This window comes from Serinus canaria, chromosome 20, assembly GCF_022539315.1.
Source record: "Serinus canaria isolate serCan28SL12 chromosome 20, serCan2020, whole genome shotgun sequence".
Classification (NCBI taxonomy): domain Eukaryota; kingdom Metazoa; phylum Chordata; class Aves; order Passeriformes; family Fringillidae; genus Serinus; species Serinus canaria.
This window is the reverse complement of record NC_066333.1, coordinates 9723146-9794325: the sequence shown is the minus strand read 5'-3', so window position 1 is coordinate 9794325 and position 71180 is coordinate 9723146. Positions and strand designations below refer to the sequence as shown.

The 71180-nt window shown below is 46.7% G+C and overlaps 1 protein-coding gene across 2 annotated transcripts; it reads left to right on the top strand.

The window, feature by feature from the left end:
- The first annotated feature begins 39989 nt into the window (after nucleotides 1-39989).
- Nucleotides 39990-66638, top strand: SLCO4A1 (solute carrier organic anion transporter family member 4A1). 2 transcript variants are annotated; one of them, XM_018917369.3, is made up of 12 exons: nucleotides 39990-40056; nucleotides 52163-53159; nucleotides 54354-54444; nucleotides 55336-55457; nucleotides 55758-55869; nucleotides 60066-60220; nucleotides 60894-61089; nucleotides 61638-61803; nucleotides 62411-62583; nucleotides 62991-63055; nucleotides 63547-63695; nucleotides 64487-66638. In XM_018917369.3, exons 2-12 carry the CDS (start codon nucleotides 52316-52318, stop codon nucleotides 64634-64636), a joined length of 2223 nt encoding a protein of 740 aa, XP_018772914.1. In that variant the 5' UTR covers nucleotides 39990-40056; nucleotides 52163-52315; the 3' UTR covers nucleotides 64637-66638. The 2 variants fall into 2 exon arrangements, with proteins under 2 accessions (XP_018772914.1, XP_050838115.1); XM_050982158.1 differs by having other exon boundaries at nucleotides 63547-63724; nucleotides 64487-64649.
- The last annotated feature ends 4542 nt before the right edge of the window (nucleotides 66639-71180 follow it).

Here is a 71180-nt window from a genome sequence, read left to right as displayed (position 1 = left end):
GATCACAGTATTGTTTTCCCTATAATTGTCCCACAAATGGTGGAAGTTATATGGAGAGAGCAGCATGCTCTGACAGACTGCATATTTTTGCAGTGTGCATCAAATCTCACTTTGGCCTCTGAGACTTATTTCTGATGGTTCTTGGGGATTTAACTTTAAGACCAATGTATTTTAGTATCCATATACGCTCCACTGTTCATGTCATCCGGCAGCAACTGAGGATGAGCTGTCTCCTTAATATGGATGAGACACCAATTTATCTAAGTTATCACCTCCCAATCTCTCATACATCTCTGCTGTTAACTGCTGTGTTTCTGACACCCATACCTAAACTCTCTACAACTTCTTCTCCTTCTATTGAAACATAAGTAATTCTTTGCCTGGAAGTTCTTGATATGTATCTAATGGCTTCTTCATCTCCCGGCTTGAGTTCAACCATGGGGCGATGGAATCAGGCTCTGGACACTGCATTTTAAACCCACAACTCTGCATAGATCCACACAGCACACTAAATCAGGGTGTCTCTCCAGCATTTGAAAATATATGACTGAATTAACATGTCTGAGGCTCACATTGAACAGCACTGCAGCCCCGTTGTGCACAGCCCCAGCATCTGACTGCAGAGTCAGCAATACTCCCTCCCCTCCTGATGCATTCCCAAGCCAGCAAAACTTAGCCCTACTCCTGATATTCTCTTTATAGAAGGTCCCAGTGGTATTATGTATCAAATAAAGGTCTCATTACTTAGATTCTGGTTCTTCCATGGCATTGCTCTCGTTAATCATTCTGGTTTTCAAGCCTGTGCTGCAACCATTAGAACTGTCTTGCTTCCCACCCCTAATTTAGAGATTCCCTCCCCTGCCCCTCTATGCCACAGGGGCCACCAACGCCTTGGGGACCACTGCTGCTGGGCCAGTGCTGGATGACTGAGGGACTCTCGGCCATGAGCTCTGGGCTTGAGTCCTACTGCAAATGATGGTGTCCCCTTCCTGCCCAGCCACATTTTGGGGCCCTGGGGCTGTTCTCACTGGGGGTGTCCCCACTCTGCCAGGCCAGCTTTGTGCCTTGCAGCATCTCTAGATGCAGCCTCCTCCCAGGTGAAAAGGAAAACTCTTTGGTTGTGCCCCAAATCTGTTTACTGACTCCCTGACTTCCCTCCAAAATGGTTGGTAACAACTGAGGGCAGGGAGCCACCTCCCTCTCCCCCATTCCAGTTCCCACTGGGGTTTATTTCCAGGCAGTTCCAAGGTCTGGCACAGAGATCACCCCAAAGAGTCACACTCTGCATTTCCCACAGACGGAAATGCAGCAGCCCCCACCTCCCTCCCCTGCTCCCACTTCCCACAGCCCTGGCCTCAACACTGCTCTTTGCAGGCTGGGATCCAGGGAATCTGCTGCTTTCTCCAGGTAATATCTTTTTTAGGACCACAAACGACTTGCATAAAGCACTGGAATGAGATTCTCTTTGTGCTGAGGATGAAGTGCAAAAAGGCAGAAGAGCAGGGGAGAGCACATCCTCCCTCAGCTCTATGAATTCACCAAATCTGATCATTTATTCATTTTAATTAGCCTTGGAATTCATGTATAAGTGCATATATTTATACATGTGAATTCATATAATGACACATAATTAATTTAGAATTTGGCATTTCCGAACAGGTAATTAAAATAGTTCATTGTTGATTAATCACTTGCAAAATAAATTATTAGCAATATCACTGTTAGCATTATGTTTATTACTACAATTTAGAGAAATTAAGGCAGTTCACTCACATTAAATTAAACACCAAAGCACAGCTGTAATATACCCTAGACAATACCTACTTACTGGCAGAACAAATGTGATGTGTGCATTACAATACATTTGCTGGGTCATACATCTTGGATGGCCTCTTCATGTCACCACCAGAAACCCAATCCCGACACACAGATGATTCCTGTCTCTTTCCCTAAATATAAAAATAGGATCTGCTGGACTTTAGCACTGGCTCTGCAGTGCAGCGTGCTCCAGGCAGCTCAGACTTGCCTGGGATGGAGGGAGGCTCTGCAGCAAAAAAAACCTGGACCAAGGGAGTGGGAAGCTAAGGAGGGTGTGAAGGGCCACAGACAATTCACAGCGTCACAGAATGGGCTGGGTTGGAAAGGACCTTAAGGATCATTCTGTTCAACCCCCCCCAAAAAACCATTAGCAGGAAAGAAAATCAAATTCTTCATTCCTCAGCAGGACCCTGGGTCACCATTATGAGCCAGATTATAGCCAAATTGCACAGAAATGGGATAAATCTCAGCCTGACTCAACGAGGTGCTAAAGGTTTGAACAGATCATTTCAGTCAAAGCTGAATTTAATTTTAAGCAGCTCTCTGCTGGGGTGGGAAGAGATTTTGTCCTGTGGGGAAATAGGTATCCCTTGCTTTTGACAACTGTTTTGTCTGGAGGGCATTCAGCCTGGAGTCTAAGGAAGCAATAGGGAGAAGCCAGTAGAGATGAAGAGGACACAGATCACCTCATGACATATTTTCTGGATCTGTCTCTCTGTGGTTTTATAGCTATGGGAAATAATCCATAATTAGGTGTATAAAATAGCTCTCTGATCTTTGCTTCTGGCCCAAAAGAGCACAAAATTGATAACTCAATTATCGCTGCTGGAAATACAAATAAATTAAAAGCACCTGGTAGGAGGAGCTCTAAGGGAGGGACACCCATGCAGCAGAGTGCATGCTGCTCTTTAATTGTGAGCTCACAGGCAATTAGGGCCCTGGGGCTGGAGCAGGGTGGGGACAGGCTGGGATAGTGTCCATGGATAATCCCAAATTTTGTGCCAAAGCCAGCATCAGTGCAAGGCTGATACCACCCTCTCAACCCAGAAACAAAGTCAGGGGGAGAGCTTTGGGAGGAGTGACACTCCTCTGGAAGAGAGGGACCCATGGAGTGACCAGTGAGTTTATCTTGGTTACAGGCTGAGGGAAAGCTGGGCTGGGTTTTAACAGCTTTCAGCATAAGAAAATAATTAGTGCCTAATCCTGTCACCAGCAAATTCCTGGGAGTTTTTGTTCTGAATTTACAAGCAGGATATTGAGGGTCTTCTTCACTTTTTGCCAAGTCATCTGGCATTTACAAAAACCTCTCTCTCCACTGAGGCTTGCTTTTAATGACTCTTGTGCTGAATTAACAGTCTGCACCGGTGTGACAGTGAGAACAGTCACTAATGACCGCTCTGTTTGTCTAAGCCCCATGCTGAGCACTGACTTCAGTCCCTGCCACAGACTCTCTTTGAGGAAAGGCTTCTGTGTCTTTTTAAGCAATTTAAAATGGGTAGGATGAGTTGGCCTGTCCATCCCTGCCCCATTGATATTCTGCTGCCTGGAAGTGTCCTTGAGTCAACAGCGAGCACCTGTAGGGAAGTGTGACCTGGAAAGATGTGAAGAGCAGGAGTAGGAAAGCCTTTGAAATTACACATATCCAGTTCTGATGACCCACACAGTAACCAATGAAATATTTAAATGATCTGCCCTTTGATGCATCCTCTGCCAGAGCAGAAGGGCGAGTGCAGTTTTATGGAAAGGTCTGGTTTTATTAGGCAACACACTCTGTGACCCCACAGAGAATGTGTGACAGTGCTGACACAGGGAATATGTGCAGGTACTATTTCAAAAAGGAAAAGTACTCCAGACAACCCCCAAGCTTTGTCCCAAACTCATTCCCCTGTATCTCACTGAACAGGACACTTCCACCCATGGAATTGTTTCTCGGATGAGGGAGGCATCAACTCAGCCATTGTGCAGGGTTTGAATGATGCAAAACCCAGCCAGGGTCACACACACCCTGTGACAGCCCTGCTGGGGACAGGACACCACCTGGGGAAAGGTGCCAGCTCTTCTCATCCCTTCCCATCCCAAGCACTGCTCCAGCTGCTCCGCCTGCCCACAGGCATGTGCTGCTTCTCTGCCAGAGCTAACCAGGGCAGCACAATAATATTCACTTTCTGGATATGACAGGGTTTTATTTAGGCAGCAGTCACCCTTCCTGTGCCCACTGCATGAGGCAGGTGTTAGAGCAATTCCATCTGAAAGCTTTTAGTTCCCGTAACTGATGATTTATATTTGTGCTGGAATGGCAATAATAGTAAGGGCTTAATTGTTTTAATGAAAGTGGCTTGTTCTGCAATCGAATCAATTTGCTAAGTTTGGGTGATGGAATGCAAGGCTGGATTTGACCACACTCTTTGTGTGCCCTGAACAAGAAGGTGCAAGGCATTTCAAAAAGATCTAGCTTGGCACAGTGAAACTTTTAATAAGTAATATCTGCATAACTAATGGCAATAGGAGCAGCCCAACCTGAAGAAAACAGATTTTACAGGAATTACAGTCTCACTGTCACATTTGTAAAAGGGACACATGCATTTTTCAGATCTTTGCACATTAATGGCTGTATTTGATTCAAAATACAGTCAGTGAACCCTCAGTAAATGGAATTAAATGGTATGTGTCTGATTTGAGGGTGACAATCCAGCAATTGTTTCTTGTTTGAATTACTACCTGCGTGGCTGGGCACAGCGGTAATTGAAACTATAATGTTTCATTCCTCTTTAGGTATAATTTGTCTGAAAATTCATTCAATGCTGTTCTATTCTCCTTCCTGAAACCCCTCCCTTTACCATTACGGTGCTCTCAGGGGCTGCATCTTTTCTGTGTGCCCAGATTTTGACCTGGTTTGGGCAATTTAAGCACACAATGAACTTGGGCTGGTGTTTCCCTGGACAAGTCCCACTGCCCCCTCTTGCTTTGGCCATGGGCTCATCTGCCCTTCAGGGCACAGAGCTCCATTTATCCAGCCCCAGGTCTCTGCTTTGCCTTTGCCCAAAGCTAAGGTGCACATTTCTTTACAGGGTTCTTCAAATTCCCCTTCAAAGCCAAGAATTTGCAGTGGCTTTGTGAACATTTAATTTTGTGTGACCACAATTATCAGCTGCAGGACCTGGACCTGCTTGTGCTGTGAGAGCTGTAAATGGAAAGGCAGCAAGGGTTACTCTTTTTCCATCTGTGCCTTGTGTTGTTGCTTTATGTGGTTCTTTCACACAGTACAGAAGTGGCTGTGGCAGTGCTGTGCATCTGCAAGGGGTAACAAATATATTGCCTTATTCTCTACACTCTCCATTTATAAGCAATTTCTACTCTGTTTTCTCCCAATATTGATAAACAGAAGAAAATGGAATGTATTTTATTCACCCATAAAGTCTGACATTTCCAAAGATGGAATCAAATTATCCTCCTCATCTGTCTGCAGCTCGCTGGGTTGCTCGCTAGGTACAACTTTATGCCCACAGAGTAATAACACCTGGTAATGGCACCTAATTTCAGAGCCTCCAGAATGAGCTGGTCTAGGACAAACATGGTTATTTTGCTTACAAATAATGTGTAACACAAAGACAGGCTCTGTGTCCTGGGATGATAACACTTTTTTCTCTCCTGGGAAGAGGCTGGAAATCTCTGGGAAGCCCTTGTCAGCAATGGGTCAAGCTCCCGGCATTTCCACAAAGGCATTTGCATCTTCTTGAGTTGCTGCCACTGCCTGTGGTCCAGTTGTGATTCATGATGAGGAACCTTGAATTTTGTCACTGCTTTTGGGGTGATTTAGATGAAAATTCCACGTGCACATTGTCTGGGAATGTGGTGGTGCTATGAGGAGCTGTAGAGAGAGGCAGAGCTCTCCACTGCCCGCAGACACAGAGGGTTGGAAGGAAGAACAAAGAGCAGATCATAGGAAAGAGCATAATGAAGTTTAAAAGATAATTAAGGCTGCTGGTTCCCAAACACTACAGCACTCTTAGCTGGGCTGGTGAGCCCAGGGGAAAGCCAAGGGCTGGAGCAAAGCTGGCAGCTGAGGCAGGGCTGCAAATCTGGAAGTGCTGCTGCAGGGAGGGTCCTCAGCACTTCCGAGCCCCTGGTCCCTCTCTGCAGGCACAAGATGTGCAGAGATGCTCATCCTCTGGGATGCATCTGTGGCATTGATGTGCCAACCTTCACCTCCACCAGGGGATCCTGGCACCTTGACAAAGCAGTTTGAAACTAGGCTGAGCTAAGGGGATGGGTGTAGAATAACAATGAGCAAGGACAGACTGGCATCTAAATGTGGAAGGAGCCAGGCAGCCCATGAAGAAAAATCTGGGGAAAGGAAGGAGTGGAGATGGAGGGAGATGAAGCACCTGGAGAACAAGTGATGAGAAGGGAACAAAGCCCCCAAGAGCAGAGTAGGACAGTTCCTCCCTGAGGAATTCCCTGAGTTTCCAGCACAAGGAGGACCCCTTGGTCCTTGAGGTGATGTCAAATCAGGGGAAGGAAGGCCCTTCTCCATCCTCTTCAGGACCCAAAGGCTCATGAATTTCTCCTTCCAAAGCCAGTGGTGTCACATCCTCCAGGACAGGGAAGCACAGGGGTCCCAGTGACCTCAAATGTGCTGGGCAGGGGCAGAAATACCCACCCAGTTCCAGCAGCATTTTGTCTAACCAAATCCCCAGCAGCAAAGCAATACAAGCTGCCTCCAGTGGAAATAACACCCGAAATGAGACCTCCAGAGTTAGTCCACAATCATCTTCCACTCCTTCCACATTTTCACACACAAACCATTGCATAGACTGTTTTTGTTTGGGGTTGTACTTCTCCAACCCCTTGCCTTTCCAAGTTTACCTACTAAATACTTTAATTACCTTTTTGCTTGCCTTAGAGTGCAGCATGAATAATTAGAGCAAGTGGCTGCATTTCTCACAATAAAGCTGTGATTTTTAAGTGCCAGAGGACATTTGTGGTGCTGGAAGGGAAAGGTAATTGACATTCCCTTAGGGAAACCTCTTCAGAAATCTGGGCCCTGGTTGCTTTGAATTAATGTCAGTGGTATGATACAGGCAGGGAAGATGATAATCCATGCAAGCAAACAAACACCACAGCCAAAAGCTGCCAAAGTAGAAGTTCTGCCCTGTGTCTCTGATGGCTGTGACCTGGCTGATCCTCCAGTTCTTTCTTACAAACAGTGATGTTGGGGCATTACAATTCAAAAAGAAAAAGCCAATAGAGCTCTTCTAAACGGAACTGAAAGGTCTCATCAGCAAACCCAGGACCCAGCAGGTGAAGCCCAGGAGGTGCTGAGTGCTTGGCTGTCCCTGGGGTGCTGGGGAAGATGTGTTTGTGTGGGTGATGGCTCCTCCAGGGTGTCCCAAAACACTGCAGAGGTCTCCCTCAGTGGTACACAGTGAGACAGAGCTGATCAACTGCAGGCTCCCCTGGCCTTGCCAGGATTTCCAGAGCAATGACAGAGAGAATTCGTGTGGCATTCCACACCCTGCCATGCTGAGAGGAGAGCCTGTCTGCTCCCCAGCCCACATGCCATAGATAAATAAATATCTCTCTATAAGATATATATAGATAAACATGCACCCACTGTGCTGCAGAGGCAGTGAACGTGTGCCAGGTGCACAGCACAGCCTCCATTAACCCTTGCCTGGGTCACCCTCCTCTTGCAACAAAATGTGCATTAATGGTGCTCTCAGGAGGTGAGTTTGCACCAGCCTCTCATCAGCTTCTGCCTAAAGGCAGCTCTGATGTCCTTGTTGGGATGTTTCCAACAAGGAATGAGTTGTGCCTTGTCCCAGACCCCTGTCACAAACTGCTCACTCTTTGGGAGATGTTGGCACCAGGGCTCTGCAGTCCCTGCAATCCAGCCTTCCCGGGATGTTTTGCTCCCAGCTGGGTTGAAGCAAAGGCTCAGCTCATTCATCCAGATTTACAGAAGGACTTGAAGTGTCCTCAAAAAAAAAACTGTTGCAAAAATAATAATAAAAAATAGAATTAAAACCCAAATTACAGCAGAGAAGCTGACCACAGCACAGGCCCAACAATGCTGTGGTGTTGGATACTCCACTCCTGCAGCACCAGGGGCTGGGGAAGGGATTTGCTGCTACAGGGCTGCAGTGACCTTGGAACAGCCTGGGCAGGGAGCAGTGCTTGGGGCTGCCTGCCCCAAAGGGTTTTGGGGGGTTTTCCAGTCACTCCCCTTCATGTGCTCCATTCCTCAGGGCAGAGAACAGCTTTATCCCTGTCCCAGGCTGCACAAGCCTTTGACATTGTCCTCATCAGTCACCATCTGAGGGGCCACACGCCTCATTTCCCCCCAGCAGCTCTCTTTTCCCATTTGGTGATTTTGTAAAAGCACCAAACCTTCCCTCATTGTACCTCCACTTCCAAATTGTGTGCCTTGTGGTCTCGCTGCTGCCGAGAGCACAGCAGCTATGGTGCATTTAAATAGCTGATTTTTCAGGATCTGATTCAGGTCTTGCCTCCAGTGATATCAGTTTGGCTGCTGCAATGGGAACACTGTGTTAAATGTGTTGAAGTGAAGGAGAAAAACACTTGGGAGCATCAGGTGCAGTGCAGGAGAGGCTGGCAGGCAGCACCTTGGCTCCCCTCCACCCTGCTGTGCCTAAATTTGGTGCATGGCCTGAGCGTGGAGCAATGTCTGCCCTGCTGTCCCAGGACAGGAGCAGGGCTCATCCCAGGGGTGTCACCGACACCTCCAGCTCAAATGCCAAGGTGCTGCCGTGACATCGTGCCCATGTCCCCAGCTATTTTTCCGTGCTCCAGAGGCACACATGCGCTTGTGACCTCCTGCACACTGTCCCCTCGGCCTCAGGACACGGAGCACTGAGAGTTTTGGGTGCTGCTAAATGTCTCTGAGCAGGGGAGGGCAGACAGGGCGCTGATCTGTGCCAAGGAATGGGCTCTATCCTGATGTTCCCCCTGACCTGAGCAGGGTTTACCTGCAGGAGACCCAGAGGAGAGGGGGAGCCCAGCACTTGGGGTGCAGCTGGGCCCCAGGACCCTGCACACCTGAACACTCCTTGGGAGATCGTGCACCTCCATTCCCCATCTGACACCGTAGCTCCAGGTGTGCTTTGCAAATTCAATGGAATTATGGTTTAAAAAGTAAATTAAGATTTAAATTGAATATTAAATTGAAAAGAAAGACTCTAGAAAGAGCCTGAGAAGCACTTAATTTCTTGTTATCTGCAAGCACTTTTGCCATGGAGAAGTGTCTGTGGGGAGCCAGGCACAGGGCAGGATGGCTCTGACAACATTCAGCTCCAGCTGCAAAGATTGCCCAGGGACCCTCAGCACCTGCAGGCACCAAAAGCTGCTGCTGCTGGGGAAGGGGCTGATGCAGCAGTGCAGCCCTTGCTGAAATCATGCAGTGGAGCTGGGCTGGGAGGCAGCAGAGCATCCCAGGGACAGGGAAGGGGCAGAGCTGTGGCACTCCGGGGGATGCAGCCGGGACACGCCAGGCACTGCTGACCATGGGGACACCACGGCTGTCACCAGAGGCCACACAGGGCCCACAGTGGCTGTGCTGGCTGGGCTCAGGCCACCACATGCTCACACATAATTCCTGACCTCAAGTTGAAAATATAATTCTTTCTGCCACATCTGACATTTAGCTGTACAGCGATCCTTGCCAGGAAATTGCCATCGTTTCAGTTCTGCTCCCAGCTACCCTTCTGATTTATATTTTTGTTTTTATCCAATTTTTCCCACTTGTTTTGGTAGGGTGGACAAAATGTTCTCACTCAAGACAGATGACAGTTTGCCGATAAGAGGAGCAACTTATCACCAACAGCTCCGATTCTTTCTCAAATGCTTAGTCTGTTGGAACAGCTTTAAAGTCTAATGTGATATCACAGGTTAGCCCCAAATCTGCTTCCCCTCCTGTATTTCATACTTTATGGCTTTGAGCATCATTCCTTTTAAAACAAAACACTTCAATCTTTTTCAGATCATCATGGCTTTCCTTCAGCCCCCTTTCCCCCCCCCCCTTCTTAATTTAACTATTTAAAAAATTCTTTGGGCATGGCAAATAAAATAAACACCAGAGATGAGTGACCTCTTGGAAGCTTGGTGTCCTTGAGTCTAACTTTAGAAATCATTTGTCACAGGCACAGAAATGTGCACTGCAATCAGAATTAGCTGCCAGAATTTTTTTTTCAAACAATGATATTGTAATTTGAGTGACATTCTTGATAATAGTTCAGGTTCTCCAGACTTCTCCCCATGCCCCAACAAACTGTGCACTAAAAAATAAAACTTTTGTCTTATTCTGATTTTTATGTTGCTGTTGTTATTTATCATAAGGAAAATAAATGAGAGGAAAAAGAGAGACAAGGAAGTTGAACAGCTTTGAGCTCTGGATATAAGCCCAGTAGGCTAACAGGGTATTATACAGTTGGGTTTAGTTCAGCAAAAAACAGGAGATTTTGTGAGAACTAGGTGAATAATTTGCAATTTGTAATTTGGGACATAAAAATCCAGGTTATTTTGAAACATGCAGCTTTACAGGGTGAAATGCCCTCCTCTGCTCGTGGTTGCTAGCCAAGCACAGCATGCTCTGATCAGGGCTTTCACTGCCTGCAATTGTAGATTTTGTAGCAAAATTACTTTTGATCTGCAAATGTGTAATTCCTGTGTGAATGTTTATCACTCTTGCTCAGGCACTGGGGCCTGGCATAGGACAAGGGATGCACTGGAGGTTGTGAAGAGATCAGGTCCTGTGATCCAGGAGCAGCTCCATTGGGTTGCCCTGCATTAAAGAGTTTCCAGTTTTATACATCAGCACAACCCACAGTCACTGAAACCACCCCGTGAGTCTGCAAGTACCAACCAAGAGATCCCTGCTGGGTGCTCAGGACAGCCCCAGGGGACAGGGGACATCACTCTCCTTGGCTTCAGGGTCAGTCACTGCACACAGAAAAGTCCTGAAATCCTTTTTGGGAGCTCCTGCTCCCATCCAGACTGATTGTGGGTGGGTTTGCATCATCCCAGGGTACACGGGGTGGGAAGAGCAATTCCTGATCCCTGGATTTGGATTATGGATGAGAACTCTACAGGGAACTCACTTGAATTGATACATCTTTTGTGAAAAGCCTCTGGATTTGTAGCATTATGTGAGAGCAGGAGAAAGACTCACTGTGCTGAAATTAGGGTTGCTGGAGCTGCTGCACGGTGGTTGCTCAGGGTCAGGTCTCTTGGAGGATTTAAAAATTTTAAAAGACATTTTTGGGGGCTCAAAACACAGCTGCCAGCCTGCCTGCCTAATCACAGCACTCCAGACCCCCTCTCACGTGTGTCTGGCAGGAAGGTGTCCCAGGAAATCAAAGCTGCCTGTCCCCACTGAGGGCACAGTGCCAGGGCAGGGCTCCTTCCTCAGATGTGCCACAGCATTGCTGCACTCCCCAGAGTGGCTGCACCTGAGCAGCATTAACCTCTCCCAAAGGGGATTCCCCAGCTGTGCCCTGGACCATGTGGAGCAGGAGGCTGAGCATCCCAAAGAGCACAGAATCCATGGATCCTGCCACAGCAGCCCTGCACAGCACCAGCAGACCTCTCCCAAGGTCAGCCCCTCCCCATCACCCAGCACAGTGGAGCCTCCTGGGACCCCTAAGACTAAGAAAGTTTGAAATTCAGCTCTAAAAATGTGTACAGCCACCAAGGTGCCTCCTTGACACCTGGTTGTTACCTGGAAATAAGACATGAGGGGTCCTGTAAGGGCTTCATTTTCCCTGGGCTTGAACTCCCTCAGTGCTGGCAGCTCCTCCCCTGACTTCCCGAGTCCTGAATGTGCAGAAGGAATTGCAGGAGACACTTCCACATCTCTGTGTGATGGAGTTATCCTCCTTCCACTAAATAAATGCTCAAGTGTGCACTTCTAGCCTGTATCTGAACAGGAGGCACTGTGTGCCCAACTCTTTCAATTTTTCATCCTCCTGGAGGAAAAAATATGATAGCAAAAGCCTAAAAATTAAAAAAAGACAGAGTGAACAGCTATACCTAACACTTTTTCAGCACAATCCACCCAATTATTTTCCTTTCTCTGGCTATTTTAGTTTTAAAGCTTCCTCCAAATGTAGGTCCCAGGTCAGCAGGGCATTAAGGCACCCCTGAAGTACTTTGACTTTAAAAGATATCTCATGGAAAGGACACTAATCATCTCTTGCATCTCTAACTAAAGATACAGCATTTTATCTGGGATCCTGAGTGTGCCTATAAATATCAGGCAGGGAAATGCTCAATCCATTACAGAAACAGGTAACCTAAATCATGGAGCAGGCTGGGGTTAACCTTTGTCCTGGAAGGGAGCTGGACCAAAATCTGTGCAGGGCAGGACTTCCAGGTGATGTTACAGTGAAACAGCACAAAAGGTGTTCCCAGGTCCAGAATAACCCCATCTGCTCCAGGCTGTCTCACAGCCCATGGACATCTCAGGTGAGAGGTGATGGCTGATCCAGAGGTGTGAGGATAGAGGACACATCTGGAGTAGATCCTTCAGAAAATGAGATGGGCAAGAGCCTCTTTCTTATCCCTGCTGCTGTTGGTAGGTGCTGGATGAGTGACCATTGTGAAGAGAAAGCAGGTGATCTGTTTGCCATTGCACTGTACCTACATCACAGGTGTACAGCTAAATTCAAAACTTCATGGCATTTCCAACCTTTTAATTTTGGCTAGCATATTTCTTGCTTTTTATTATCCTAAAACCAAATTTTTTTCAAGGCACTGCTACCCCTCAGAAGGAAAACCTCGATGAGAGCCCCAAATCAGCATTTTGTGAAGCAGAGTGGGTTGTGGGTTGGGCTGAAGAGTTGCCCCTTCTTCCCCAAACACAGCTGGGGTCCTTCTGCACCCCAGGACAGATGCTCACCTGCAAAGGCTGTTCCCAGGAATGTGAAAGCAGGGACAATGCCAGCCCATACAGCAGGAACACTGCTGCATGTGTTATTAGAGTCATTTGTTGTGGTTAGTGAGCAAAACCACCCAAGCTCATTTCTGTTCCATTAGAGGGAGGAGAAAAAAAGGGACTAGAATAACTCATTTCAAGGTAATTTGCTGGGGATTTTGTGTATGACCAAGAGGGTTGTAAAAAGTGGGAATACTTGCAAAAGCTTGATATGGCTTTTGAGAGAAAACTTATCAAACATGGACAAAGTGAGACCAAAGTGGGTGCTTTCAATGCATTTTGCCTGTCTACGGATCACAAACCACCCCACTCTGGTCTGTCCAGCTCACAGCTGCTTTTCTGGATAGTTGGATGAATTTTTGGTGAAATCTCAGAGGAATGTCACTGCACTGGCTGGCAGCTCCTTGGGCAAGGATTTGATCCTGAGGTTTGACACATGCAGGGTGTGATCCTCCTCTGTGATCAGCTACCACATGGACCTGACACAGGTCCTGATTCTTTTCTCTGTTCCCCACATCTCTGGGCAAGTGAGAGAAGATCCATGGTGGGCAAGGGCCCCTTCCCATGGGACACAGAGCATAAGGAGTCCCTCCAAACATGGACATAAAATTCCAAACCACCACGAAAAAGCCAGCCCATAAAGCACTGGCTGCTCTCAGAGGCAGACTGGAGATTTCTCCTGCTAATTATAAAAATGGCAGACAAAACCCTGCACGATATGATTTCTTACATTAAACAAATTTTATGGTGGAGAAGACTTTTAGTGGCACTATTTGCAGACCTGGCCTTTTGCCAGCTCGCTGTCATTAATTCTGCTGATCTTAAGTATCAGCTGCACTTATTCCAAGGGGCTATAAATAAACCCCTGAAGCCTATTAAAGGAGCCAGCTTCCTCAGGCTGTTTGTCGAGCCTGGACAGACTGACATGGGCAGTGTTCAGGCAGCTCTGGCCACTGCTGTGCATGTCTGGGTTCAGGTCTTTCACATGCTCACAGATTTATCTTTCACGTTGCCGGGAACAAGGAACTTTTTTATTAAAAAAAAAAAGCTCACTTTAGGCAGGCAACAAATAGTGCTGGTTCTGTTAGGGCTGGGAAAATCCTTGACCACATGCCTGAAGCATGGAACTGTTTGACCTTCACTAGGTGGAAGGGTTAAAAATGAACAGGAGATTGAGATAGGAGAAGAATTGGAGTTGATATTTTATAAGACAAGGAGGTGTTTTAATATAAGATATGGAGAACTCACCACTGCCAGAATATTATCAGTCACACCAGGCACCCAGGCTTGCCACCATTCTGGCTCTCCTCTGGGATTTGCCAGGTAAAAATCCAGACTATGGGTGCCTCCACCACCCTGAGGAGCCCATGGGCTGCAGGCAGGATGTTCCAGGATGCAGCAGCCACGCTCTGCCTCTCTGGTGCAGCTCCTATGAAAAATGGGTGGCAGTACTAATGTGTGCTTAATGACCCGTGGTGCAGAAATGACTACGATGCAGGAATTAAATTTACAATCAACTTCCTTTTTTCTTTTTTTCTTTCTTTTTTTTTTTCCCCTTGAAACCAAAGTTCCTAATCAGAAAAGTCCATGTAAGTGCCTCTGTGCTCCCAGGCAGGGCAGGTGACTCAGGCAGCAGCAGGATTAGAGCTGGGTGCTGTCACCGTGCCAGGCGTGACACGGGGCTGCATCAGTGGCAGGGTAAATTGATGACACAATCTCAGGAGAGCTCACTACTTGATGCCAGGCTTATTTTTGTAAGTGCAAACTAATGAAATTTAGAGTTTTAATAAAAAAAAAAAAAAAAAAAAAAGAAAGAAAAAAGTGGAAGCTACAATTTATAAATGGAATTCATAATGGACCAGAGTGCCAATTGCATTAAGGAAACAAGCAGCTCAGGCTTTTATCCAGAAGAGCCCCCAGGGTTTTTTGGGTTTTTTTTTGCAAGAGGCAGGGAGTCCCAGTTTGTCCCAGTGAAGCTCCTGGCTCCATCTTTCCTGGGCTCAAACAGGAGGAGACCACAGTGAGGGGTTTGGGATGATGCTTGTCCTGGAGCAGGCACTGACCTCTACTACTGATCATTTCTCCCTTTCCCATTCCCACAGCACTCAGCCAGGGACCTTGCTCTCCATGTTGTGAATTTTAAAAGATAACAACAAAATTGTTTAAAAGGCAGTGAAGGGGAGGGAAATGTAGTGAAAGGGATGGAAATGTAACCATAAACCCACAGCAGAGGCATCCCAGAAAATGGAGGTGAGTATCCAGAAGGAGATAAAAAGACATGTCCCAAAAGGAAGGATGTGCAGTTCAGAGCAAGCAGGAGGCTTTTTGTAGCTTTTTTTTATTTTACAGACTTTGTGCTCTCTTCTCCTGTGCTTCATCACCTCTCTACTCACAGACTTGGCCCTAAGTACTCTGATGGATTTAAGAAGATGGAGAGGGCTATTTTCAAGAGTGGGAATAGGCACATCCTCAGGCACGGAGCCTGGCTATGGCCAAATCTAGACAACTGCTGTGGTTTGGTTTTCTCCAACATGAACCATTCTGATCCTATGAGTCTAAGGCTCTATGATTCTGGGATTCTGTGTTACGGGGTCAACACAGCTTGTCCCGAGCTGGATTCAAGCCAACACAACATTGGAGAACATGCCAAAGGCAGAAGATGAGGAGGTGAGAGGAAACCTTCAGATCTCCAGCCACATGTGCAGTGCCCCAAGCAAAATTCTTCCTCTATCCTGACTTGACATCAACAAAACCTCTGGAAATCCTCTGGGGACCTAAAGGCAAGTGAGATTCTACCCCAAATGTGATGTTTCCATGGAAGCCAAGTAAAAGCACTGGGGAAAGGTGGCAGCAGCTTGAGCTGAACATGGGAAGTGGCTGCCAGAAGCAATTGTGAGTTTGGAGCCTGTCAGAGCAGACTGGTGGCAGGTTGTTCCTTGAGTCACCCTGCCTCCACTGCCATGGTGACCCTGGAACCTGTGCTGTGACTGGCAGTGGCTGGGCTGAAGTTCTGCCTCCTACTGAGCCAGCTGTTTGGGCTGGTGACCTTTCTGGAAGGAAGGAACTTGTAGTGGATGAGCAGGCAGAGGCACTGGGGAGTGTGAAGAAACACAAAAATGTTTCAGCATCCATTCCTACCACTTGCCCAAGTAAAAATGAAGCTGGGGAGAAAAGAGCTAATGAACACACCATCAGAAGGGAGGAGAAGAACATTAATTGGCTGTACAGCAGAGTCTGATCAATATGAAAAACTGGGAACAACTAACTTATTAGTACAGATTCTTACTGGAGAGTATGACTTAAACTTGGGGAGAAAATCCATGTGCCTGGAATTTTAAAATCAATAGTTTTAACCTATTTAGAAAGAATTGAGTGGGCAAAGAAGGCACAGGAGGGTTAATCAATATCAGAATTGACATTGCTGTATTCCAAGCACCACAAGAAAATTAAGAGAAAGTGACCTCAAATACAAATAAAAACCAAAAGAAGGAATTTCTCCAGATTACCAACTCTCACTGGAAAACAGGGATTACTCACTTCTTAGTCACATATCTGTAATATTTAAGAAAATTTCACTGTACTGTCCTGGGAAGCTTCAACTCAAATGATGTGAGCTAGAGAGGTCTCAGCACTGGTTTGGGATTTTCTGAATGTCCTAGAAGAGCTTTTCCTAAACAAAACCAGGAGGATCCTCACACGGGATCATCCTGACAGCTGCAGGACCCCAAAACTGGCTACAGCCAGCACAGAGGTGACCCTGTTTTGATTGTACATGCTGGGCACAGACAGGAAAGCCTGAGCTAACAGTGGGTCCCTGTGCTTTTCAGTGTGGTGAGCCAGGTCACCTGCAGGATTTTAAACAGAAAATGTGAGTGATATTTGGCAACTCCTTGTTTAAAGCAGCTCTGGCTTCTAGGAAATCTAGTAAAACCTCAGAGTTGGGAAAGAGAAGGTTATTCTGGATGAAAAATGAAGCTCAAAGGACAGTGAAAGTAGGTAAACTCCCAGAAAGAAGGAAGGGAAAGTAAATAATAATGAACATAAATCAGCCCCAAGCAGAAGGCTGTCAGGTGAAACCTGTGGCTAGCAGAGCTTAGGGCAACAGGGATGTGCTCTTTAGATATAAGAGACTCAAAGTAGTTGTCTAGACAGAATAGCAGACATTAAAAAAAAGAATGCATAAAAGGCAGATACTAAATATTTAATTTCTCTATTTTGGGGGGAAAAAAGCTGAGTGAAATAGCCATGTAAAATGATGATGTGGAATATCTTCTGCTCCAGCTCAGGATGTTAAACAGCTGTTACTACAGCTAGAGGATTTTTTTTTTTTTTTTGATCAGTAGCTCCCAATATTCAGTGCCTGAGAGTTTTAAAATCTGTCCCAGGAGCGCCCCAGGCTGGCACAGAGTTTTCCAGAAGACTGAAGCAGTGTTGACTTTGAGCCAAGGAATAAATGTCGATGAGGAGGATGACTTGCGTAATTATAAATCTGATTGTTTGATGTTGATTTTGTGGGGAAAAAAAAATAATGGAAGAGCTGATAAGGGACTTGATTAATAACAATTTAAGGAGAATAACTAATTACAATCAACATGAGTTAATGGAAAATAGATCTTATTAAATGAAATTGATATAATTTTTCAAGAATGTGATTATAGATTTGATTGATTTAGTACATTTCATCAACACTGTTACGTTTGACTTCAGAGAGGCATTTAACTTAATGTTGTCTCATTTATTAGGAAGCTAAAACAATGTAAAATCAACACAGCCTGTGCTAAACAGATGAGGACCCTGGTGGTAGGTTTAGACATATCTGAGGAGCATCCCAAGCAGCCTCCTTTCTGTTCATCACTTTTAGCAAACGGTAGAAAATCAAAACTCATTACAGTCAAAGTTTGCTGAGGAGATTTGGAGTTGCCCCACGGCTGCAATGTGGATGGGTCTCTCTCTCAGAGCTGCACTGCTCCTGAACCAGAGGGAAGTGAACTCCAGCTGGTTTAACACAAAGCCACACATCCAGCAGCCAGGATTTCACTGCAGGGAGGACAGATCCTCCCACACAGTGCTGGAAACTTGATAAAACAGTGGAGTGAAATATCTCTGGAGCAACACCTAATGGGACACTGCAGCTATTTCTGGTGCCTTCGACTCCAGAAGGATGGTGATGAACGGGAGAGGGCACACGGGAATGACTGAAGCGTCACAAAACATGCCTTATAGTGACAGACTCAAGGACCCCAATGTGCTTAGCTTAACAAAGGGAAGGTTAAGAGATGGCTTAATGACAATCCAGATGTATTCAGACAGGGTACAGGGATGCAGAAAGGGAGAGCCCTTCAATCTAACAGACAGAGCGATAAAAAGAGCTGGTGACTGGAAGCTGACGCTGTTAAATTCCATCTGGGAAGGGTGTGCTTTATGTTTGGGAGAAATAACACCAGAACAACTTCCCAACAGATGGTTTCATCATCACTGGCCATTTCAAACTCATGCTGGTTTTTTTCCTTTTTTTTTTTTTTTTTTTTTTTTTTTTTTAGCTATATCCTGGATCCACCAAAAATCACTGTGAATCAACACACAGGCAGCCACAGTGCATTAATGGGATGAGCCTTTTTAGGGGTTTTAATCTTCCTAATAATGAGTATTTAAGCACTGAAGCACTGAGTGGAAGCATTCCCTTTTCCCAGAGTTATTGGTATGGCCTTGGTGGGCACTCACACAGACACCTCAGTGCTATGGGTGCTTGATCTTTGCCAGTGCAGAAGCTGGAAAAGTCCTGTAAAACCCCATAAAACAAGCCCAGTCATCCCCCTGCTATAAAAAACCCCAAACTGCAGTGCCAAAGAGACCAGCTCAAAGCTCAAAGTACATTAAGAACGTGCATTCCAGTGGTTCAGTAAAATCCTGCTGATCCCCATCTGCTGCCATAGCTTGATGGACTTTTAGGGAAATGGCACATCCCTGTTCCTTAAGAAGAACAAAAATTGTGAGTGGAAAAGGTGTAGTTTCATAACAGACCCATCTATAGCCAGCACAACACAGAATGAGAGAGGGCTGCAATCTTGGGGACTTTCTGCAGGAGCTCCATCACGTCTCTGCTCTCTGTTTTGGAAGCTGCTGAAATTTCCCCTTCCATGGAAAATATTCAGCAGAAGTCCCAGCTACAGACCCCTCAATCAGGGAACTCCAGAAGCTGAACATGGACTTCTTCTGGGACTGGTCTAGAAGACCCAGCTGATGTCTTACTGTGCACCCAGATGTACTTGAGGAACAAACAGGTATAAATATATACACACGTATAAATTTTTTTTCTTTGGATACTAGGCCATTGTATCTGTGTTTTAAGCTCAGAAAACAGTGTCACAAAAAAAGTTTTCCTTCCAAAGAAATACTGTGATTGGTAGAAGTGATTAGATAAGAGCTGATATCCAAAAGCTGGACAACTAAAGTTGTTTCATAATTGATTTCTATATATGGGACTTTATCTTCTGGTGAGGTCTTTACCTTTAAAAGCAGGTCTGTACCTTATAGAAAAGATAGAAAAGGGAGGTCATTTGCTATCTTATCTTGTAATGAGATCAGCAAAGAAAGACTTTTAAGGCCCTCCACAGCTTATTCATGATATCAGTGTGGTTCTTCAATTGCAGAATCAATCCAGGTGTAAACTAGGATGCTGGAACCTTGCCTCTTCCCTTCTACCCACATCAAGGAACATCAGGGACCACATCTGTGGGTCCTGAGCTGTGCTGGATTTACCTCTGACATGATCCAAGCCATTGCTGCTGTCCTCACCACTTGCCACCTCTCTGCTGCTGTCACCACAGTTGATATCCAGATTTCCAGTGAGTGGGGAGGGGGCAGCACTGCAGGATGTTGCCTACCACAGTCACTAACCCCCCTCCCCACACACAGCCCTTTGTGCCTCCTGCTCAGGGCAGAGGCCATCACCCAGAAACTTCTTCAGTAGTTTCAATTCAGTCTGCCAGAGCCCTTTGCTCCTAATGCCATTTAATCCAGTTCCTTGTTAGCCAGCCAATAAGGCTTTCACTGATATCAGGTTTTGGCCCAAGAACAGTGCAGATCCTTTTGAACTGAACATCTTAAGCACAACACTTACATTTTGTCAGAAAAAAAAGCCTGAACCAGCAGAAACTCTTTTAAAGCCAGGGCAGCATCATTACCGTAGAGGCAAACACTAATTTAATGTGGTTCACAGTAACAACACACCATTTATTTAAATACTTCACCCTTTAATTTATTCAGCATTTTATATTGAAGAGTATTTTCATTAGGATTCCTCTGCAAAACCGAAGAAGGCATTAAATCATTTAATATACTGACAACTCGCTTAATTTATTTAAGCACAGGAGTCTAATTCAAAAAAGCCAGACCTTATACAGAGGCCTGTCTTTACAGCCCTGGCATACAAGAGCCTATTAATTTCAGGGTAGTGCATTACATGAATTTATTTTGGGATCCCAGTACGTGTTCTCCTCTGGTCAGCAGCCTGCTGTGGGGCTGCACCTGCCAGAGCTGCCTTTAGGAATTCCTCCCAGTGCACACCAGTCCTGCTCCATGCCTTTTGCCTCTGCTGCTGCTGGTGAGCACCCAGCCCTTTGCATTTGTCACCTGGCTGGGTTTGGTCCTTGATGTGCCACAGAGTGACCAGCACCACTGGAGCAGCACAGGTCAGCAGGGAAACAGAGGTAAATCAGCAAGCTTTGGGGTCACCAATGATGTCTTCAGTTTAACTCTCATTAAATGGCACTCAGAGCACTTGGCAAAGTCTGGGGGATCCACTGCAATGTACCCCTGACTCAGCTGATATTGAATTAAGCAGAGACACTCAGTTCTGTGGTGAGGCCCCTGCAGCCCTGCCCTGAAGGAGCTGAGCAGCCTCAGGATTGTCCCCAATTGTCACAACAAAGCTCTCACACCCTGCCTGAAGCAAATCCTCCACTTGATATTCTGGAGGCTCAGCTCCTTGGGCAATCCAGCCCTTGTGGCTTATTACTGATATCCCCAGATGTGCCATAACAAATGGCAGAGAAGAAAATTGTCACCTCTGCAAAGCTCTGGGTGATATTGGGGTCCCCAGTGGCTCCTGGTCTGGCTGCTTTCCGAGATTGGTGCTGAAGCAGAACCTGGGAAACAATAGCACATTTTCAATAGGATGCAGAGGGTGACATTAATAAACATTAGGGGGTTTGATATGATCAGGCAAAAGCAGCACAACGAAATGAGGTACCAAAAGCAGGCTGGAGAGGAGGGGAAGGCACCTGAACAGGGTGTTTAATGACTCACCCGGCTGCGAAATGCAGCACAGGGCAAGGCTGGGAGAGAAAACCTTTTAATAAATTCAACATGTGTGCACCCTTTGAAGGCTTAGCTCCCCAGTGGTGTTTGACCCACCTGAAGATATGGATCATACAGAAAATAATAACCAGTAAGTAATAATAATAATAGTAATAATAGGAAGAGCAGGAACTTCATCTCCAATTCATATTTATAATCCAGCAAATATCTCACCTAAAGCCACAAGATTTATGGGTTTGCATCTATAACTAATATCCTTCCTTAAGCAGGAAAGGGTATGTTTTCCTACAAATAAATCTGGTGCTCTAGACCTGGATTTTGAAGACTAATATTTAAATCCCCAGCAAGACACAGTTATTGATCGTATAGGTGTATACAACAAAGACACACCATGCACATTTAGAGAGATACCATTGTATAGCTATTTTAAAAAGAAATAAAGTATCTCTTTTAAATGCCATAGATGAAGCTTAATCAGGTAAAAAAAGGAGGAAGATGGGGAGGTCGGCTTGGTGTCTGCTCCAAGCTGTCCCTATTTCCCAGAGATTTCATTTGCATCAGGCCCTTGCTAAAAGCAGGGCTGGTCCTGGGCGCCGAGACACATAAAGGGCTTTGAGACAAAGGCAATCGATTTGGTTTTACTGTTATGAGGAAAATAAACAGTTAGACTGATATAACAGTAAAAGGGTCAAACAGGGTCAGGGCTAATGAAGTGACTTCCAGCAGGTTGGAATTAAAACACCCTTCTATTTCTCCATCCTTCCCTCCTGGAGTGATCCCTGTGAGCACCCAAAATCCCACCTGCGGGTGACAGCAAAGCACCAGCTAAGGGTCATTTGGGGCTGGGCACTGGACTTGCTTTGGCTGAAGGTTTCCATGGCCAGCAGCACCTGCTGAGCTATGGAAAATTCCAACCAAGGCAAGTCTTGCCCTTCAGCTCCACATCATGGACCACAGCCACTGCACATAGTCAGGGAGGCTCAAAGGTGCCCAAAATCATCCCTCCAGAGCTGAACTGGCCACTGGTGTTTGGAGGATCCCTTTTTCCTCGGGGGTTTCTTTTCACTTTTGTGAGTTGTAATCAGCAAAGTGGGAATGTGCTGGGTAAGGTACCAAACCTAGGAAAATACAGCTTCTCTGGAGCAAGCATGGATATACCTGAAAAAATATTGAGAATTACTGGAAATTTAAATGTAGACACTCAACCAAGGTCAAGGGTGGAAGTATCACCTCACTTAGTAGTGAACTTAGAAACAGAGGAAAAACACTGCTGCTGTTCTGTGTCTAGAGAGTAAAGACATGAACAGAGCCCAGACACTTGTATTTATACTACCCTAGGGCAAATAACAGCCCCATTTAATGGAGATTTTAGCTAGTCCTGTTTAAATGCTGTTAATAAAAAATGTTAAAAAAGCCTTTATGCACTCAGTCATTTATGGAACTCATCAGTGACTGCACGTGAGAGCCTCACTCAAACCTCATGGGGAAGGAGCTTCCTGTCCCCAGCTTATGGGCTCACAGAAGGGAGATTATACCCAGGAGAAGGAAGGAACTGGCAATAACACTTGTGTGGTGCCACAAAGAGGTGGTGAGCCTCCAGGCAGGCTGGCTGCACCTTGCTTTGGGGGAGTCAGCTCCATCACCCATAGATTGGAGATGGTCCTTCCCCCAAATGTTACTTTCAAGAGTCACAAAACCTCTGTGGAAGAGTGAAAACAAAAAATCAAAAGAAACCTTCTGGTGAGCACTGTGCTGCTCCAAAACCTGGTGACAATGGAGAACCTTTCCCTACAGGCATGCTGTCCAATGCACACCCTCATGATTTTTATCTCTGTGAAGAACATGGCCTGTGGGTGCCTAGACACTGCTCTTCTCTGCAGCTCTGAAAGGGGAAGAAATTCATGGCTGTTGCTCTGCAAGGCCAAGTACCAGTAGCACAGGGGCTTGGGAAGATGCAACCAGTGTGGGGTACTCAGCCAAGGCAGAGCTTTTTTGCAACTTGGTTTTCATGATTTAGCATTCCTGCTGTAAATAATTGATACTAATGTAAGTGAGATAAGAGACAGACTGTCTGTGGGCTGGGGGAAAGTGGATCCTGGTAACATCCACCTGGAAATGTGCTTGCAGATTTGTCTGAAATAAAAAAGCCAAACACGATGTCCAAGGGGTGGGGAGAGAGCAGGGGTGGGAAAGGTAATCAGTGATCAGCCCCAAGCACTCTCATCTCTCTAAGAAAAAGCTACCACTAATAATTTCCTTAATAAGAGACTTCTTGCACTAACTAGCACTTCCTCTCTCCCTGAACATGGCTCTCACACTAGTCCATAAGCTGTGTTCCTGCATTGCCAGAGAGCTGGGTGGGTGTTAGCACAATTTAAGGAATTAAAATGTCATTAAGGGGGTGCATGGAGCACAGCCTTCCTTGTCGGACACCATGCCAGCAGGAAAATGCCAGTGAGCTCAGCATATCTGATGCCTTTGGCTTAGGTTATCTACAACCAGCTGAGTACCAGGAAGGAGCTCTCCTGAATCTCAGGCTTTGAAACTGGAGAAGGCAAAATTATATCTCTGGTCCTGCGAGGGCGGCTGTGAGACAAGCGATGGAGACAATCCTGTTTTGTGGAGAAGGGGAGATTTCCCTGCTGGGAACCTTGGAACCCAGCATGTCCCCAGGACCATTACACTATATCCATTTCTAAATCCTGATTTGGAGGCTGCTATTGGCATTTCACATCCTCTGAGGAGTCTGTGCCCGGCGGCAAACCGACATTCACTTCCCGCCACATGACATAATGCCTGTTTTCATCCTGTCTAGTGGATATTAAAAAAGATAATGTCAGCTGAAAAAAAAAAATGACATCACTATTGAGCCACTTTACAGCTCTCTTTTCTCTCTTGTGTGTCTTCATCTTCACATCCCACCTGTGTGATGATGCAGCCCAAGGACCTTCCTGTAGCCACTGCACAAGGGACGTGTGCCTGATGGTTTTAACTTGCTGGAGGATTCAAGTGCCAAAGTGAAAGGAATTTGCAGAGACAATTTCTTCATTTTAAACTACTGTAAACACAGGGAAGGTCCCTCATGTCCTCTGTCTACCATGCCTATATCAGGCAGCTTGTTGTACTCCTCTCCTGAAGGCCATACCTTTACACATTACTCCGGTGAGCACATATTCAGGGCTCTAAATTTGTTTTAAAATACACTTCTTAACCTAGAGATTTCATGCAGAAAGGCAGAGGAAAAAAGCTGCTTTGGAAATGTTAGGAAGGAGCAGCACTGACTCATCAGTGATATGAATGGGGAAAGCCAGAGGGACCTTCTCATCTCTAATGTGATTTTATGATTCAGTGAATAATGCATATTAGCATAATACTAACTAAAAAAATCCATACTCATCATAGAATCACAGCTATCAACATTATCCTATTATTAATTATTAACATTTACACTATCAATCAGCCCCTGGCTGACTGATAGCTTAAAATCTTGCATAAAGATTGTTACAACAATAGCCACAGCACATCACGTAATGTGCTTCACAGTCGGGTTGTCATATCCTCATCTATAAAGCTTTTTACTAATGCACTTTACAACATATCTTACAGTACATGGATGAAGAATGTGGCTGCACCCAGTAATAATTCCATTAATTATGAATAAAGCATTTACAAATGACATCCTTATTTAAAATTAGTGATGAACACATTTTGGTTTAATGCAGATGCACTGTGTAATTTGTAATTGGATAAAAAGCAATGCTGGCAACATGGGGTAGGGGAAAAGGGCCAAGATCTTATGGTCGTTGCATCAGCAAGGAAAGGGGGGAAAAAACAGTGGAGAAAATGACTGACAAACAACAAAACATTGGCAGAAAGCTGATCAAACTCCAAGGTGATTCTTGAAAGCAATGATTAAAGGTGCCCTGCAGAACTGAAAGGGAAAAATCCTTACCCACTGACCTTGCATTGCAGTTGTGTTAATAAAACTCACTCCTATATTAATAAAGTCTATATTTTCATTGCTTTCTCTCATTTCAGTGTTTTCAGCTGGCTGGCAGCTCACCAAGACTCGTTAGCCACATACAGTTTGCCTTTGCAGTACCTTGGTACCGCTTTGTCCTGCAGGCTCTCGGGGATGGCAGAATATTTATTACATACAATATTTCACTGAGGCTACTTACGTCAAGAGGCTATAAATACATTACTCTTCCTAGTTTACTTAAGGGATAAAAAGTGAGTAGCTAAGTTTACAGAGCAGGCTCAGGCTCTATTAATGTGTGGTCTGTTCATTTTCATATAGATCTCAATTGTTTGAAATTATTTTCCAGATTAATCCTGTGAGTGATTCTTGCCTTGCCTGATCATTTCCGAGCAGTGCTGGTCTACTTGTGCAGTGGCCATATTCAGGTTATTACATGCATTGTGGAGGAAAGGTTAATTTAAACTCATCAAGCTTTTTGGTAATAAAGTCATGAATATTTATGTGGTCATAGTTTTCTACTGAGAGCCTTGTGCCAAGAACGTCTTATACTGAGGTTCAGCTATTTCAATATGTCCCAGCCAGGAAGGCAAAAATCCCAGCAGCTCACTTCTGGTCACAGAGGTGGGGGGACAGGAACTTTGGTAGTCAGGAGAAAGTCAACAAACTCCTTTTAACTACTTTTCTCCTGAATTTCCCCAGTGTTTACAGCAGTCTGGATCAGCAGAGTGCCTGGATAATGCACAGGCCATGGTGTCATGTGTCTGCCTGTTAACACAGAGCCCAAGCTTGCATGGTGTTGGGTGCTGAGGGTGGTGCCAGGTTCTGCAGACTCAGAGAGTCAGAGAAAAGAGATCTGGATCCACCACATAAAGTTAAGAGAAAAAAATTGCCTGGGGAGGGACCTAGTTTTGGGTTCGGGCAGAATCCTTCTGCAGGTTTTCCAAGGAGATGAGACTGCAAGCCAGAGCCAAGCCAGGCAGGAATTCTGTCTGAATTATTTTCACATTGCCTTTTACTGTCCCATCCATGGGTGATACCTAGAGCAGAGCATGAGACCTGACATGGCCCCTTCCCCATATTTTCAAGTTAATAAACATAGTGAAAATTAATATACAGTTTATTGCCAGCACTGTCAAGGAGGACACTGAGCATTCCCCCTCTTCTCCCAAACCCAGGCAGTGTAGCAGAGGCTGCTGTAATTACAGGTCTCCTTGTGCAAGACTGCTTTGAAATTCCCAATATTTCTCCAAACCACCAGCAAGTTGGTTTTCAGAGCTGCCTGACAGAGAATTTATTTATTAAGGTCTTGGCTGTTTGCAGCAGTGGCTAGGCAGCAGCAGTTTCACAGAGTTATCAAAAATCTATTTCCTTGCAGAGTCACAAGTAAAATATCAAACCCCCTTTGAAAAGCCAAGTGCAACATTTACATTTTAATCTCCCCAAACACTTTCCTTTCTGACAAACTGGGTTTTTTGGTCTGTGTGTTATGGAGAGGAAAGGCAGCTGGGCTGGAGGAGAAAGGTTTATAGCCCTGGGAGGAAGCGTGGGCTGCTCTGAGTGGCACAGTGACTGCAAGGACTGTCACCCTTCAGCACTGCTAGGGCCTGGTGAAAAAGAAAAGCAGCCTGGCCCCAAAATCTAATGCAGGGGCATCAAACACCGAGGTGGGCTAGCAATCACATTACACATGTGAAAAAGGAGCAGCACCAGCCCTGTGCTGTGCTGGGCACAGCCTCTGCTGGCTACAAACAGCCCCCCCCACATCCAGGGGTCAGCGTGGACTCCTGTGGGGCTGGCAGCGGCTGCCCATGGGAGCAAATAGCCTTTATTCCACTGTTTCTTCCCACTTCTGCCTACAGGTTAATTGGGATGAAGTGGAGGGGCCCAGCTCCACAGTTTGCAGTCTGGCAACAAAAGCAACTCTGCCTTTGCCTTGTTATCAGCAGGGCTGAGGGCCTGCGCTGCCTCCCTGGAGCCGCTGCAGCAAACCATGAATTATGGATGAAATGAAAAATCCCAGCCCGGTGCACAGAGGGAATATGCAAAGTGCAGAGCGATCACCTTTGTGTGTGAGCCTTGCTTTGTGCCACCCTCACATGCATGAGGCCCAAAACACTGAGATCTGCTCTGGCCTGCCACTGCCTCAGCCCACAGGGTCAGGATTCCCCCCATCCCGAGGGGTGTGGGCTCTGAAATGACATTCATTAATTTGAAAAGCGTGTCCTTGTGCTTTGTGGGACCTTCCTGGGAGCTCCCGAGGGTGCTGTGTGGATGAGCTGGGTGGAATTCTCTTGCAGAGGTGCAGGCATCAGGCAGCATGGCTGGCTGGGCTGGGCTTGCCCTGGGCAGGTTGGCACGGTGCAGATCCCTGCTCCAGGTGTGCTCCTGAGCACACGGACACACACTGCAGGTGAGGTGAGGCAGGAGCTCCCAGCCAGGCTGGCTCTGAGGGCTGAGCCAGGCACAGCCTCTCCACAGGCAGAGGAGCCCCCAGGGGATCTGCAGTTCCCACCAGAGCTCCCTTTCCTTGAAGCAAAGTGTTGGAAAAGTGCTTGACAGGCTCTGACTTCAAGACTCTGTGATTTGGGGAAGCTCAGTCTCTTTACTCATATCTTCTCCTTCAGAGAGAAGATGCCTTTCAGGAGGCATTTTTAAAATGTCTTTTAATTTTTAAATGCTTTAGTTCCTTCCTTGCAAATCCAGCTCTCTGGTTTTGTGCACCATCTAATAATGTGCTTCCATACAGCCATTTCTAAGTGTGCAATATCAACATCTGTGTTAAAACCAAGGAGAAATTTTCCCTAAAGCAAAATTTTGCTCTGTATTATTGTTACTTTTTCCCCCGTATTTAATGGTTTGCTTGTCATGGGGCCTTTTCAGCCTCTTATTTCCAGGAAATGAAGGTTCTCTGTCTCTCACTCCTTATCAAAGACACCCTGGCAGGAGAGAGCATCATCACCCCTGTCCCATCTCCTTAAAGCATTTTACTTAGTGCTCACTAAAACTGTGCTGCAGTCAAGCACCTCACTGAACTGGGTGCCTGATATGCAGCAGGTTGGCAGAATTAATTTATTGGTGTTTGTACAGCCTTTTGAACTTCTCCTCTACACAGGTGTCAATAATGATAGTAAAAATAAAAACATTATTTTATTATTATTTTTATTGTTATTCTGACTTTCCATCATAGCCAATGATGAACATTCCCCTGTGCAGGAATTTAAGCTAAGCAGTGGGAGATGCTTTGTTCTTAATTTTGATTATTTTAAGAAGTCCTTTAGCACATCAAATAATCTCCCTAGGCAAGGATTTATAGAAGGTCTTGAGAGCTGTCAGAGTAATGTTTTTCCAGCAGTGAAAACTCAACCTCCTCTTTGATTTTTATTTCTGTTTTGTCCTGGGTGTAGCTGCAGCGAGTGCTCGGTCACAGCCATCAGGATGGAGGAGATGTGTTGTCAGTTGTTTTATTTTTGATCCCATTTGAATGTGTCAGTCAACTGCCTCGAATCAAAGAAAGTGAGAAGGAGCCTTTAACAGTTGTGATTGAAAACTTCAGACTTACCTTTTCTTTTTTATTTTTATACCCACCATTTACTAATGGTTGGCGGGTTCTTGTGAATCATAACATTTCTAAATATATCAAAGAGGCTCTTTGCCAAGCTGCTGCAGAAGGTGGTGTCTATTCCTATTGACTCCTTTCTCCCCTTCAGATTACTTTTGCATTTAATAGTTTCAAATCATAATGCAAAAAATCAGGGACTCTTAACTAGGCTGGCTAAGGCTGTGATTAATGAAAGTGTATTGCAAGCTACTGTACAGCCATTAGAAACCAGTTAGCTAATTAGTGTAATCACAGAGGTGGAAATAATTAAGAGACCATAAAATAGAGGTAACCTAATAACAACATCTTCCTCTGACCCAGAACTGGTGAGAAAAGGATGGTTTGTTAGGTTGGGAACAGAGAGGAGTGAAGATGGAATGTGCTCTGAGTAATCACTGTCAGGGAGGTCTCAGAGCACAGACGAGTAGAACAGAGCAGATTTTACACCAACAAAATCCAGACTGCAGCAGAATCCTCTGGCAATGGTGCTTCACACCTCTGCATCCCTGTCCCATCTCATGCACTGCCACAATTCAGTGACAGACAATCAAGACAGCATGAGGCAGGAGCTGGCTGCCTTGCTCTTTCTTACTTTGTTCCCTTTCTTCTTTCCCAGGTTATTAGCAACTATAAAATTAAAACTAGCTTCACCTTGCAGTGCCCGAGTGACTGACAGGGTTTGGTTTCAGGAAAAGGAGAAATCAGTGTCCTAAGGTGTTTAAGATGAAAATCTTGTTAGAGGATTCCCTGTATTTCTAGAACTCCTAGTGTATTCATGTATGTTATTCACTATAGTTTCACAGGACTCTTCAGAGTCTTTCTGGGCAGAGGAGAATTGATGAGGGTGGCAGTCACTTCCAGAGCTGCTCCCAGGAGATGGGTGCCAAGCAGATGTGTCATCCCTTCAACCTTCACCTGCTGTTTTGCACCCAGCACACTGGATCCTGAACAACCCCAAAATGTGCCCCAGTGCTCCCCATGCAGGAGTGTCCAGGTAAACGAGAGATGTGGGATATGTGATGGGCTGGATCTCATCCTAGGGGATTAGAAGTGACCTCTGGCTGCTGGATGAAACAGCTCCATGTACCAGGCAATAAAAATTCCTAACCTGTAATTTTCCAGCTGGAATGGGTCACCACTATGCCCATCTCCATTGGTTCTTAGCATTTCTGCCACGGTTTGTGTGTGTTTCGTTTGACCTGGGTCTAATGAGCAGAGAAGAGGAATGGAGCTGCAGACACACAATCAAGGCTCAGCCGCCAAGGCTGATGAGTCTGCCGAGACTGCTAAGTGGGTCTTCATTAGCTATTCACATGCGAGGAGCAACCCTTATTTATTCTTCTTTCCTAGGTGAATCTATTTTTGAATATCTTTTGTAGTGATCTTCTCTGGGGAGGGTGGCGGGGAGTTTGGATGCTGGGCACCACTACTGCCGGTTAACTGGATTATTGTCCTGGAAAAACAGGCTGAGACACCAAGCTGGCAGCAAGCTGCAAAGAAGAAACAATGTGATGCCATTTAGAGAAGGAAGGAATCATTTTCCCCAGTGACATCTCTGGTGGGAGGCAGAACTTTATCTTCTCTTTGCAGTTCAAATGAAGCATCACAGAAGTAGCATTAACTGTGATTCCACGTTTCCAGCTTGTCTTTCCATTAACTTTTTTTCTTTTTTATTTTGTGCTGTAGCAGGGAACAAGCTTTCCAGGGAGGGTTTGTGGGTGAGTCACTGGAGCTGCAAGCCCAGGATGTCCCAGGTGGGTCCCCAGGCTGTGGCACATATGGTGCTGTTGCAGCCAAATGGATGAGCCTGATGGTCTGCAGTGAAGAAGGGAAACCTGATTCATGTCTACCAGTGGAGAGGGGATTTTGGAGCAGCAGGTCACGGTGAGCCTTGCTTCAGATGTGCTTTCATCCCCCCAGCTCGGACATGTGGATCACGTCCTGGGACATCCTCGCAGACGGGACAGCGCTTGACCTCCGGCAGCCCCAGCGGCTTCACGTTTCATACGAACAAGCCCTTTTCCCACACAGGGCGCTTAAACACTTTCCTTTAAGCTTTCCCTCGGGCTGGGCCGGGCCGGTGGGGTGCGGATCCTGCCGCCCTCCCCTGCCTGTGGCGAAGGCTGCCCTCTCCCGACGCGCCGGGATCCGAGGGATGTGGCGGCTGAGCCGGGCCAGCATCCCCTGCCAGCCCACCCTGCTCCCCTGCACCGCGCACAGCTCAGCCCTGTCCCGTTCCAGAGCACAGCCCAACACAGCCTCGGGCATCCCCCGGGGTGCCCGACCCATCACCGCCTGCCTCTGATGCTGGATGCAACCTGCATCCCCCTCTGGCATCACGGGGATGCTGCCTGAGGAACCTCCTGCTGATTTCCTTTTTACCAGACCGATCCCAGCCCTTCCAAACCTGCCCAGTACCTTCTTCCTTTTCGTTTCGTTTTTATAATCTGGTAGTGTGGGTGTGAACCCCGCACTCCTCTGAGTTATCTTTTCCCAGCTGAGTCTGTTTGTGCTGCAGACTGTGTGGGTGACACCCTCGGGAAAGCCACGTTTAGCAGCGCGTTGCTCCAGGAAAGTGTTTTTATATGAACAGAGATGTGAGACAAACTCTTGCACCTCTGGGGCTGGCAAACAGCTGATCCATGAGAGATGACTTTTTTTTTCCCCCTTGTGATTTTGACCTTATTTGCTGAAAGTGAAACATCATCCAGCCTTCCAGGAAATACCACAAATCTTCTATCTGACATGAGAACATAAATCTTCGGTAAGGGTTCATCCATTCTGCATCTCAGGTCTCTGGAACCGAGCTGGGGACACTGGAGTGGGAATCTCAGCCTCCTGAATCCAGGGCTGCTGAACCTGAGCCCCTGCACCTCCCCAGCCTGAGGAAAAACATTCCCCATGGGGTTCTGTACCAGTTCCTCCTGGAAAAAGGGGGAGGATTTGCCTGAATCACCTTGAGCCTCTTAAATTTTTGTGGGAGACAAGAAACCCTTCCCCTCCAGCTCTGTGTATCTGGTTGAAATGAAACACAGCTTTACAGAGTGTAAACCCACTTTCTCATGCTTCAGCTTCCCCTAATCACCTCCAGGAGAGGCTGCTGCACTGCAGAGGTTTTGGGCTCTGCACCCCACGCTCAGCAGGGCAGCCCCAGCTCACACCTCCCAGAGCACATTTCCTGAGAGGATGCCTGTGGGTCCCTGACCTTGCCTGTGCACCAGCCTTTGTGGGCTGTGCCCCTACCCTGCTTTTTGGGGGACCACAGAGGCCTTTCTGAGAAGGCAGTGGAGCAGCTGTGGGTCTCACATGTGATTATTTGACTATAACAGGTTATTTGTGGGAAGACATGGTTGCAAAATTTTCCACCTCTCATCCTCCACGAGTGCTTTAGGAGGTTCTCTTGCTCAAGAAGTTTGTGCTTTTACTTTTGCTCCCCCTGGGCTGTATCCCTCAGTGTGAAAACCTCTTTGCTTCATGGCTCTTTACCAGAGTAGGGGCACCCCAAACCCCACTGGACCCGGGGAAGGACTCAGAGCCACCTCTGCACTTTGTTGTGTGTCCTTCTGGATCAGTTCAGTGACAATCCCAACCTTCAGCCTGCTGGCTTTAACTGAGCCCACAACGATGCCCTTCCAAAGGCTCCAAATAGCAAAAGTTTATTTTTTTCTGCCTGGACCACTTTTCCTTGTTTTACCACTAGATGGGAGAGTGAGACTGGGCTAACTCAGCTACTCCCCTCCTTATCCCGGTAGGAATTCCGAGGGGAGAAGAGAACTGAGAGATGCCTGAAGGTCATCCTGCAAATCCCCCCACCTCAGGATTGGGTAACTCCCAAAATGGCCAGTTGTTCCTTAACCCCAAAAGTGCACTGTTAAGGGGTACTAAGGATTGCCTGCTGCTTTCCCAAAATACCAGGAACCCCATGGATCCCACTCTGCCCTCATGGAAGGGGGATTCACTTACACAAAGACTGCATATATTCTTGGGGTGAAACCCTTCATATTTTTCCTCAAATCCACCTGTCCTTGAGCAAAGTGAGATAGGGGAAGCACTTGCAATTCGTTCCTCTCATCTGTACCCCAAATCCTGCTTCCCAGGAATCCAAGTGACCCCAAAAATTGTTTGGAGAGGTTAAAAAATCACAGAACCACAGAATGGCTGGGACTGGAAGGGACTTTTGGAGATCATCTGTCCAACACCCAACAGGTAAATATAAATAAAACAGCATTTCCTCCTCTTTTCCTTCTACAGGATTTTCTTTCTCCTACAGGATTCTTGTGTAAGGATTTTCCCAGTGATACCATTTTCCTGCAGAAAATAAAACTGGGCTGTTGCAATGATTGCATGTGCAGGAAGAGAATTCATGCCTTGGTCTGACACCACTTACCTCGGGAGCTGCCATGGGTGAGGGAGGGGCAGCCCCTGGTTCATTAATGTCTTAGTAAATTTACTGTAACTGCAGCACTTCCCAGCTCCTGAGACTTGCCAAGGTTTTGCTGAGACTGGGTTTATTTAGGAATTATATAGCTGCAGAAGCAGTTTCTCAACCCAATCAGATTGTCCAGTTGGGCTATTTTTATTATTGTTCGGTTTGGGGCATTAAAAAGGAACATCTTGCTTCCTGGGATTTCACAGATTTTGCAAGAAACCTCACAGCAGACAAATTTTCCAACTGCCTGTGTGACTACATCAGAAGATGCAATCCCTGTAAAGTGGAAATTATCTTTTTGGAGGGTTTTGCCCTCCACCCAACCTTCTTAATTTGCAAGTTCTTTAGAGAAGTGACTCATCCTATTTGTTTAATGCCTGGCATAGTTGGGCAATGGGATGAAATAATTCCAATAACTTCCCTTACTGCAGTACCCTTGCTGCCTCCGTTGGGGTCTCCTGGCTTTGCCAGCACAGGAAATATCTGACATTATCCTGCTAGACAGAAATAACAGCTTCTTTAGAAGACAAACTCTGGGTTTTTACTGGATCTATCTGCTCTTATTTTCCATAAGCAACAGCCACCCCACCCTGGATGTGCAACGAGGCCACTGAGTCACCATGAAGGAGTGACCAGCTCATTCACCTCTCAGGGGAAAACCAAAAATCCCCTCCAGAGAAAAGAGGAGACATCTTCCTTCAGTGGATAATTAGAGGTGGAAAAAAAAAAAAAAAAAAAAAAAAGACATTCCAGACTTGGATTTTTAAAATCAGGCAGAACTGGTGTGATCAAGACCTTATCTGAGATAGTGGTAGAATAAGCCTCGTGATTTCTTCTCCATGTTTACAGGGTTAATATTTTTCCAAAGTTCAACGTCTTCCTCTGCAGGAAGCATGTGATTTGCAATCACACCATATTTTGGTGCTATGAACAATTAAAAAAATCAATTTCTGGAGCGATATTTTCTATACTTATAATCTCTGAACTAATTACAGGACTGGAAAATCGATAGCTATCTGGAAATCTTTCCAATACAGCCAACTAAGCATGCTGGAGATCATGCTGGAATATATTCTTCCCAAACACAAGCTGCTCCTGACCATCTCCCAGAGCCCAGATGATATCACTGTCAATAAACCCCTGTACCTCATTGCACTGCAGCAGAAGCATTTACCAAAATCTGCAGGGGGCATTGGGCTGAGAAAATTGCTGCAAGCTGGAGCAGTGCTTGTGCCAGTATTATAAGCCAATGACAAAAAAAATTTGAAAGACTGAATTACTTCAACAGAAATCTGAAAAACTATTATGAAATAAAGTAATTATAAGTCCATGCCTCAGGTATAATGTTGTTTTGTCAACAGGCTTTATTAAAATAAAAAGTAGAACATTTGGTGACTGAAAACAACCTCCTTCTCTCGTTTCCTAGCAAGAGAGAAGCAGAGTTAAATGGGCAGTTTGATGGTGATTACACTTCAGAAACACACGTAAAGAGGAAGGGTGTTGCTCTGATGAACAGATCTCCTCTTGCTGTCCAAACACACTGTGTTGACCGTGGCAAATGAGCTGGAACCAGAGCTCAAACCCTTGTGCTGGTGCTCTCCACCACTTCCCACACACTGCAGGCATTGCCAGGATCCTCTCCAAGATGCTGCTGCCTCCCTCGTGCCCTGTGAGAGCTCAGTGTGCTCTTCCTTGCTGTGCTGGAGCTTGTGCTGCTGCTAAATGAGGACTAAATATTCCCCCTGGACACTGTGCCAACAGCACAGCGAGAGAACAAGAAGCACAGATCTCAGTGCAGGAGATTCTCCCCACACTTTCATTTGCACTCCTGCTTGGTACAAGAATGTGATGAATTCTGAGCTGTCACAGTGCCACAAAGTATTTGCTCTGATTTTATATGTTTTTCTCTGATTATTCTTCATAGCTCTTTCCCTCCAGTGAACTGAACAGAGGAAAAGCAGGACTGGGGCACATCTCTGCCCTCACTGCCTCCCCAAGCTGGGGGATTCCCACAGCTCCCCAAGGGGAGGGATCCTTGTCCTGGATTTCCCCAGCTCCCCAAGGGGAGGGATCCTTGTCCTGGATTCCCACAGCTCCCTAAGGTGAGGGATCCTTGTCCTGGATTCCCACAGCTCCCCAAGAGGGGGGGGTCCTCATCCTGGAGTGGAGTTTTGTGTCTAGCAGCCCATGGAGGTAAGGTGCATCATATGCCTTGTCCCAGCCCTCATCTCAGGACACAAGCCATGATTTATAGTCCCTCCTAAATAAGAACTTGGGAGGTTGGTTATGCTCAAAGAATTTAAATTTTGGAGCGGAACACGACTCATGCAATGAAATATTGTTATTATTAATTTCTGTTTGCACTTCTGTAGCACTCTCACGTGCAGCTGAGGAGATCCTGTGCACACTGGGACAGAGGAAGGAGCTCTGGAGCTGCTGACAGCCTGCCCAGAACAGTGGGCCAGACCTGAGAGGGGCCAAGGGTGATGATGGCAACAGCACCCAGAACACACCAGTGGTGTGGCTTCACTGCTCTGGGCTGATTTCTGCCAAAAGGCAACAGCTACAAAAGCATTGTGTTCATCACCACTTTTAACTGCTGAGGCTGAAATGTCCCTGGTGGGGATGCAGAGCTGCTGGGTGCCACGCTCTGCTCAGACTCTGCAGGGACAGGCCTACAGCTGCTGCACTCAGCTTCAGCATGTTTTCCCTTCAGATGGTGGTGTCTTTGGACTCTGCTATCATTCTTGACATTTTAATGTCATATTTCTTTCCAATAAAACTCAGCTGGAGTGTGAGAACTCCTGTTTCTCTCTTGGGAAAGGAAGGTTGAGGTGTCTGCACATCACCTAAGGGGAAAGACCTGAGGAAAAACAGCTCAGACCCTTCAGAAATCTTTCAAAGAGAAGCTCCAGCTCTCCCTTATCCCTTTTAAAATTAACACACATACATTGCACATGTTGAGCCACAAAGTTCCTAATTTGCTTCCCATAACCCCAGGCCCAGTGGGGCAGTGATGTTATTTTACAAAGAGGGTGAGAGCAGGACACTCACTCCCCTGGCCAGGGACAACCAGCACCTCAGGGACACTCTGAACTAGAGGTGTGCACAGAGATTATGGGGTTTAACAGCCACCAAAGCATGTGTCACCCATGAATTTGTACAACTCTTCCTTAAACACAGTCACACTTTCAGCTCTGTGGTGCCTCTGCCACCAGATGCTATTGTTTAATCAGCAGCTACTTCAAACCTCCTACCTCACCCTTATATTTACAGGAACCTTTGCTCTTGTAATAAGGAAGGAACATTGCAATAATGCAGCTGTTGTGATAATGCAGCTTACAGACCTGAGCAGGACAGATTCTGATGGTCCAGTTTGCAAAGACAACAGGGTCTCACAACAGGCTAACACAAAGTCTGGTGAAATCCTAGGGGGGATTTTAGAAATGCTAATATCACTGCAAGCCAGCACCAGCAGTCTTAAAAAAATCGCATCTTTATATGCTATTTATTATATGTTTCCTGTGAATGAATTTCTGGCTCAAATTAGATTTATAATAAAACATTAATTTTTTTTTTTGAGAAAAAAAAATCCAGATCTGTTCTTCCTTCCTGGAGATTCTCTGCTTTTTCTGCAACAAGAGAAATGAATTATGGAAGTATTAATAAGAGCAGTATTAGGAAATGATCATTCAGGCACCAGAAATCCATATGAGACATTATGGCTTTAAATAAATTGTTCATTGCTATGTTAATCTAATCTTGTAAATACGTGCACACTTAACTATATTAAAAATGTAAATGCTCCCAGACCTGGACTTCACATGATGAATAAACAACTCCCATTTTTTGCCTCGTCAGCTCTGTTGGTCTCAGAAAAACAAGATTTGATGGTCATTGAAAAAGTTGATGTCTGCACAGATTTAGCCAACAGATTGTCACAATCATCTCAGGGCCCACGTGGCTCACAGGACTGAACTTGAAGAAACCTCCTTCAACATCTGCTCATGACAGAGCAATTCCAGCTCCAGGAGTGCCTCCAGCCAGTGACTTCCCTTCTGTGGCCTGAATTTGCATTCATTAAACCCAGAGTTTTAATGATTTATGGAGATTTATAAAAAATTGCAGCCCAGAGCTGCTGACACTCCCAAAGCTTCTGACAGGAGTATAACACATCATAAATCCATCCTGGTGTGAAATATTGAACAAAAACTGGTGCAGGCATATCTGCAAGTGTTAACATGACCCATAAAATCAGTGATTCAGACTAACTATAATTATCAGTGTGCCCCAAACCCGAGGAGATAACAAATCTAGTAACAACAATATAATAATTATAATGTTAGTAATGACACTCCTAATAGAGTTACCAGTCTCCTTGTCACTGTTTATTATTGTCAGTGCCCTGATAATTCTCAGCTCCAAGGATGGACAGAGGCAGGCAGGGCCCCATGCTTTGAGAAACAACCTCTGTGCTTTGGGAAACGAATTCCAGCTTCCCCTATCCCTCAGAGCAGCTACCAAGATCTTTGGGATAAGCCTTGGGGAAGGCTCTGGAGGAGCCTTCTGCCACTCACACAGCAAGGTGTGCATTGGCTCATGCTGAGCCCCAGGGTTGGGGAAACTGGAGTTTAAACAAACATGCCCCTGGGACAGACTCCTTTTTATTTACAAGTGAATCAACAGAGATGGCAAAGCTGATTTGCAGTGCCTGCCCAGCACCTCTTAAAGATTTTAGTAGGAGACAGACTTCCACCAGACCTCAGTCCTGCCTTACCACACCTTCCCCCTTGGTTATCTTACCACAGTTGCTATTAGCTCATGCAAATCCACAGCACAAGCTCCTTATCTTTACATCTTCCTCACACAAGAGCTAAACTACTTCAAGATGCTGAACAAAAAAAAAAAAAATCTCTAAAAAGTAAGTAAAAAAATTACTCTGCCCCTCTGAGGACAACTTCAGCCAAGGCAGAATGGACCAAAATACATGTGGAGAAGTGAGCTGAGCTGAGCTGAGTTGAGCTGAGGAGCATGATGCATCCCTCTGCAGCCAGAGCAAATTATTCACTCAGCTCTGCACTGTGGAACAGGAAATGTGGGGGCATTCCCCAGCTCAGATGCCTTTGGTGCACTGCTTCACCTTTGCACATCTGTTGTCCTTTCCACCCTGCTTATTTAGAATAAAAAGGGTTTGAAACAGGGCCTTATTCATCAGTGACTGCACAGCACCAGCCAAAACAATACCTCAGCTTTGTTGTGCAGGAAATCATTTGTATATAATAAAGCAATATCAGTTTGCATACAGGGAGCAAATGTTTTCTAGTTTTCCTGGCCACAGCCTGCTGTAAACAACAGGCTCTCCTACTCTTCATTTTACTTTAAAAACAGATTCAACAGCTCCCAATTCAACCAAACCTCACAAGGACCCCATCTACCTCCAGCTCCAAGGGGAGCAAGGATGGCACAAAGAGGCAGCACCTTCCTTGCAGCCACAGAGGACGAGGAGGAGGCAGTGATGTGAACAGCACATCACCACAGCCCAAGATGAGCTTTGATGGGCTGCTGGGTCTGCTTCTGCCCCAGCCTGTGCTCCAGCTCTTGGTTCCTTGCTGTCCTTGGACATTGCTGTCCCTGCCCTGCTCACAGAGGGCATGGCAGGATGCATGGCAGCTGATGTCAGATGTCTGCCCACGTCTTTGCTCTCCTCTCTGCCTCATGCAGCATTAGCTGGGCTTTTCCATTACCAGGCTATCCTGTGCACTCTGGGAAATGGAGCACTGACTGCACTTCAGGAGCTAAACATGCAGGGCCTGAATTATTTATCTGCAAGTGTGCAGAGACGAGCCAAATCCCCAAGTGATGTGGAACAGCTCTTGGAAGAAATGCAAAAGGGAATGCAAAGGCTGCACGGGTGGGTATGAGGAACTGCATGGTCAGAGCCTCACACGTGCACATCACATCTCTGGGACTCCTCCTGCCCAGGTGGTTTATGTACTGGAGGGTGTGGAATGCTCAGGTGTGGGTTCTGATCTTCTTCCTCTTCTGTGAAACTGCTCAAGAGCCACCTCTGTGCCTCAAACCAGCCACTGTGACGGCGAGTCCCCAAAAAGCAAAGAAAAACGCCCAAAGAAATGTGTTCATGCAAATGCAGGGGGTTTGGGGTGTCCCACAGCTTTCCTGCTCAGCTCCCTCAAATCTGGAGTGGTTAACTCTGCAATCACTAACTCAGCCGTGCCCAGCCTGCCAGCACGGTACGGTGCCATGCAGACAGTGGCACGATAGCCGTGTTTGTCCAGGCTCAATAATGCCCCTGTACCAGCTCCTCCACTTTCCCTTCTACACCAAGCCAGCTCAGCTCCAGCGATAGCTGGAGGAAAGAGCAAAGTCCTGTCGCTGCTCTCTGCCGCCAAACACGCGGCTGCAGCTCCTCCAGCACCGATTTCCCCTCGGTCTGGGGCAGGGATTCACCCCAGAATTTCTCCATGAGCCTGCCGGGGGTGCAGGGAGGCAGGGATAGCCCCGGACGAGGGTGGGCAGCCCGAGCCTGGGGGCTGCGAGGCTGCAGGTGCGCAGGGGGCAGGGAAATGAGCAGGGTTTGATGTGATACCGAAGCCCTTACTTCTATCCTACCCCTGCTCTCTCCTCACCCCCTTCTTCTCGCTCCCCCATCCCTCTCCTCCTTTCCTTGCCCCCAGACACAGAACCCTCTCCCGCTCCCCCGCTCCCATTCCCGTCCCTATCCCTGCATCCCGTCCCTCCCTTGGCCCGCATCCTCTCCCTGCCTTTCCCCGCTTTCTCTCCGGCCCCGGTTTCCCCGCCATTGGCCCGGCGGGCGGCGGCGGCCCCGGCGATTGGCGGAGCTGTCCGTCCGTCAGGGCAATGCCCGCCCCGCCCGGCCCCGGCCCCAGCGCCGAGCGGAGGCGGCGGAGCGCGGGCAGCGGCGGCGGCGGCGGCGGCAGGTACCGGGCACCGGGCATCGCTGCGGGCACTGCAGCGGGCAGGGGGTGCGGGGAGACATGCGAGACCGGGGCATGCCCGGGAGAGCCTCCCCAGCCTGGGCAGGACCTGCCGGGCGGTGCCCACGCGGCTGCGGGGGAGCCCCGAGGGCGCGGGGATGGGGATGCGGAGCTCACGGGGGGCTCGGCCGGGGCTCAGCCCCTCTCTGGGGGCTTTTGGTGGCTGGGAACAGCCCGGTGGATGTCACGGGAGGAGAGTGACAGAAATGGCCCCGGTCATTTAGGTTTTCCGCTTTGCGATGGTCTGAGAGGATGCTGCGAGGCTGGGTTGCTGCCTGAGCTGTGTTCGGACTGAATCACTGCGGTTTGGGGTTTTCCTTGTAGCGTGACCGTATCTTGCTATGGAAAATTTAAAAGATGTTAATTTCCTTTAAAAGCACGGAAAGGTAGTAAAGTGGCATGGCAGGATCCTTACAACAAAAATGTTACGTTAATGATAAATTAGTCAGTTTCACAGGAGCAGAACTGAAGCTACTAGCGGGCAGGATGCTGGGTGGAATCAGAGCACTTTAGTTACTTGCTCTGTATTACTTTTATAACCCATTTGTTCAGATGATACAAATCAAAAGCTGCTGTAATAAAACCATGGTTTTGTGCTCTGAGAGCCTAAAAAGCACAAGTGGACCTTAATCACATGAGTTTGTTGCATTAACTTTTTATTACCATTTTATAGTCTGTTTGATTTTACCAGGCAACACACTACAGACCTGAAGTTATCCCTGCCTGGCACCTCTTTTCATATATACATATATATTTCTGGGCTCCTACTTTCTGTAGTGCCAGTTGGTTGTAAAAACACACATTAAAATAGCAATTGAGGCAGAAATGAACACAAAGGAGATCATCAGAAAAGTGTGTCAGAGTTCTTGTAAACGTGAGAAAGGATGAAGCTGTGGGGGGAGCGGGTTAGTCAAATAATGAAAAGGAAAAAAAAAATGTAGCTATTTATATGCAAAGAGGTCTGGCTTGCAAACTGCCAAAAGTGGTCGGAAACTGAAGCAGCAGCTCTGTGCCCTAGGCGGGCTGGGGAAGACAGATCAGAGCCACCTGCCTCACCACGACTCCCTCACAGCCCTGCGGTGAGTGATGAGGTGCTCAGGTGTCACAAGTGCCACCTGGAGCCCTGGGAAGTGGCCGCTCCTCTGACAGTCCCTTCAGTTCTCCTGCCCATGGGGCAAACCTGCTCGGTGACAGTGGCAGAAACACGAAGTGTGACCATGGGATGAGAGATGAGACTGGGAAGCAGCAATTCCTGCTTGGGTTGGATATTCTTGGCCAGTGTAACCAGGAACTACCTGAGGAAGCACTCACTGGAAGTCTTTACAGAGATTAGAGATTTGCAAGCACGGGGGAAGATGGGATCAGCCACTAACAAAAGAAATACCCACCGGCTTAGGGAGATCAGCATCCAGCTGCTCGGTGCCTCATGACTGCAAACTCCTCCAGGCAGTTTTAATCTTTTATTGTGTGTGTGTGTGTGTCTTTGCAGCATGGAACATGCTGGGGAGGATCCTGCCCTCCCATTTGGGGCTTTACACCGTGCAGTAGTAGGGAATCATTGCTCTGTTTTATGCTGCCCATTTTGCTCAGTCCACCCCAAAAAGCATCACTGAGCACTTGTTTTGCTTTTCTTTCTTTTAATTGGGTGTGCCAAGCCCAGAATCCTGTCTTTGCCTGGATGAAGGTGCTCATATGCAGGTCACCATACATTCTGCTGTACCATTTGGGTTTTTTGTCTTCCTCATGTGTTCCTTGAGGTGTTGCCTGTAAGTTGATTATTCAGAGCCTGGGACATTTGTATCTTGCATAATCACAATGAATGGTGGAAAAGTTTTGCAAGACTCTGCACCCACAGAACAGAGTTGGCAGCTTTTTGCTGGTGGGTTAGTGAGATGCTGGGTATGATTTCAGGGGAAAGCTTCTCCCTTTGGTTTTTTTGCTTAATGAATTGAAGTCACTGTGTTAAGGCAACAGTAAGAGTTACCGACCTTGCACAGGCTGTTATGGGTGTAATGAACTGCATTGGCCTGGGTTTCTCTGGCCACCCTGAAGGGTGCTGTGCTTCCCAGCACAGTTAAAAACTGCATTGTCTTGGTCTGGTGAGGGACTTATCCTTGTGCAGAGGAGCAGAATTTGGGAGGTGGGGCAGCCCAGAACACAGCCCAGGCAGGATGAGGGGCTTTGACTGCAGGGTCCATGGCAGTGTGGCTGTCTTTGCACTTGTTCCCTGCCATCCCAGCCCTCTGTGCCTCCTGTGGGATCTCCTCTCCTGCAGCCACTCTCCTGTCCCTTTTCAGCCCTGATTTATTCCTAGACCTCCCCAGCACAGGATTAGTTTTGTTCCATCCTGGCCCTGAGTGACCTGGTGGCGTGCGAGCTGAACGGCGGGGCTGGAGAACAAAGAGTTCCTGCAGCACCATCCGCGGAGAGCGCTCCCACAGCCAGAGACTTCATCTGCTCCCTGAGGCCCAGACAAAACCATCCACCCCACTTCAGCAGATGGGATAAGTGATTGTAGACAAGTACTCAGAGAGGGCCACTAACTTCAGTGGATTTTATGTCAGAGCTCTCTCAAGTACAGAGGAGAGCATGTGATGAGGCAGTGAAGTGTTTATTATTAGCAGAGCAGTGTTGTTCTAACCTTAAATCTCTCTTCAGGCAGAAGTACCCCTGAACCTGGAGTTCTGCAATGTTGCTGCTGCCAAAAAGAGTGTCAATTCCACCTCTAGATTGTAAATGAGCTTGATCAGTAGGAATATGTTAGCACTGGGAAATACTCTGTTTATTCTGGTTCACTTCATTCAGCTGAGTGCTGAGCCTTTCCAGCAGCTCTTGAAATTCCTAGAGCAGTGAAGTCCCCTTTATTCACTTGTGCTGCTTCACTGACATCTGTAGAGTTATAATAAAACTGAATTTAATTGCTATTGTTAATGGCACATTGCTGTATGGCATCAATAATCTTCAGTCAGTGGAACTCCCAGAGCTTGGCTTGGTTGCTTCAAGAAAAAATATGAAATGCTGACAAGCTTTGTTTAACTTTGGCCGATGGTTTGAAGGAGTTAGGGAGTCACTTTCATGTTGAGAAAGCAGGATCAAACACTTTTTTCCCTAAAAAATACTTTGATTTCATAATATTCTGGCTGAACAAAAAATCCAAGAAAAAGTGCTTTTTTGACATTTTTATAGCTTCATATTTGTCAGTTCAAGTGCTTTGATATCCTCTGTGATAGGAGTTTATTTTTTGGGATGGGATTGAGAGAGAAAAAAAAAAAACATTTAGATTTTGGAGTTTTGATAAATGGTAGCGACCCATGACGCAGAAATAAAAAGTCCCCAAAATATCTGAAGGTCTTGAACACTTTTAGACTTTTTTTCTCTCCTAGCCTCTCCTTGAAAAACTGCATCAATCTTTTTAGCTTGCCATATTCCAAATAAATCAGATTTAAAATTTTAATTCAATATTCTTTTGCTTTAAAAGACCAGTAGGAAACAGAATCTCAGCCAGTCAGAGCAGTGATGAGGCTGCTCTACCTTGCCTGGGCTGGAAGTGTTTGCCTAGGGCAGATGCTATGGAACTTTATGTTAGCATAAGAATTCCCAGAAAAAAAGGATTTCCTCACAGTGCCTTCAGAGCTACTTCATGGTCTGCTTGGATTGCTGGAGTGAATTCAGTCACTGAGGATTTAGATCTTTGAGCCAGATGTGGGTCTTGGTTATAGCAGAATCAGCCTTTTCTGGAGTCCCCATATAACCCTGAGTAACCTGTGATCCCTTTAGTGTTGCTTTTTCTTCTCTTATTTGGCAGTAAACATTGAAAAGAGTTTAATTCAGAGAAACTGAGTTAAAAGGAGTGAAAAGTAGGTTACCAGGCTATGATACACTGATTACCTGTCTCCAATATTCTTGTTTTTAAATAATTAAAATTTTGAAATGCTGCCTTTGTCAAGAGGCAGTAAAAAGGATTTGCCTACTACCATGAACCAGCGAGTTTTTGTTCCCTTGAATTCCCTGTTGGTTTCTTTGAGCCATCTTGAGAGCCCTGCTTGGGTGCCTTGTGTGGACAAACACCACCCTGGTTTAGCAGCAATGGCAGGATCAGGACCATCATTTCTGAAGGAACATGTGTCAAACTCAGTCCTCAGTGACCTCCTTGAGCCAATGCCCAAGGACAAGGTTATTCTGCTGTGCCCATTTCTCCTGGTGTGGGGACTGTAGGATGTGAGCAGGTCCTTACCAAGGAGAGTAGGAAAGTTCCTGACTTTGAGTATTGAAATATTGAATATAGAATATTGAAAAGTTCCTGTGGTTTCCAGAAAGGAAGCCGCACTACACTGCTCTGTGGAAGAGGGAATCCCCTGAAAGCAGTTTCCAGATTTCCAAGGAAAATCTGCTGTGGTTCCTGTTGCATGAGAAAGGGGAGGGTACAAGGCAGGCATGTCTCCCCACTGCTCAGCAAACCCCTCCAAATCCAGCAGATGTTTGGGGTTGCCAGTGGGAACATTCTTTGCCTGTCTATTCCTTTATCTCAGGAAGAAACCCCATTTGGCACCAATTTGCTCCCTGGCAGTTGGAATGAGTTGCTGACCTGGTTGAGCCCTGTCAGATGAAAGATGTGCCAGCCTGCAGGGCTTGTGGTTCTTGCAGGAAGTGTGCACTCACCTCTGAACACCTCTGTCTCTGTCCCTTGGTGTGTATATTGATGTGTGTGTGTGGAATTGCTGTTTCATACTGAGCTGGGGTTCTCTTAGTGCTGAAGGATATACCTCAGCATTTCTCCACCTCTCAAAGGAGTTGGTAGAGTCTCACCTCTTTGGATCAGAGGGCATTTTTATTTATTTATTTAGAGGCATCCAGCCATGGGAGAAGCCAGCAGCCACGGACAGCACATCAGGGTGCACCTGCCCATTTACAAGCCCTTGTGCTTTGTGGGCATCATGCTTGAGATGTTCAGTGCTTTCTGCATGAGATGTTGCTGCACCCTCTGTGGAAACTTGCAGCTCAAGGAGCTGCCATTGGAATGAATCTGAGGTTTCTAAGGGAGGGAGCATGCCAGGTTGGCTTCTTCCCACCCATCCTTGGTGGCAGTGGCCAGCTGCCCTGCACGCTGCCACTGTGGTGATCTTGTGTTCTGCCCCAATTCCCCTTTGGTCCTGAGTTCCTGCCCTTCACTTCATAAGTGCTCTAATTTTTGGTTGTGGGATTTTGAGTCAGAGAATGAGGAGAAGTCATCCCTTTGAAAGTGTTCATCACTTCCTCTCGATGACACAAATAGGGATCTGCCCTCTTCAGAAAAATCCCCCAATATACCACAGCCTGTCAAGATCTAGGGTATTGCATGAGCAAATGCAAATTATCTGCAAGCTGACATTCTGTTTATCTAAAAGTATGAAATAAAATGAAGTGTGATGTCTGTTTAGCTCATCTTTAGGGGATGGGTGGGGAGTACTTGGTATCAGGAAACTTAGAGGCTGCAGATGCTGTGTCAGAATTCTTTCAGCCAAGTAAGCCTGTGCCAGTGCTGGACCAGATTCCCTGTGCCACATCAGATTTGTGCTGAATTGGTTAATTTTGCACCATCTGGCTTTGTGCTAGATCAAATATTGTTTCTGTTGTGGTAGCCAACATGAGGCCAGGATAAGCTTGGAGTAATATCCTCAGCTTATCCAACAGAAATATGATTGTGTATCTGTTCCTTCTCCAGATCATATCTGCAATAATGGGTGATTTAACAACACAAAATAATCCTTGTGGAGACAAGGGAGAGGACTGAGGGTGGAGCACTTCTGCTGGGAATACAGGCTCTGACAGTTGGGGTAGTTCAGCCTGGAGAAAATATGGCTCTGGGGAGACTTTACAGCCCCTTCCAGTGCCTAAAGGAAGCTGGAGAAGGAATTTTTACAGGGGCACGGAGTGAATAGCTTCAAACTGAAAGAAAGTAGTTTTAGGTTAGATATTAGGAAGAAATTCTTCATGTGAGGGTGGTGAGGCCCTGGCACAGGTTGCCCAGAGAAGCTGTGGCTGCCCCTGGATCCCTGGAAGTGTCCAAGGCCAGGTTGGATGGAGCTTGGAGCAGCCTGGGACAATGGAAGGTGTCCCAGCTCATGGGCAGAAACTGGAGGGTCTCTGAGCTCCCTTCAAAGTAAAATTATTCTGTGATTCTGCGACTTGAGGGCTGTGGGTAACCTGAATGTGATGATCTCCTTGCAGTTGGCAACAGAGACACAATAGGAATGTCTAACTCAGATTAGGTACTTAGCTTTAAACAAGTCATTATGAGAGAAAAAATTGCAGTCCTAGTGCACAATTGCTTCCTAGGGAGTCACCTGAGACACAGAAGTGGTGGAGGTGATTTAACTTTGCATTTTGCACGCCGCAGTGACCTCCAAGGTGCTAATCTGAGGTTAACCAAAGCAGAACAGCTGGAGTTCTACTGCATTTTGAAGCAATGCACATTTCAAGCAGTGAGTTCATTTAAGTGCTGTCTGGGAGGCTCTGCTGTTCCCCTGCTTGGCAGGAATCTCAAGACTAATACCTAAGAGGATTAGGGAGCATCACTGGATGTTAAACAAGATCCAGGCTAAGTGGTGTGCACCGGTGAGCTCGTGCTCCTAGGGCTGTTTGGGGAAGCTGTAACTTGCTGATCTACAAAAAACAAGGGGATTTGTGGGGAAATGCCCTTCCCTCAGCTGAATCCTCAGTGTGTGTCTCTCCTGCTCCCATCTGGCTCCGTGTTTCCACCTGCCCATCTCATGCTGTCCTGTGCTTACTGCAGTGGTGAGTGTTGCAGGAGATGCTGATGAACAGCAAGTTTCTTTTTCTGTGATGATTTTAGCTCTTCTAATGTTCTCCACTGAGCTCTGTGTTGTCTGGTTGGACTTGAATGAGTGGGCATCCAGCCCACAAACACAGGACTGCGCTGGAGAACTTGTTATAGAAAGCTCAAGCTAAAGTCTGTCCTTGGCTGGAGGAGCAAAATGACCTTGTGGTCACTACAGAAAGTCCCTGTAGTGCAGAAAAGAGGGGCTGAAAGGCAATTGTGTCTCAGGAAAAAGTGAAGTTCTAAGTAGTTTCATGGTAACATTCCATCTGGTTGTCTTTTTTGTTTCTACCTTCATATTGATCAAACCATAAGTATAAAAAAGTGTAAGTGCCAGTAAGCCATGATAAATGTCAACATTATTGAAATACATCTATTCTGAAATACATCTCAACATCCTTGATTTGTGTAACACAGGGTGTTGCATTTTTTTTGAATTGTAGTGCTTCTATCTTTAGAAGCACCAGAGAATCATGTGTCTCAGTCTTTATTTGGGTTTTGCTCATTTCATTTAATTTCTTACATCATAAAGGATTTGACCGAGTCTGCATCTTCTGCTTGGAAACAGAGAAGGGACAGCTGTAGGAGCTAACTGGTAATCCTTGGGAAGAGCTGACCAGCAGCTCATGCAGAAAGAGTGTGCTGAATACAGAATATTCTTTAATGAGTTGTAAGAATCCAAATGATGGAAAATAACCATGCAGGGCTAGGGGTTGGAAAAATGCTGGTGGTGTATCTGGAAACACCCAGCTCCATGGGCAGTGACAGTGATGGAAGGCACAGTGCTGTGCCAGCGTGGAAACCTTCCCAGCATTGGCCAATTGTATGGGTAGGAAAAAGACATTAAAGCAAGATTGACATTAGGGAGGGGAGTTAGGAATTACAGCATAAAAGACCCTTTTGTCTGGTTAATCTGTGCTATGGCAAAAAGCAATGTCCGGGTTAAATCTGCTCTGTACGTTGGCACTGCAAGTTTCTAAAGATGGTCTGAGGCAGCTGCAGCCAATTGTATTTGCACAGATAAGCTGGAACAAGTAAATAGACTCAGAAAATCTGGCTGGATGTATCTTCAAAGCATTTTCAAGCAGCTAATTGAAAATTATCCAAGCCACCTTCCTGATTTCTTGTGCATATTGCAATAACTTCCCAGTGAATGGAAAGCACTTGGAAAACACACAAAGGGTTTGTGAGTGCTAAGCTCTACTGTTTGGAATTTATGTAATTATAAATATGTCCTTGCTCATGTGATAACTCGAAGCCAGTTTTTGCTGCTCTCTTCCATGCTTCAAACTCCAATAGGGCTAATCATGTAAAAGCAGGTCTCTGACATGAGGGGTGGGTCAGGATATTCCTACTGCCCCCCATTCCTAGGAAGTTCCTCCCTCATCCTCAGTCTGTCCCTGCAGCACTGATGGTGAGCACAGCATTCAGTACATGGTCAGCTGGCTGCTCTCTGGGTGTGTTTCTCATTCCTGAAACTTTTCCATGTGTGCAGGACCATGCTGTTCCCACAGGAATTGCTTATCAAAGGTTCCAGTCCAGTCCTCATGCCAATCCCACAATAGCAGCATCCTCTGTATTGCTGATCCAAAGGGATGCTTTTAAAAACTGGGCTAAAAATATAAGGTTTACACTTGGTGTGAGCTGGGTGAAGTTCCTCAGCTGCCAAGAAACCAGTTCAGTGTTACTCAGAACAACTCACTCATCCCATTCTTGCTTTTATCTCCCTTGCACTGAACCAGTGCCCTAAGACAGGCCCTGTTCACGGGACTGGGACGTGGATTTATCTCACTTCTGGGAGGCTTCCCCACTCCTAAAGCAGCCAGTGGATTACACTTGATCCATATGGTGTTTATCAGCCATGACAGAAGGAGTGCTGCTAATCCTCTGAAGCCAAACTCTCCGAGGAAAATTCACTGTGTGTTACCAAGAGAAGTTAAATGGACAAACCCAGATGAATTTATCCCTTGCTGCAGTAATATGAGCTTAGTTCTTGGATATGGACTTTCCCAGATTCTAAGTACTTGATCAGTAATTCCAGATTCACTCACACTTTGAGGAAAATAAAAATAGAGGAGACACAGAGGAAAATAAAGACCTATCACAGCCACCAAGCATTTCCTGGGGCTGCTGCTGCTCTCCTGTTTGCAGTACACTTCCTGATCATTTTTAATCCCTCACCCCTGTTCTTTAGGAAATATCTCCATGTATGCAATAGAATTGAAAAAAATGCTAAGTCTACTCATAAACTGTGCTCAGCTGTGGAAAGCAGAAGTTATGTATAGATGTTATTTGCTACAATAATACCATATAAAAGTCAAAAAACCGTAACATGGAAGGGAAGATTAACTATTATTGGGCATGTTTCAGCAAATGGGATTATTTTGCATGTCAGTTATGAGTTAATTTGCAACATTAATCTCATCGCAGTCCTTGGCAGAAATACAAAATGTTTTTAATTGGTCCTGTGACTTTTTAAATGATCACCTGATGAAAAGCTTGTAAGTTTTACTATTGATTTAATGCTAAATAATATGGGGGGGAAGTCTTTACAGATTTCATCAGGAAATACAAATCATATGCTTTCATTGCCTTGCTACTTCTGCTGTGTTGACTCGATAATGTTGGCACTCTGGAACCAGCTGTACAGTGGGGAAAAAAAAAGTAGAAATCTTGCAGCAAAATGAGGAAATCTATGGCAGAGAGATAATAGCATTGGGACTGATTCAGTGTAAGCAAGAAATCACCCGCTGAGTCATTAAAAACAGAGATGAATGGGAGGCAATAAATGGATGGCTCGGAAGAATATGAATGATTAGGAAGTGCATGAAGTTGCTTGGATTTTTTTGCCCTGAAGATTATATTTTGTCCTCTAAAGTGGCATATGGCTCCTGTGAAAGCTGATACCCACAGTGAAGGTGTCACAGCCAGTTTATAAATACTTCAAGAGATGCCAGGCACCTCGGGGGGCAGCACAGAGCAGGAGTGGGCTCCCTGCCCATGGCACCTGGGCACAAGTCATTAGCCCAGGTCCACTGGGATGTGTGCAGGAGGGGCTGTTGGGGCTGAGAAGGCTTCTGGGTGGGGGGAAACATCTGCTGCCTGGAGGAAAGGCTGTTTGCTTTCTTGGAAATGTTTCACCCTGTTTGCTGTTAACAGTGGCAGGAGTTATAGAGGGGATGATGTGGTCACCTGGGTCTGGTGGCCCAGACTGCTGCCACCAAGAAAATAAAACCTTTGATGAAGAGCTGTAATCTCTTTCCTGACTCATGAAATACCAAAATATCAATATAAATTCATGAGGTATCAAAGGAGAGATCCCAGTGTTTAAAGGAGTGTTCCCTCCAGGGTGAAGCTGGGCCAGTTGGGGAGCTCACAGCTCCTGCTTGCATATCAGGTAATAACAGAGATGTGCTTTCTCTGTCTGCTGAAATCAGTGAGAGCAAAATCAATCCCCAGCCAAGAAACCTTCTTTACAAGTGCAGTCAAGTGTAACATCAGACATGAGTCTGATACAAGTTTGATAGGAGGAGGGTGCAGCTGCAGCCCGGGCTGCTGTGCAAGGAGGCGTTTGATTTACATGAGTATGAACCATTCCGCCCCTTAGAGCCTGATTCAGCACCTAATAATCACTCCTGACTTTAACAGAGTGCTAAAGCAGGCTTATTTATTGCTTCCAATATTGCATCCAAAGATGAGAAACAGATTTAGAGCTGTAAGAGTCATAAGAACACTGGAGAGGCAAAAAAAGTGGAAAAAATAGAGCCTTGCACCAAGGCATCATTTTTTTGTGCCAGCACATTACAACAGTCTGTCTCTGAAGCAAAATTTCAAGCCCTGCAGTCAGTTTTTGCATTTACACTTTCCAGATCAAAATTACCTGGCTGTACTCAGCCAACCAAGGTAGGAGTTACCTGGAGGAGTCCAGCGTGGAGCTGCAAAGCAGTGCCCTCCTGCCCACCAGGCTCACCTGCCCTGAACTGTCATCAAATCTCTGCTGGAATCTGGAGCTTGAAATAGGAAATAGTCCATGAACACTGCTCCCCAGACAGGGTAATTATGATAAAGTTATTTGCAAGTGAAAGTGTAGCCTACTTTAAGGGCCAGACGTGTTGTAGCACTCCTGAGATGAATGTTTAAGATTTGGTGGCACATATGGGCTGCCCTCTGCCCTTCTGGGGTAGGAGCAGCACCTTGGTGGTGCTCTGAGCATCACTTTCTGCCAAGTCCTCCTGCCCCAGTGCCTGCAAGACCTGCTGGTACAGAGAAGCACATCTATTTAGCAAATGTCAATCATTTTTTTACAGCAACACAGAGATAAGTATTAAAGTCTTCACCAAAGGCTGCAATATTCCCAGGTTACAGCCATCTGAACATAGTTCATTTTATCAGGGAAAAATGCCCTTTTTCCCTCTTCCATGCTGATGAGGCTGTCATCTCAGGGGGAGCATTTTTGTGGGAACCTCTCAAACAGATATTGGCAAAATTACTGAGAAATACAGGATGCTTTGAGGATGCTCTCTTATTAAACAGCTCTCGCTTAGCATTTGTTGCATATTTAAGACCAGTATTCAAGGGAGAACCTCATTATTTTCATCATTTAGAGTTCAGCCAAGGCATTTAAGGAAAAATACTCTTGGTTGCTGGCAGGGTCAGGTGATGCAATGCACAGGAACAGGGTGAAAGAAGGCAGTCTGCATTGGTAATCAGGTTAGAGTCAGCTGCCTCTGCCCTCCAGCCTGCTCTGAAATGGCATGTAGTCTAATTAGTTATAGAAAGGATTTTACTGAATAGTTGTAAACAGATCTGAGGGCTTGGAATAAAATCAATCTGACTGTGGAAACTTTTCAGGATAATTATAAACTGTTATTGGCAGAGTGTGAAAGAGAGACCAAAGGACTTCTAGCAGTGGGAAGCTTGTAGCTGTGTGGGCTGTTCTCTGCAGGAGGAAGAAGGGGGATGAAGGTCTTCATCAGAGGAGGGATAAGGGGCTTCAGTGGGTGGGGACACTGCCTTAGAGGTGCTTTTCTTTTAAGGCTCTTGAACATGTTGTTCTTTTCTGTAATGTTAGTGATGCCCTGACACCTGAGGTACCAGCACATCCCATGGTGGAAGGCATGTGACCAGGTGAACTGCACAGTGAAATGCTTATACTTATTTACAAAAAGAAGAATATTTGAGGGGTTTGAGCATGGTTTTATGTAAAAGCATGTCAAATTTCTCTTTGCACAGATCAGAATGGTCTTGGCTCAGACTTTCACCGTCTCCCTACTGAAGTAAGTGCTGAAAATTGCATCTCCTGGACAGGCTGGTCCTCGCTGCCCCACAAAGCTACCCTGGCCACCAGCCCACCTCAGTGTGCCACTGGACTCTGCATTCCCGTTCATGGCAATGCCCCAGAACTCCACCAGAGAAAATGGCTTTTGTTTCGCTCAGCCCCTCGACTTCTCCCGCCCATCCCCTCACGGCGGCGAGGCCGGCCGGCCGCTGGGCGCAGCGAGGGAGGGCGATGGCTGCAGCACCCCCCTGAGCAATGGCATCTCCTCCTCGGGGGCTCCCAGCCCCTCAGGGGCTCCCAGCCCCTCGGACTCCTGTGCCGAGCCCCTCTGCGCGCCCAGCCCGGCGCAGGACGAGACGCCGCTGGAAGAAGGGATCAAATACGTGTCTGCCGAAGGGGAGGAACTGGCCTGCGGCTGGGGGGGCTTCACCCCCGGCTGCCTGCAGCTCTGCAACACATCCAAAGGGGTCTTGTTCTTCCTCTGCGTGGCCTCCTTCCTGCAGGGCATGACCGTGAACGGCTTCATCAACACCGTCATCACCTCCATCGAGCGCCGCTTCGACTTGCGCAGCTACCAGAGCGGGCTGATCGCCAGCTCCTACGACATCGCCGCCTGCGTCTGCCTCACCTTCGTCAGCTACTTCGGGGGGAACGGCCACAAGCCGCGCTGGCTGGGCTGGGGGGTGCTGCTCATGGGCCTGGGCTCCCTGCTCTTCGCCCTGCCCCACTTCACCACGGGCCCGTACGAGGCGCGCTCGGCGGCCCAGGTGGGCGTCTGCGGGGGGAACCAGAGCCTGCCCTGCTCCCAGGCTGCCTCCAGCCTCTCTGGCTACAGGTTTGTCTTCATGCTGGGGCAGTTCCTGCACGGCATGGGAGCCACGCCGCTCTACACGCTCGGCGTCACCTACTTAGATGAAAACGTCAAGACCAACTACTCCCCTGTGTACATTGGTGAGTGGGGCTGAAGGGCAGCTCCAGCCCTTTAGCACGGGGTGATGGGAAGGAAAGGTCATGGTCCCTCATCAGCTCCCAACCCACACTGGAAGCACCTCTCCTGACACTGCTCAGCCTTTTCTTCCAGTTGAGGGTGGAACTCACTGGGATGTGGCAGCTGTTTTGATTATTTACCAGGAGGAAAACTGTGAGTTTGGTTGGGTGTTTTTCCTCCCGCAGCTCCTGCTGTGTAGGTGGGGAGTGCCTCCTGCTCCTGGCATGGGGCCAGCCCATGTGGCATTAGCATCACTGGCAGGCAGCCATGAGGCCATACCCCCATCCATGCAAGGGGGCATAGAATCACAGCATGATTTGGGCAAAAGGACCTTTAAAGGTCATCTAGTCCAATGAGAAGGGACACCTTCAACTCAGCTCAGAGAACCATCCAGTCTGACCTTGAATGTGTCAAGGGATGGAATATCCACCACCTGTTTGGGCAGCCTGTGCCAGTGTTTTATCACCATCATTTATATCTAATCTAAATCTTTAGATCATCGTCCCTTCAGGCCTCAGCACAGCAGGGATGGTCACTGGGCTGCTCAGCTACTGCTGGTGCAAAGCACAGCTGAGAGAGGAGGCTCAGCTCACTCCTCTGCATCACTGGTCACTCAGCAGCTGCCAGACACTCACAGTCCTGTTGGCGAAAGTGCCAAAAGGATGATCTTTCAGCAATTTCAAAATGTGTCAGTCTGCCCATGCTGTATCAGAAGGCTGTGTAGTGTGGGAAGGAGATCACAAGATCAGCAAGTTGATCTTTCCATGTGTCATGATTTAAACAGCAAACTGAAATAAGTGCCAGTGGTGCTCTGTTTAGTGTAGACATTTCGTGTTGTCAGTGGGGAGAGAATCCTGCTGCTCATTGCTGTGGCAGTCAGGATGTGGCAATGGGATCAGCAGCATCCCTGCTAAATATGGTTTAATTCTGAACCAATTTTACCTGCCCCATACTATAAATCTTCCCAGGTTGGTTGCAGAAGCTTCCCTGGAACAGAAACGTGAGAGGAAAACTTGTTGGAATGATTTGGGTTTGTGTCTTGGTGGTTTAGTGGGAAGGGTGTGAGGCAGCCAGAGGCTGAGCATCCTGCATCCAGGAGGGAATCAAACTGGGATCCCTGGCTGACGTTGTCTAACACGACTTGTTTTCCCTTTCAGCTGTTTTCTACACTGCTGCAATCCTTGGGCCTGCAGCGGGTTATCTGGTAGGAGGAATGTTTCTAAATATTTATACTGAAATTGGCAGAGAGTAAGTCGTTAAAAAAAAATCTTGTTCCTTTCCCTTTCTGCTCTGTGTTTCTTTTGGGGTAGAAAAAAATAATACCAATGATCTGGAGCAGTGAGCTGGTGGCTGGGTGGAAGTGTGCCTGGGGTGTTGGGTGGTGTGTCTGCAGGCAGGGAGGCTGGAAGGGTGGTTTGCATTAGCACTGCTGCTGAGGGGAAATTGCTGACGAACCTGTCAGCTTAAATCCTTCCTCACGCTGCACTGCCTGTGCTAATGAGGCTGCGAGCAGCAGGTGAATTTTTTGAATGAGTTCCCTGATGAGGTGGTGCTCCCAGCAGTGCTGCTCGCCCTCCCAGTCATCCCACCAGGATGCTTAGTCCCTCCTTGCTTTGTAATATTTGTGATTTATTCTTCTTTCCTTCCAGGCTCTTTGGTAGATCACAGAATCACAGAATGCTTTGGGTTGGAAGGGACCTTAATGATCATCTAGTTCCAACCCCTCTGTCTTAGGCTTGGACATAATTTACTAGACCAGATGAATAGATTAAAAAGGGGTAATGGGTTTCCAGGAGAAGAAATGAGTTATTTCCACCAATTTTCTTGCAAAGAGTGTTTTTGGGGTGGAGCAAAGATCTTGGCAACCCTCTAAGCACAGCTGAAAAGCAGTGAGACAAATGTGCAAACCAGAGATCAAATGAGAGTGAAACGGTGCGATTTCCTGGGCTTGTGTTGTGCTGTGCTGAGGCTGGAGGGATGGTGGACATGGCATCCCCATCAGATCACTCAGTGTCCTTTGCTGTCACCCCCATGATCCCTTGGCCCCTACCAGCCTCAGGGAGAGGCCTACGGGGCTGCCCCGCTCCATCCCCAACCATCTCCTCTGTCCCTTTGTCCCTTTGGCTTCTCTTCCTGCAGGACCGACATGGCCCCCGAGAACACGCTGTGGGTGGGGGCCTGGTGGATCGGCTTCCTGGGGGCTGGGGCCGCCTCCCTCCTCATCTCCATCCCCATCCTGGGCTACCCCCAGCGCCTCCCAGGTACACGGGGCTCCTCCTGGGCTCGGGGTTCGGGCTGGGGCTGCGCGGTCCTGGGGCTTCCATCCATCCTCCTGCACGTGTCTGGCTGGGGACATGGGAGCAAAGGAGCAGCTTCCTCTTTTTAAGTTGGAATTCCTAAATGGATTTCACCCCATCTGCCTCTGTTACTGCTTGTCCCTTGCAGCTGTTGGGGGAGGGAGGATGTCACGCTGTGTTTTCCCCCCTGTGAGTTCAGGGCTTCAGAGGCATCCACACCCTGTGTCTGACACACTCCTCCTTCCCTTTGCCTCTCATTTCCAGGCTCCCAGCGCTACATCGTCATGAGGGTGTCAGAGGCTCATCAGCTGAAGGATGGCAGCCACAAAAAAGCGTCGGATCCAGACTTTGGGAAAACAGTGAAAGATCTGCCTCGGTGAGAAAGCCACCCCACACAGAGGTTAGGGAGCCCTGCAGAGGGGACAGAGAGTAATGAGCCCAAGCTGAGCTTCCTCCAGCCCTGCCAGCTCAAAGGTGTTGCACTTCTTCAGGCAATGACACTTTCCTGCAGAGGAGATGTAGAAGTGCCTGGTCCTGTCGAGGTCTGGGAGCTCTTGGCAAAGAGGCTGAGCTAGAACTGCTCCTGGGGATCCCATGGGGGAGCAGGGGACAAGTGGATGGTCCCATCTGGGTTTTCAGAAGCTCATGTCCACCTGCAGTGCTGTGCCACACACTGAGTGTTGCTGAGAGTGGCTTGATGCCAAGCTTTAGGTGATGGGAGATGCCCAGGCATTGCCAGCACCCTCCCTCTCCCCAGCAGCATTATTTCTGCCTTTCTGCTTCTGCCTCACCTCACCTGGCCCAGTTGTGTGTTTCCAGCAGCTCCTCCTCCCCAGCCCCTCGGGGCTTTATTCCTTTCCTCTATTTTTACTTGGGTTAGATCCCTGTTTTGTTGTTTTTAATGAGAAACGAGATGAAACAGGCTCTGTTATTCTCACAGCTCCATTCCAAAGCCAGGGAACAAAATATACCACACTGTAACTTTCGGTTCCTTTTCTCTTTTATTCTTGGTTTCCTTTTTTTTTCTTTTGCCTTCTCATCTTCCAGCCACCTTTTATATATTACTACTTCTTATCTCTCCAGCAAGGCAGTGACACAGCAACTTGCTTAATCTTGAGCTGCTGCTCAAGAACAAAGCAGGAGCCAAAATAAAATGTGATCTTTTAAACATGAATTTTTGTTACAGATTTTTGAAATATTTTATGATTTTTTTTTTTGTTGTGTTGAGTTGTATTGAGATGGAGGGCAGGGGGAGAGGTGCTGCTTTATTTATTGCAGGGGGTTAGTTGGCATGGAGGCTCTGGATGTTGCAGGCATACCTGGATATTGATTGCTTTTGGAGCTTGCAGTCAATAAGGGGATCTGTCACCACTGAGATCTTCCTGTTTTTTTAAACTGTTTCTCCCAGGACCGTTTTTAGGGAGGAGATTTTATCCATGTGTGATGGCTGCTCCCTGCAAAGATGTTGCTAAACCCCAGGCTGCTGCCAGCAGTCACTTCTGAGCATTAGTTGTGGACTTTGTTGTGCTGGCAGAGGAGCATGGAAGCAGAACAGGTGCTCAGAACAGGAAGTTTCAGCACCAGTCGAGCTGTGTTGTGTCAATACAACGGCTCACACCCATCTGAAATGCTTGGAGACTTTGGAGGAAGTTTACCAGGGGTTAAGGCAGTTGTATGAAGAATATTACACTGAACAGACTTCAATGCTGTTATTAAATGGCATTCTTGACTGGGTGCCATTTTCCGAGGTCACGGCTTGTTCTGCTCACGGAAATTGAATTCAAAACCTGCATTTAAATAACGATAAGTCTGTGACTAAAAGCAACACAAACAGGGCAGCAGAGAGGGATGATATTCAGTGGCTGATGCTTTTCTTGCTTGTCTGGGGCAAAGCTCCCACTGTTTCTGCTGTCTGACAGCAGGAACAGAGACAATCCTCCTCCAGGAGCATCTTTCACACCTTGTTTCTGAATAACAAATCCCCAAAGGTGGGAACTTGTATCAGAGAATTCAGACCAGTCCAGACCTCAGTGTGGTTTGAAAGCAGGAACTCAACAGACTTTTTTGATCCCTGGTTTTGATTAATGAAAGGGAAGTGCCTTCAAGGCTTTCTGCTCTGGAAGCTTGCATTAAAGAGGAGATCCCATCTGTGCAGGCAGCTCCTGGGGACACGTGGACCAGGCTGGAGGGTGAGGCCAAAGGACACTCCCTGTTCTTTTTGTCTTGGTCAGGGACTGTGTGCCACACATTTTCTCACAGTACAGGCAGTAACAGTCTCACAAAGATAAGCAGAAGTACTGATGGAATAAAATGCTGTTCCATGCCATCAGGCCCTTTCTAAGTGAGGTTCATGAGTTGCTGCATTACAGTGCTGCCTGAGAGCTTACAGGAATGCAGCCCATACAGCCTAATCCTCTGCCCTGGAGACACTTCTGTATTAACTCTTGGGTTGAAAAGGCCTGACAAAACAGCATTTTCCTTTCTCTGCTTCCATATGATTGCTGTCATGGAGTAACCCCTCCTGTGAGAGCAGAGGGACTCAAAGGGAGGGCATTAGAGCTGTACCAAGAAGAGGCTTTGTCCCTGCAGGCTGCATGGTGGAGTTTTTGAGGATCACTGCCTGGCCTGGCAAGCCCTGATCTTCAGCACAAGGAGCTGTGGCCTCTGTTCCCTTGGTGCTGGTGACAGTGTGTGTCATGTTTTGCTAGAAAAGCCCCCATTCACATGCTGTAAAATTGGATAAATATCCATTTATCTGGGTGTTGTGGATATGCCATGCTCAGAGGAGCAGGCTCTGATGATGATGCAGGTGGTCCCAACCTACTCAGAGAAGCATTATGTGAGAAAGAGTTCCTGTATGTGCCCATATCAGTAAAGCCTTGCAGGCTCAGCTTTTTTAGCTGGTGGGATTCTTTCTGCAGTGCTGGGCCTCCTGAAATCCCCTTGGCTGCAAGAACTGAGCACTGCCAAGGCTGTTCAAGAATTAGGTGATTTCTGGGTGTGTTTAAAGTCCTGCTGATGTAATAAAAGGTTTGTGCTGTCTTTTGTAAGGTTTTATGTGCCTTAGCTCCTCACAACTACATCTTCTGTCTTCAGACAGATTAAATTGAGTAAGTCCTTATTCTTAGTGCTGAAAGGAGCTCTTTTGCATTTTCCTACTTGCAAGTCCAGCCTGTAACTTTTGGGCTAAGGGTACAAAGTCACACTGGTACCAGGGAGCACACTCTTTTATTCTTCTCTGTAAAAAGGTGAAGGTACTGTCTGTTTTCTGCCTCAGCCACGAGATCTACAAGCACTTGCTCTCTAAAATATTAGGCTTTATGCTTCTAAATAAGGCACACTCAAAAAAGTCTGGAAAATAAAACAGTACATTAAACTAATCCCAAGAGCTAGACAGTGTAAAGCCCCCTGTAATCAAAGTGTAGGAATGTGTGGTATTTCTGCCTTTCAGCTTATTTGTTCTTTTGATGTAATGAAATTCTCCATGTGAGTAAAGTTGCATAAATCTGACTGTGAGCCTCAGCACGTCTCTCCCTTGCTTGTACCAAGGCAGGTTTTCTCTGATCTCACATTTCTACCAGAGCAGGAGGTGGTGACTGTGCCTTTCTGCTCTGTGAGCATCCCATGGCATCACTCTTGCAGGATTTGTGCCCATCCCAGAAATGGGATAACCCGTGGCACTGGCCTGGGCTTGGCTAGGGGGAAGTCATGGCAGAATTTGAAGCTGGTTACAAAACATCCCCTGAGAAGCAATGTCAGTCCTCTTAGTCCAATATCCGAGATAGTGAGAGATAATTGAGACCATTCCCTGTGCCTGAGGGCCTTTCTGCATCTCAGGGATGGAATTGTTGCTGGATCTGCATATAAATGACACATGGCAATTTCTCAGGCATATCTGTGGCTCTCTCCTAAATCCCAGTGGGTCAAAATAAAATGGAGTAACTCAATTTATACGTTAAGCTTCAAGTAAAACTGGGCTTAGATTGTGGCAGAAAGATTGCTTTCTGTTTTTCAGGTGTCTTGGAGGTGTTTCCTCCATATAGAAAGGCTTGCTTGGTATTTCCCCTGAGTTACAAAACATCTCTGGTTATCAGAGGTTGTTATTGTTCTGAGAGTGTGGGTGAACAAGTAACGTGTGCCTGTGAGGATGTAGCACAAATCTGCTCTTGGTCGAGTCAGGGGTCCCAAGATATCTGCCAACAGGCACTAATAAAACCTTGAAATGATGGAGATTTGGTGATGAGGGATGTCCTCTCAGTACTGCCCCATTCAAACAGACAAAGTACTCAGCCTGACCCTAAATGTTGGAAAATGCCTGCTGAAATCATCCCTGTAGAAGTTGTGGGTGCCCTTGATGTGAGTTACATCACACGCATACGCTCTGTGTCATTGACTGGAAAAGCTCCTTCAAACCCCAATTTTCTTCCTTCCGGTGTTTTTCCTTTCAAAGAATTGCAGGATGATGGGATGCTGCCTCATCTTACATGTGGTCCTTCTGGCTTGGAAGACATGATGATGACCAAAATGAGCCTGAAATCAGTGATTCAATTCCAATATATTTGTCCTTCCCAGGTCAGTGCTGCTACTTCTGAAGAACCCCACCTTCATCTTCCTCTGCTTAGCAGGAGCAACTGAAGCAACGCTGATTGCTGGGATGTCCACCTTTGGACCCAAATTCCTGGAGTCTCAGTTTAGTTTAAGTGCCTCTGAAGCTGCCACCTTTTTTGGTAAGGAAAACATGTTTTTGCCATGTTTCCCCATTTTGCCAACAAATAGAAGAGCCCTTTTAGCTCGTTCAGAATGGAGACAGATGCTTTGAAGTTTAATTATGGACTGGTTATCCCCTTCAGCTGTTGGATGGGATCATTTCCTATCAGCACACCTACACCCAGTGCATTTCCAGAGCTGCGTTTACTGACATCAGGAGGAAATGTGTCACTTCTGTAGCCATCTGTTACCCTCTAGAGGAAGGCAAAATAATTGTAATTCCTGCTAGTGCATCACCAGGAAACATTGGGTAAACATTTCCTCTGAGGAGGGATGTCAGGGCTGGGGGATATTTTGTCAGCATCCAGAAACTGGGAGATCCTCACCTGTGCTGTAACATAGACCAAGGAATGGTGTCCAACAGGCATCAGCACTCATGATGTGCTTCTCAAAGAGTCAGTTTTAAGACCTCTGGGTAGGAGAAGCTTCCTTACCAGGCTCATGCCAAATTACCTGAGCTGTTACACAGGACCACCCACTACATCTACATCCACTGATCTCCCACCAAGAAGCCACACAGAAAGCAAGGAGTCATTTCTATGCAAAATACTCTGCAATTAATGTATTCAAACCTGAAAACTCCTTGCTGACATTTCCAAACTCACTTGTGGGTTTTTTCCTCTTCTTTTTCAGGTTATCTGGTTGTGCCAGCCGGAGGGGGAGGCACATTCCTGGGAGGATTCCTCGTGAATAAATTTAAACTCCGCTGCTCAGGAATCATCAAGTTGTGTTTGCTTTGCACAGTGTCAAGTCTGCTGGCCATATTCATTTTTTTTATCCACTGCCCTAACATGCCCATGGCAGGAGTAACCCAGATGTATGATGGAAGGTAACAGCCACCACCCTGTCTGTCTGTCTGTCCTGAGGGGCTCTGCTCAGAGCAGGGTAACTCAAACACACAGTGCTGGTGGCAGTCATGTGTGGATGTGTTGGGGGTGAAAGTTGATGTCTGGTGAGTTCTTCAGGCAGAGGGTGAGACACAGAAAATAGATGTCCTGAGTTTTGCCGTGAGATGGAGCTAATGGAAGAGGCTCCCTGGTTAGTAGGGGAGGGAAGATCAGCAGCACCAGAGTGGGAGATACTCCACTCTTCAGCTGCCTTTGCAGCAGCCCCCATCTCTATCCAGTGGGATAAACCTGACTAAGAGTGGGAACCTCCTCTCTGAAAGGAAGTGTCACCCTAAGAGCTGGTCACTTAAACTCCCTTGGTGGCTCTGGGAGAGACAGCTTGAAGACATGGTTAAGATGTGGTGGGATGAAAGCCTTTCCAAACCTGGCTTTGTGCTCCTTGGGGATCCATCACAACTCCCCCTGTCCCTTCCTCTCTCACTTCCTCCTGTAAAGTGCTGCTCACTGACTGCTCCTGTGTTTCCCTCAGTGCTTTGCCAGGTGGGCACCTCAACCTGACAGCAGCCTGCAATGCCCAGTGTGGCTGTCTGCAGGACACCTACAGCCCTGTCTGTGGCACTGATGGCATCATGTACTACTCCCCCTGCCACGCTGGCTGCAAAAGTGTGTCTGTAAACCTCAGGAATGGCAAGAAGGTAGGTCTGGAAGCACTGTGCATGAACAGGGTGGTGGCACATCTCTGGAGTGATTTGGCTGGCTCTGCAAAAGGTTTGAGCTTTGCTGCAAATCAGTGTAAAATCAGGCAGGGCAGGGTGGATGCTCTCAGGTACCACGTGAGATGGTGGTAGGAGGTACTCTGAAGGCAGGAGGTACTCTGAGGTCACCCTGCTTTACTTCTCTCATTGTGTCCAATCATCTTTGCCTCATTCTGGGTCAAACTGCTGAAATCCATGGAAAATCACCCAGGCAGGCAGGGAGCTTGGTAAGCCCCTGATTTCTGTCCTAGTGCTCCTTTTAGGTCTTGAATGAACATGATGCACCTCCTCATCCTCCCAGCATGTTGCTCATGGAGTCAGGCAAAGGCTTAAGGAGGGTAGAGGTAATACTCAGCTGCCTGGCAGAGTTAATTTCCCTTGCTTGATTGACCTGTTTGGAAACAGGTGTGTCAAAAATGCAGCTTGATTTCTACATTCTGGGAGTCTAACCAGCTGCTTTCTGCCCCCCCCCGAATTTCTTATTTTTAAAGCTTTGACTGTCACCACACTCTCCTCAGCAGAGCCCCCACCAGCCTTTCTTTCCCAGGTCTACCAAGAGTGCAGCTGTGTTGACAAAGCCCTCCTGCCTGGCTCTGGCAAAGCAGAGGCAGGGAAATGCACCTCCTCCTGTGCCAAAAAGCCCTTGCTCCTGTGCTTCATATTTGTGGTCATCCTCTTCACCTTCCTGAGCAGCATTCCTGCCCTGACTGCCACTCTGAGGTAAGCAGGGATGGCCTCATCCTTTGCCAGCACTGCAAGAAGCCTCAATATCCTCCTCTCTGCTTTATCCTGCTGGATCAAGCATGGGAAAGGTGTGATGGGAACCACTGAGTTGGTGGCAGCCTGGAGACACCAGGACTAGTTCCTGTCCCAGTCTAGCTAGGAAAGGAAATTTCAGCATTGGGAGCTTTGTCCTCTGACATGGAATACACACATTTACAGCAGGGGTAGGGGGATACTGCACTGGGGTGATCCTAAATCTCCAGAGGGATGGAGGTCCCAGGTGAGCTGCAGATCCCAGGTGTGGTGGAGGTCCCAGGCGTGCTGGACTCGAGGACCTGGAGTTGTGAAGCAGGGAAGTGATGCAGCCTGGCAGCATTTTTAAACAAACCCCTTTTTCTCCCCAGGTGTGTTTCTGACAGGCAGAGATCCTTTGCACTCGGGATCCAGTGGATTGTGGTACGAACCTTAGGTATGGAGCAGAGGGAATTTGCTCTCCAAAAAGGTCTGGTGGTTCTGTCACCCAGGAATAAAACACACTGGGTTGGAAAAGAAGGGAGTAAGACACACACTGCTGAAAAGAAGGATGTTTTCTTTCTTTTTGCTCTCATCCAGGACAATCTAATTCCCTTTGCATGTGATTTACAAACTGAATGGAGGGTGGAGAGTTCTGTCACAGGTGACAGAGGTTCAATGTCCTGCCAACGTGCCCTAATTTTAAGGAAAAGGAGCAGAGGTGTTGAAGCTCCTGTGAGTGTCTTTTGGCTTTAGTGAAACATGTAGGTCAGGATGGCCAAAAGACCTGCTGGACTCTCAGATCTTGAAATCCAGCATATTTTGATACCTGGTGGTTCTGGATGCTGCAGGATGAGTTCTCTTAATCATGGTATCAGCAGAGCCTGGTGCTTTTCTGCAAAGTGCTGCCCAAACTGAAGGTGCCCTCTCTCTCTTCTCTCTCTACAGGAGGCATCCCTGGCCCCATTGCCTTTGGCTCCATGATTGATAAATCCTGCCTGCTCTGGCAGGACCAGTGTGGGGAGCAGGGCTCCTGCTACATTTACCAGAACTCAGCCATGAGCCGGTACACCCTCGTCGCTGGACTGGTCTACAAGGTGATGCTGCTGCTTCTCTCCACTCCCTGGTAAAGCAGACAGGTTTTTAGGACATAATGTTTTGCTCTGGGAAAGAATTTTACAAAATTGGGTTGCCCTGATCTGGTCCACCCCCAGACAAAATTAAATTTTCACGCAAGAAATTTCTCAGGGAAGGCAAAAGCTGTGTTAGCTTCTCATCAGGTAATGGTGCTTCAGACACCATCATTCTGGTAAATTCCCATTATTTTCGAGGATTACAGCTTCTATTGCACGATATGAAATACCTCCTTCCAACAGCAAACAAAGTGATTTTTGCTAGAAATGGAGTAAATACCAAGTGCAGTGTATTAGTGAGAGTGAGGGATGGCATTGTGGGCAGGCTGTAAATAACCATTCCCCAGTCACTGCTAGAAAATAAGAGAGCTTAGAGCTGTGGGCTTTATTTATTAGCAGAAAACCATCATTTTTACTGCTCCCAAACAAGCATTTGCCCTAGATAGTAGTGTTTAGCAGCTGCTGTGATAAAGAGGTTTCAAAAGCCTTCCAGCAAAAGGCTGAGGCAGTGTTGGCTCATGCAGCACTGTGCTCCAGGTGTCTGTGTGGGGCTGAACTTTTCCAAATTCCCATTGCTATAGGGCTGACTAAATTCAGATTTTTATCCCCTCTGGTTCTGTGTGCTGCTCTGCTTCCCAGGCTGGCCAACATCTCCTCCTCCCCAGAGCTTGGTCAGCAAAGCTCATTGCAGTTGTGGGGTGGGCCCCTGGTTTTGGGGGAGAGCTGACAGTAACGGGGTGTCTCCATGGCTGCAGGTCCTCGGGACAACCTTCTTTATAGTGGCCTGTTTACTCTACAAACCCCCACCTCCAGAGTCAGCTCCAGGCAGCTTGGATGCATCTGAAAATGGCACCAGTGACCTCCAGGAGCACAAGCCTTCACTGCCAGCTGAAGAGGATATATAGTGCTGTCCACTTGAAAGTGACTTTTACAGCCTGAGAAATACCACGAGAAGACATTATGCAGTTTCCCAAGGGGTTTTTAAATCAACAGTAATATTTTAAATTTTTATTCTTTTTTTAGTTGAAGATAAATAATTTAAGTAACCACTGGTGTGCTTTGCTATTTTCTTGACAGCAGAAGCACATTTAAAGTTGTGCGCTGGTGCCACGTGCAGTTATTTAATTTTATTTAAAGAAAGGGCTACTGTAGCTTTATTCTGTGTCTGTGACAAGCCAGGACCACGTTCTCCACTTGTGGAAGTAATCACTGGTAACTCCAATGGAGCATGTGGGGTTTGAACCACCAGAGGATCTGGGCCAAATGTATTGAATATCTCAATTGTAAAGCCAACTGTAGCAAAACTCCTGTTGGGACTTCCAAGCTGGGGAGGAGCACTGCTGTTCTGCAGTCTGCACTGCAGAGGGGTCAGCTGGCCCTTGAACTGCTGCACACAAAGCAGACAGCCCTGTCAGTGTCCTCCTCCTTCCCATGGCACACAGAATCACTCTGTTCAGGAGCAGCTTCTCTCATTATGCAAGTTCCTGTTACTGGGAGAGGAGATTTGATTAGCAAATCCATCAGTACACTACAGGCAGCCATTCCCAGAGCTGCCAAGCACTGTACACTCACTGCCTCACTCATTGCAGGGTTTACACCGTGGTGACACTTCATTTTTTTAATTTGTGTTGTTTAAAAGTGATGCCTTTTGTAATGTACTGTGCAAAACTTGAACTTCTTGCTGTTCGCTGGGCGTGGGAAGATGTGAGATACAGATCTATGCAATGTTTATCTTGGGTTGTTCTGTAAAGACAGTGGGTTTGGGTAAACAGAAAGGTTGGAGTGAATTTAGTTTGTCTCTAGACCAGTAGCCTGAGGGATGGGTCTGCCTTGTGGAAGGGGGATGCTGGCTTGTAACTGCTTGCAAGGAGAGAGGGAGCGTTCCCAAAACGACCTTTGAATGTGCTCTTGCAATATTGATCAGGACCTTTCTGAGGGGCAGAACTGGGGCATGTGTGAGTCTGGCTCCCCTCTGAGTGCACATCAGGCCAGGTTGGTGCTTGCTGTGCCAGTGTTGGCACAGCCACGGGGTGCAGGGGAGGCAGAGGGAGCCCCTGGAATCCTGCCTGGTGTGACCGTGGTCACAGGACAGCACCTGCAGCTCTGAGCTGCACAACTGCACTTCCTTCCTGCCAGCTCCCACTCAGAATTGCTTTGTAGATGTTTTTGTATATTTTGTGTATTTATGCTTCCACAAATGGACACAGGATGGGCATTTGCTTCCTGCATTAGCAAAGGACTGACTCTCAGAGTGTTCCTGCTGCAGACAGGGATGGTGGTGCTGCTGGGAGTGTAGTTGATATTCAGGTCAGTGGAGGAAAGCAGCTTCTCCCATTCACAGATCTCCTTCCACCAAAGCCACAGGGTGACCTCTCTGCTTCCAAAGCCCTTGTTTTCCAGCCCCTGATGAGTGCTGGGACACACTGTGCACCCCCTGCCCCATCCCTGGAAGTGCTCAGTGCCAGCTTGGGTGGGGTTTTGAGCAAACCTATCAAACTGAAGATGTCTCTGCCCACAGCAGGGAATTGAAACAAAATGATCTTTAACCCAAACCATTCAATGATTCTGTTTCTATCTCTAGTAACTGGTAGAAAAACTAAAAGTGATAAGGGTGAGATGGATGGTGGCTTTTGGCCTCTTGTGTAAGGGCAGCTGGTGCAGCTTTGATGGGGCACAGTGTGCAGAAGAGCCCTGTTTTTCTAGGGAGGCAGGATTAGACCCAGTGATGCAGGATTTAACCCCATCCCTGCCCCAACACCTTCACTTGGCTCCAGGCCTTGCCCTTCCCAGAGACACCTTGGGTACAAGCAGGGATCTTAGATGGGGAATTGCATGAATGTATTTTGGGAGCTTATTTTATGTATGATGTATTTATGAAAGTTAGAAGTTTTTCTTTATATATATATATGTATATATATATATGTATGAAAGTTAGAAGTTTTTCATATACATATATATGTATGTATATGAAAGTTAGAAGTTTTTCTTTATATATATATATGTATGTATATATATATATGTATATGTATATATATATATATATATATATATGTATATGGACATTGCAATGCAATTTTAGAATTTGAGTGTTTATAAAATGAGCTTTATCTGAGTGTGTTGTTTCCAGAGCTAAACAAAAGCTCCTGGGATTCTGGGCATTTATTATGTTGCTGTGGGACTGGCAATTCAAGGATTTTAGTAAGCAGCAACATGGCATTCCTGTTCCATACCCAGGCTGTTTAGGTGTACAGGTAATTTAAAATATCTGGAAGTATGTTTCCCAATCTGATATGAAGTATTATATTGCTATAAAAGCATAGAAATATAACCACTCTTTCACAGGTACTTGTGTGTGTGTGTTTTTCATCACTTGTCACCCTTTCCCAGCTGCAGTTCTTGGCAGGGGTGTATCCAAGGTGCCATTTGCTGCAAGGCCATCATGGCATCTCTCAGGAGGAAGGTTGGAACTCAGGTTTATGCTTAATTTGTAGCATTGATAAAGCCCCTCTTGGCTGCAGGAGGTTCAGGCATCAGGTGAGTATTGAATTCTCAGGGAACCCTGACAAGGGGAGAGAGAATGATGCCTCTGCCTCCATCTTATCAGAAGTCAATTAATTACTTTATTATACTATATTATTCTGTACTGTGTTACATTACATCTAAACTGAATCTGCCAAGCATTTAACTCTGCACCCAGCTGCAGAAGAATCTCATGACTGTCCCCTGAGTCCCAACTCACACACACACACTGGCCTTGATAGGCCAAGGAAACAAAACCCCATCACTTTGGGAAAACCATCTCCATATTGCATTCTGCTTTTGCACAAACACAGGCACAGCAAATGACAAGAGTTGTTTTTCCTTTCTCTGAGGTTCAGAGAATGTGAAACCCAGAAATTTTCTTGGGAAGGTGTGCCTTGCTTTTCTCTGTGAAGAGAAATGTGGGGCTATGGGTGGCATCGAGGCCCTGTGAGTTGGTGTCTCCTGCTGGCTTACCCTCTCCTCCTGAGACAGAGGATTGCTGGTTTTGAAGGCAAGAAGGGGTTTGTGGCTGCTGGGGAAGTGTCGGAACCCAGCACATCCTCTGGCTGCCCTGGAGGACTCCAGACCCTGGCAGGGGCTCAGAGACCTTGGCACAGAGTCAAAGACACCTGTGCCTTTGATTTTACCCCATGGGAACAGTTACCAACTTTATGTGAGGAGTTACAAGCCACAAGAGTTTGAGTAGAAGGATAGTGAATTTGTCACAGGGTGAAAAAGTAGAATTTTGGGAATTTAGAATGGGGTTCAAGAGGCAAGGTAGAAGGATCTGGGCATGTCCTGTCTTTCTTCTTCTTGTCCTCCATCTTCTGCTGGGATGGTGGCACTTTTGGATTGGTTTAGAGTAGAGACAGACTGTCTAACATAGGTGATAGGTATTGGAAAATTATTGTAAATACACATAGTTTTTAGTATAAAAAACTAACAGCACCCCAAAGGCAGTCAGTGTGCCATGAGCTGACCTGCCAGACAGACCTCAGCAGGTCAGAGAAAAAATGTAATAGATAAAAAATAAACAACCTTGTAAAGCAGAGCCGAAGAATCTCGACTTCTTCCGTCACGGGGCTGGGAAAAAAAGACTTTTAATACCTCGGGAGCCATTTCAGCAACACAAAACCCGAGAGGGAAGGAGAATCATTTCCTTCTTCGTCCACAGACCAACCCTGATGAAGCCGTGGAGAGCCTGCCAGCCCTGCTCTGGGTGAGTGAAGGCCAGCAGTTGAGTGTCACCTGTGGTGTGCTCAGGGCCACTCACGCCCTTGGGGACTGCAAACAAAGGGGGTCGGTGCTGAGCAGAGCCACGGGGAAGCGACACAAATGAGCGCCCAGGGGCAGGGCAGGCAGCAGGAACTGCCTGCTGTTTATTGTGGCAGCACCCCAGGCAGGCGATGAGCCGTTTCTCTCTGCTGAGTTTGTTTGGATGCTTCCTGGAGGTTTTGAAATGCCAGTAAATAAAAGCTTTGAGTGACACACGGATGGTTGAGCAGAGCCTCCTGCCCTCAGTCTCTCCTACACCTGGATGTGCAGGGGAGCCTCATTCCTCCCTGTCCCACAGCTGCATCCTCTGGCTTCCCCTGGCCCATCCCTGCAGCTCTCTGCCTTCGTGCCAGAGACAGCAATGGGAGCAAACACCGACAATTCACTTTCCATACTTCATATGGCACAGACAGGGAAAATAAACACCAACCAACCAGAAGGTGATTGGCATGATGTGATCTCAGCAAAAGGAAGAAGCCCCTCATTTTCCAAGGGTCAGGCCCTGCTGGTGGCCGTGGGTCGGGGTTTTGTGCAGGGCCAGGTGGGCTGGGAAGGTGCCACTAGATGGCAATGGAGCTCGGTGCCATGGCCAGCACCTCCCCGTGCTGCTGACAGCAGGTGCTTTCTGGAAAGGACAGAAATACGGTCCGTGCACTGCAACAGCAAAACCACAAAGGCCTTTCATGAGATCCAAAAAGGGTCCAAAAGTAAAATTTTAGTATCTTAGTTATACATTATTCCAGGGAAATAAACAATTTGTAAGCAGAAAGCTGAGCAACAGGTGAGGGTTCAAACAGAGCAGCTGTTATTATTTCTACAAAAAGCTGGTAAATTCTTATTTGAAGCATTCCCTTCCCAAGCAGGGATCAAGGGCTCTGAGCTGTCATTCAAAGGGAAGTTTCTATATTTTGATTTTCTTTCTTCAGATGTTATAATTGGGGTTGATGTTAGCCTGATCCTTTCACCTCACTCTGAGACAAGCCTGCCTGGATTCTCCTGAAGTTAAAAGCATGTTTGGCTTGGAGGACTGGAATAATCCCAGGTGCTCTGGTCCATGGTAAACCTTATACTGAGCCCAGTGGTCTCTGGGTCAGGCTCATAATTAATTTATCTAACCTGCTTTAAAATCAAACAGAAAAAAGAGGAGTGGTAGCTAAAGGGAAATATGTGTGTTTTACCAGCCAGGGCAACCTCAACCCAGCAAATGTGAGGGTGGCCAGGAGGTGTGAGGGGTGGCTGTGGCTCTGCCATGGAGCAGAGCTGGCTTTCCTTCACACAGTTCCAGGGAATTTGAGGAAGCAGAATGGGCTGGCATTTTCTCTTGCCAAATAATTTTCTCTGGAACCGAATAAACACCAGGATTTTCTTGTCTTCCCTCAAGTTTTCCTATTGACCTGCAAGCAGCAATTTTAGAAGAGGAAAATGAGACCATTCTGCTCCTTCTAATGAGGTGCTGCATGTCTTCTCCAGCCAGGAACCCACCATCCAATTTCCTAGAGATGCACAGAAGAATGAATCTCACATGAAATTCGAATTTCCCGAGGTGTTACATCTCGCCTGCTTCATTACCAAGTAACACTTTGTCAGTTGAGAGAGTCCTGAGAAACCTCAAAGTGCACACAAAGGGAGGAACCCACCACAAATTCTCTTACAAACCTCTCCTTCCAGTAAGGAGGGGTTCAGAGCTGCTGTAAAATGAATATTGCAGTAGTTCAGTGAAACCCTGATGCACGAGTAACTATAGAAACTGTAGCTCCAGACAGGAGTGTTCAACATACTAATGTGCCCTGCTTCAAACTAATGTGAAAAATGTGATCTCTTACTATTCTGGCTTTCTGCTTCAAAAATACAAAATCTGTTCCAAGTAGAGCAATGCTCTGAAAGTTGATGAAATCACAGATGAAGCCTTGCACCTCAGCAGGGGCAAGAACAGAAAATCCTGGGCTACCCAAGCCTCTGTGGCATTGCAGATAAAATCTGCCCTGTAGCAAATGGAATCATGGAATCATGGAACCATGGAATGGTTTGGACTGTCAGAGGCCTCAAAGATCATTGATTCCACCCCTCTGCCATGGGCAGGGACATTTTCCACTGTCCCAGGTTGCTCCCAACCCTATCCAACCTGGTCTTGGACACTTCCAGGGATCCAGGGCAGCCACAGCTGCTCTGGGCACCCTGTGCCAATCCGAGCTGTACACTTACCACCTAAAGAGTAGCAAGGAAAGCATTTTTTAATAGAAAAAGTGAAGTGCTTGTTGTCTCTGCATGCTTTCTTTCCTATGGGGGGATTGGCAGAGGATTTTTCTTGGGAGATGTAGACACTTAATTTTGTTTTACTCTGTAAGGAAAAAAACCAACCAGTAGAGTTAAGCTTGATGCACGAAAAAAGAGGATGGATTTTTGATTTTTAAACATTGTGGGTTGTCCATTTAATTTCTCAAAAATTTGCTGCTCCCTGTGGTTCTCTTGAGAGACAGCCCAAGCTGCTAAAGAAACCCAGTCAGGGGCCTTCTGAGGTGTGGTTCATCTTTCTTTAACAATATCTTAAAACCTTATTTTCAACTCTTTTTTTTCAATTTTCTCTTTTTAAATGTGATAATTCCCAATTCCCCACCAGCAATCTGGGAAGATCATTTGTGCAATCCTTTTAAC

Excerpts from the sequence above, each read along its gene's own strand:
- SLCO4A1 (XM_018917369.3), top strand. The coding sequence starts at position 52,316 with ATGGCAATGCCCCAGAACTCCACCAGAGAAAATGGCTTTTGTTTCGCT. Across the intron at positions 55,458-55,757 it reads CTACCCCCAGCGCCTCCCAG|GCTCCCAGCGCTACATCGTC; the intron begins GTACACGGGGCT and ends TCTCATTTCCAG. Across the intron at positions 62,584-62,990 it reads GCCCTGACTGCCACTCTGAG|GTGTGTTTCTGACAGGCAGA; the intron begins GTAAGCAGGGAT and ends TTTTCTCCCCAG.